Consider the following 72,089-nt stretch of genomic DNA (forward strand, 5'->3'; position numbering starts at 1 on the left):
TGGCTAGAAGATATTTTTGAAAGGGCCTCATTTGCGCCAGCTTTCACTAGTGCCCTCTAAATTAAGGGGGTGCCTGTTCCCACCACAACATATCCTACCATTCTTTTTTATTATATTTTCTAAAGGATTCTTTTTGGTTCCTGTAATTTATATAGTGTTTATAGTAGACTGTGTATCAAGTGTTTACTCTAGCTTTATTGTAATGTATGATGAACCTGAAAAAAAGGTTCACAGATTCCTTGTATTGTATCGTATGAACTATGAAAATGTTTGGAGGTAAAGAAATTAATTTGTTCAAGTGTTATTATTAGATTTAAATATCCCAAAAAGCAATAGTCTCTTAAGCACAAATGGCAATTGGATCTGTCACAGTTTGCATTTCCCAATCTGTTCATTAATATAGACATTTCACTGTCTGAGTGTCTATTTTTATAAGTAATAATTGTTCCAGATGAAAGGGGATTAAAGTATTCGATATATTAATCAAAGAGATAGATCATCAACATAAATTCTAATTTATTCTGACGAAAATCTAGGGAGAATAATGTTTGTTCTCTTACTTTATTTATATAAAATAAAAAATGAAAACTATGTAATATTTACTTTAGTAAATTTTCTTATTGATATTGAAAATTTACTCTAATAAATCATATAAAAGAAGTTAAAATGTTAAGGAAGTGATTTTTCTATATTCATTAAAGAATATTATAAAATATTGTTCACTACTCAGTTTTATTCCTTTTCTAATATGATCGATGACATACAAGAGGTAACCATCAGTATTGTCTTTTTAAAATATGATTTTGATTCTGACAAATATGCCTCCATGCTTTCAATCCTTGTAAAACTATTTATTAGTTTAAATTTTTTAATATTTTCTAACTTTTTTCATTAGTTTTTATATTAATTAAATTAGTTTATTGTTAACAAAAATAATAGTTATAACTAAGATAACAAAATATTTCAAATTAATTAAGATGATTATATTTTTAAATACATAATTTAATAAAACAATTTATTTATTATTTAACATAAATAAATTAACTATATGTTTTCTTTTATTTTTCATTCAATAATTTACTTTAAATAGTGTGTTTCTATTTGAAATAATTTTATTTTCAGATATCTTATAATTTATTTCTACATATTAATCATGGTGTTATGGTATTGAAGTGCTATGAAACAATTTTATTAATATATCATAAACAAAGATTTATCTCTAAAGACAAAGATAATAAAATACATTTTATATTTTTCGAATTAATAATAATATTTATATTAAATTAAATTATTAATATTTTCTGTTTGTACACAATTTTAAACTAATTTAAATAATCGTCTTAAATATTCTTTAAGTCCTATTATTCTATCTCATTTTAGTCTCTAATATTTTTTAAAAAAAATATTTGATATTTTGTTAGTATGTTTTAGTCCTTATTACTAATTATAATGAATTTAATACAAAAAAATTAAAATAGAAATTAAAACAATTATACTATTTTTATCTACATAATTCAGTTAATTAAATCACATGTAACTTTTTATTATATTATGAACTAATTTTTATATGATTTTTAAAATAATAATTACTTTTATGTATAAAATATTAATAAAATAATTTTCTATATTATTTTTAAACTGTATAAAGAAGAAAATGAAAATTTTAATACTTATTTTTAATATTGTGTATAGATTTATTATATTACAATTAGTAGTTACTAAAAATATAAACATATTTTATTTTTTGTCTTTAAAGATAAAATCCCTATCTTAAGATATGATAGAAAATAAATTATTTTCAATCATTCAAAGTTATAATATGTAAGAGATAAATTAAAAACTTATAAATAAATTATAATTATATTTAATAAAAAAAAATGTTAAAAAGGTAAATTATTGGACGAGAAGATAAAAACAATTTATAATTATTTTATTTGTATGAAATAAAAAAACATATCATTTAATTGAATTACGTATCTCAAATAATTAATTATCTTAATTTAAAAAATTATTTATTATCTTAATTATGTTGGTTAATATTTTTCATTTAGCATTAAACTAACTAAAGTTATAATAAGAATTAAAAAATAATGGTTATAAAAACTAAAAGATTTTAATCTACGGTTCATTTAATCCTCGTATTTCATTGAATATATATTATCAACATTTTATATACAGTGTAAATTAGAATTTATAGCTCTTCAAAGAATGTAAAAAAAATTAACTAAAATAAAATATAATTTTGACTATATAGCTATCTAACTTCTTTATTATTATATATGTTTAATTTATAAAGGCTCATACTCATTATTACAACATGTATTACATCTCACTAAATGTTATATCATATCATTATCATCATATACATATTAAACATATATTATATAATATTAATATGTAGAATCATCACATACATATGAAACATGTATTATATATACACATATTATCATTATCTCAAACGCTTTAGTGTTGTAATTGTATTATCATCTACACCAAATTCAGAAAATATATAATACATTATTTTATCACTATTTGAAAAGTTATGATTATATCCTTCACTCATCTAATAAAATCATAAAGAGTAAATGCTATAATTAACCTCCCTTATCTAAAGATATCCTATAATTTCTCCTTACAAAACATTAACAGAAGAAAAGAAAGAGATACAATTTGTAATACGAAATGAAACAGTTAATTGAATTAATATTTAATGTTCACCTTATTATCTGCTTAGATATTATACTGACAACACAATAAAATATCTTAATTAACTTCTCAACTTAATGAGACTTTAGAGAAACTTTACTAATAAGACAAAATTATAATGAAATAAAGAATTAACAACCATATTCTATTTACATACTTTTTGTGATTTATTTATTTATTTCAAATTTATATTCAGTAAAACTTATATTTTACATTCACGATAACGAAAAATATAGAGTTCTATATTAGGAATTAAAAACATATTTAAATTTTATTTTACTAAAAATATTTCTTAATTAATTTCTTTGTCGACACGAATTCTTTCTTTTAATAAATTGTATTAGGTAACATGATAGAAACTGAACCTCTAGTGTATTTAAGTATTCAATTATGTTTGAACCAAATCAGGTTGTTGGTATTTGTTATTGGTCTACAAATAACCCTTTTCATATTGTCAATGCTTGTAGTTCACTTAATTCTTCATTTTCATTTAATGCTGCAGTTCATCATAAATAGGCTTCACACACCTAATGTCCTGTCTAAAACTTCAAAGACACTAAATTTTAATTTTCAACTAACATTTCAAATTTAAGTTTATGAATCTAAAAAGTGATTGAAAGAAAAAGCTTTATTTAAAATATCAATTATGCTTTTTCATAAAAATTTAATCCTAAACAAAATTGGTGAATATACTCACCAAATCACTGTAACAAAGCAACTAAAATGGTGAAGAAACAATCTTGGCCTGTTAGCTTCCTCACCTATAATGATGGCAGTTACTGGGCAGTTGATGCAGTGGAACAAAGGCAATCAACCATATTTAATTTAGTCCAACAATATGATAAAAAATTTCAACTCTTATTCTCGTAAATGCTTCTATCCATCAATGCTAAAGTTTTTCTCTGTTAATATTGTATAGAAGAAACATATGAGAACTCGTATATTTCTCGTAAATCATATGTTCGTGTTAGATATATGTATCGGATCAAAAAACATTCGTAGGATATGTATTGGTGAAGTATCTAATTCAAAAAATATTTATTGAATTTTTGACAATTCTAACATAATTCTAACACAATTTTAAAAAGAAAAAACACATTAATTTTTTAAAAACTCAAACTTATTATATGAATTTTTAGTATGATTATAAAATAAGAAACAAATCATTTTGAACTAACTATAAAAAATATTTTCCTGCTTAAAAAAACTTAAAATATACTTGTGCACATAAATTTTTATTGTCAATCTATATAATTTATAATTATATAATATATAGATATGTATTTTCGTATTTTACATTTTAAAAATTATACGTATCTTCGTATTTATATTGTATGACTGTGTACGTGTTAGTATTTGTGCTTCAAGAGAATAAATACAGTAATCTTAAATGTATAGAGAAGACATGACAACAATGCACCATTACAGTGAAAAAATAGAATAACGTGTCTTATGTCATTAGTTACAAAACTATAAAAACGTATTTAAAACATATTAAAAATATTTTTATATTAGTTTTGGTTCTTAGTTTGTTGTATTTTTTTTAGTATTGCAGATTTACATATAAACCTTTTCTGAATAAAGACAATAAATTATTTAGTTAAAATAATAATAACTATTACATTTCATCTCTTTTTAAGTGTTATAGTAAGTTTTTTATTTAATTATTATTTTTAAAGTTTAAAATAACATTAATTAACAGTGAGAGATAACATGACATGACAGCAATGTTTGAAAAGCTATGGAAGTTGCTAGAAAATTTTGTGGAGCATGAAGCATGAGGCCACCCAACACAATCAAAGTAGCACTTGAGTTCTCATGCCTAAAAGTTCATCCACACAACACAAAATGTGGGTTATTCCTTTATTTTTTAAGGCTTCTTTTTGTTCACACGTGAAAGTCCTTATTAGGAAGTTGTTATTGGTCTTAATCTTCACCTAACCATAATTTATAGGGTGTTTTTGCTAAAATATTCTTCGCCCCTTTTTATGTTAGTTCTTGATATTTTTTCATAAAAGGCAAATTACACCAGAATTACCAAACATGACGTACCAATTTTAATTGTTTTTATGCAGATTTAGATAGATTAATTCCCAATACGTAATACTTTTTTTAAACATCTATCTTATTTATTATGAACTCACATACATTTCTAATTTTCTTCTTTCACATAAAACAGCGAGTAATAACATGTTTGTCTCAAAATAACTTTGTCACATAAATGATGATGAATATTATTCATGGAAACCGTTGTACTGTTAAAAGAATTGTACAAACTGGATTCAAAACAATCATATAAAAAGAAGCTTGTAAATCAATTTAATTAGCACAATATGAATATTGTTAAGAAACTTATTTTAAGAAAAATAGAAAGCAAGTACTAGCTTTTAACGTTTTTATTTATTTAATGCAAAACCTACAATATATTTATAAAACATTTACTGCAAAATATAGAAAAAAATTATATAAATACATATCATTTACATCATTAGATAACTAGAGTACATATAAAAGAAAGAACTCCCAACTTTGAATACTAAACATGGTAAACTAGACATAGCTAATAGGCAATAACAATACATACTATTATTAATATCAAAATATATATTATTTTTATACAATTTTTAATCTTTCATTTCTTAAAATAATTTTTACATATAGTATTAAAATAAGAATAAAATAATTTAAATTAAAATATTCACCACAACATATATTGTAAGTGTCATAAGTTATCTTATGAAAGACACATACATATTAAGTATGCTCTATTAATAACTAACACATGTTTCTGAATATGACAATTGATACGCCTACTTATTCATGCTTGATATATGGACCTCCTTCAACTTCTAATTTGTCTACACAATCAAATCACTAGTGACCCCAAAATATTTCATGTACTTAATGAACTTACATGTTTAAAACTCCACCACAAATGTCACTTGTCACATAGGCTACTTGTCAGACTAATTCTACCCATGTAGCCCCAACATATCATAAAGATGTTACTATACATTTTGAATATTTATTTCACTTATTTATATAAATAAAAAATATAAAAGATACTTATGAATTGATCTCATCCTTTAAAAAAATCTAAAATTTAAATTTGTTGAATAATAATTTAATTTATTTTTTGTATTACTCTTTGAAAAAATATCAAGAAGTCACACATCATTTTCAATTATGAAAAACTAATTAGATATTCCTTTTTTAAATTAGGACTATCTCCATACATGTGGAGGATATAAGACAACAAAAAAATGATATCACTTTGACCTCTTATCCTATTCCTTTTTGTGCAAGCCAAAAATCTCATCTTATATATACATACCTCATAATGATCTCTCTTCTTCATTATCATCAATCAATATCATGTCTATAATCTATATATCTAACATCATTGTAATTTATATGTAACAACAACATCTATTGTAAATAGTAACACGTTGCTCGAGTGAGTTCATCCTGCTTGAACAATATCTCTTTTCTACCACTAGTACTAGAATCAAACATTATCGTTTGAGTGATCACATGTCACTTGAGCGTTATAATGTTACTTGAGTGATGTACACATATCAACAAGTTCCATAACTTTCAGCCACCTCATTACAAGCGCTTGAGCAACCAATCATTGCTTAAGGGTCCTAGTACACCACCTTAATCTCGTTTAAGTGACATGCTTCTAAAGGAGAGAGTTTTGTCTTAATCTCTCATTCGTTCAACCTACAAACTATTGTTTGAACTACACAACTCTTTGCTTGAGTATCTTTTTGTCGCTTGAGCAATGGCTAGTGTGAATGCGATAATTGCATACCGTTTGAATATTGATTGAGTGACAATACATCACTTGTTTGATACTCAACACGAGAACAACCTTAGAAAAATCATGAAAAACAAAAATAATTATTAACTTTTTTTATCAAAACACATGCACACCCAACATTTTAATAAACTCATACTAAAGTGTTAAACAAAATTAATTATTAATACTTTTTACCTAGATTGAATTGTGCCTACTATCAAAACTTTTTTCTAACACTTTCAGAATCTCGAATCTATCCAAATAAGTTTTCAAGATCAAACATTAAACTAACAACATTTCTTCTTAACAAATTGCTTAAAAGAGGAAGGAAAGAAATTACTCTTAGTATAGATTGATTTGCTTTACTTTAATCGGTTCATAAAGTTACTTTTCCTTACAAATATAATATAACACAAATAGAGTAGTCATAATATTCTTTTTACTTAAAGAATTATAAAATCTAAATTTTAGTAAATGAAATTCTAAATAAAATATATAATGAACATTTATAGACTTTCTATTTTTTTTTATCAATTTAAACTATAAATATTAAAATTAAAATTTGCAAATTAACAATTCCAAATATACATTATGACTTTTACATTTAGAAGGTAATTTTATAATCACTAAGATACATGGCATTTAACTTAATATATATATATTCATGCTTCATTGCAGATATATAAAATAAAACTAATTGTCAACCCAGTATTGATCACTTTAAATATAAATTTGTGTTCTTTTGAACCAAGTGATAAAGCTAAATTTCTTTAGTCGTAATTATTTTCAATCCACACAAATAAGAATATTCTGATTTCTTTCCTTCATACTTCTTAATAGAAGAATGAAAATTCAAATTTCATACGAAAGCAGAAAATGTCCAAACATAAATTTCAACAAGTATACAGTGAAAGATGCTTTATCAAAGGGGTTGTTAAAACTCGAATTATTAGAGTAGGCTGAATTTTTAATAGAGAAAACACAACAAGTCAAACTATAAATTGATTTAACATTTCATCGGAGATCTTTTTAATCAAAACCAATCTAGCAATACCTCTAATAAAAAAATACAAAGATTTTTGTAAGCTTAATTGGAGGAATGCATAAAAAAAAACTATGATGAAGAGATTTTTTTTTTTTTGTCAATAGACCAAAAATAAAGGGTTTAAGTTTCACTATAAGATTTTTCTTTAATGTTATGTTTAGATTGAGGAGGGGAGAGAATGAATTTGTGAGGATTAGAGATGATGTGTGAGATTGTTTGGATTGAAGAATGATAAATTGAATTATTAAGATGATTTTATTGAAATTTGTGAATGACATGATAGTTGAGAGAGAATTTATAAATTATTTTAAAAATATAAAATATAAGTTTACAAATTTATTTTTGTTATTAGAAAATATTTGAATAGTGAATTATGATATAATTTTTTTTCTGTGTGAGTTTGAATTAATTAATTTTTTTTAATATATAATATCTATAATTACTTGTATTTTTCAATAAAAAATTATAAATATAGTAGAAAATATTTTTATGATAAATTTATTAAAATTTATGAAAATTATATTTATTATTATATACATTTGTTATTTTATATAACTATATATGTTTTGTTGATATTATAATTTTATTTTCATTATTTTTATTATTTATAATTATGTGTTATTATTAATAATATAATTAATATTTTTAAAATTATTAAATAAATTTATATATATTTAATTTTGTACATTGTATATTATAATAAAATGCTTGCACAAATATATTTGGACAAAATGTAAGAATCATTACATTGATCAGCACAAATCTGTTATTTATGTAAAGAATGAAAAAGAAAACTTTCACATCTCTTCTCATTCACTCTCCTTTATGAATATAAATAAACTTTCAAGTTATATTGGAAAAATTTTACTAGTTACCCACTAATTTTTGTTCGAATTGAGTAGTATTAATCTTTAAAATATTTAATTTTTTTTTATATTTCAATATTTTTTTTATTATAACAAACAATATGCTTTTGCATTATTTAATGATGATATGTCATGTTATTACTAATAATGATAGAAATTTAATATTAAACTTAAACAAAAATAGTTAATTTATATGAACACAATTTTAAGAAAGAATTTCTCATACTTAACAAAGAATGTTCATCTAAAATTTATTTAAGTCATAAATATAAAAATTGAATTTAAATGGAGTCAGTTTCTTAAATCGAATCTGGTGTAATTCAAAAATAACAAAATCCGATTTTTAATTTTTTTTATCAGTTTAGTGTCCGTTCTTATGATTTTGTAAATCAATATTTTCAGTTCTCATTAATTTTTCCTGTTAATAAACACTTCTACAATGAGTCACATTCTATTAAATATTTGGAACACATGTCACTCTTTCAGTGTGAAGAATTCTTGATTTGACCAACATAAATTTTATAACTCACTTTCTTTTTTAACCTTCTTTATTTGTTGTGTTCTGTGTCATATAGGTGTGCCTGGTAGTGTATTATGTAAAAACTTCCGTTAATGCAGGGTCCATATTGTAAATAAGAATAAATTGGTCATTTTCATGATATTGAATAGTATGAAAACACATGATGCAGTAACATATTTATGCAGAATCACCTGAAGGATTGTGAACAACTTGCACACAGAAACCCTAATATTCCCGAGGGCATCATTGATTCAAATCTCTACATATAACTACAAAAACATACATCGAAAGACAAAAGCAGGTAAAGAGTAGAAGTTCTGTTCGTCATCACAATTAGTAATTTCTATCAATCTAGTCCTCAGCGGCATCTTCGATTTCTTCATCCTCTGGAACTCCTCGGAGGTAAAGAACATTGTTACATCTAGAAACAAACAATGAAATAAATCAGCCAATGTACTAAGAATGACATACTCAAAGAAGCATAGAGTGACCAAGTGGGCTCAATTAAGGAAATGCATATATGTACTTTTCTGTGGAACACTGTTATGTTGATCCTGTTCAAAAAACACCAAGATTGTAGCTGTTTTTTCTTAAAATAAATTAGGCTAAATTAAATTTTAACTTCTTCGTAAATTTTGGTATTTTTAAACGAGTCACTATTAAAAAAAATCATTTTATTGTTCAAAATATTTTTTATTCTTATCTAAGTACCCTACTATTTGAATGGATGGCCTCACTGCTTCCGTCTTCCCGTTTCAAACTCATCAATCAACTACACCTTTTCTCTCCAATCTCCTCCAACTTACCAGTCAATTTGCTTCTTTCCACTCCAAGAACAAGTTTTCCAAGAGTGAATTGACCGGCCAGTTGAAGGAGGATATAAAGGGAATAAACAACTTGATCGTTGAGTTGGGGACGGAAAACGAAAGTAATAGTTAAGCCATTCAGTTTACCACAAAATCGAACGAGTAGCACAAACATAAAAATTATTTTGGACAACTTGTTCAATTGAAAATAAAACGAAAGTTTGGAACAGCAACTCAATTGAAAATACCAAAATTTATGAGATACTTAAAATTAATCAAGCCAAAAAATTAATATGCAACAGGATACAAATACAGGACAAGGATGACAACATTGGCAACGATATTTTGATGGAGTAACATAAAGTAGCTTTTACTTTTGATAAAGTAAAAGCGTCTAGGTTCATATCACCTTTGTCCGCTTAAGCAACATAATTCAAACACCATATATCACGTTATCGTCAAGCTACAAAAATGTTACAGTGGAGAGTAAGAGAAGTCTAGTTCCCAAAATTAAGAACAATTTCAAAACACAGTGAAATCCATGATGAGAATTTATTTGTGTCAGCAAGGGGTGTTTCTAATTCAGTTGGAATAAATGTTTTACATGTATAGCCATTCAATCTGAACACAAAAACGAACTACAACATGTTTGAAGCCGTTCAAATAGAATATCAAACTCAACTCCAACCCAATCCGATTGAAAAGCAATATTTATTGAATAGAATGGATTCATTTTCTAGAAGTTTTTGTTTCCCCTAATAATATTTTAAACGAACATTCTTCAAATAGCACAATATCTCTTGAATATTTTTTACCGTTGGATCTATTTGTTCTGCATATTTTCTTTAAAGAATTGCTCCTTTAGTTACTAGTTCATTTTCTATGCCACCTAAATATATGAAAATAATTGTTTATACAAACCTGAGCTTGATTATTTAGTTAAATATATGAAACTAATCTAGAACCTACACAACATAAAGCCTTCAAGCATCTTTAGTAGTAATGAAAGGACATCACTTCTTTAGTCCTTTTTGTTAACTATATGCACTAAAAATTTAATTGGGGTAGCTAAATGGAAAACCTAAAACTAATTTGAACTAACAAAAAGTGGTTTCTCAATGGATTGAAAAATGTGCGTTAAGTTCAGTTGAAGGGTTTCTCAAACACAGCATTAGCGGTTTAAAAAGCATGGATGAGATTTGAACACCAATATGTATTAGCAAAACATAAAAAGCACTAAACATGAACAATAGTTTATAAGGAATTTACCTGATTAAAATTTCTCCCAAATTTCCAGTAAACTGTCCCTCAATGTACTCCTCAGTGTTTGCCAGCTACGGAGAAATCCACAGATAATAAAAAATATAAAAAATATTTATATATCAACTAAGCCAAGAAGCTTAAAATATAATTATTATACGGGAACAAACACCTCAGAATTTAAGTAGAATATATACCTGCAAGTTCATATACGAATCAACAGAAACCAGATACCCTGAAAATAAAACACAGTGAAGACATGATAAACAAAATGAAATCCATGCAGTATTTGACTACCTTAGGAATAAACACTGAAACGAAAAGTTTAGTAATGAAATAACAATAGAGAAAATTATCCATAGCAAAGCATCATACCCTTGTACTCCATTCCCCACTTGAGTTTCACAATTACAGGCTTCCCGGTCAAATTATTCAAGAAAGGCTTGGGATTAACTGGTATAGTCTGCAAAACACGAGGTAAAAAAGAAACTTAAAAAACTTAGAAAATAAGGCACAATCAATCGCACGCTGGGATCTTTTATACCCAAACAACATTGGCTAGTGCCAGAAGCACAGGGAAAATTGAAATCGCTCAGTTATGGAGATGTGGGTTATGTGAATGAAATGCATGGAAGATGATGAGCGAGAATGGGAGGAAAAAGAAGGCACTCACAGCCATAGTAGAACGTTATGCTGTGCTCTACAAGATCGCAATCGCTGAAACCTGGTACTGTGAAGCTACAAGGGTAGAAACTGGTAATTAGGGTTTTGTAACCCGAGCCATCGAAATAAAAGGAAATTGGGATTTAGGCCTTTTTGAACAGCCCACTGGGCTTAGTTTGTTATTGCCAATTTTTTTTCTCATATTAGAGCATGTAGAACTTAAATTTTAAGATTTGTGTTTGTAAAATAAGTTTTATGTTTGTGATAATAAAAAAAAGTTGTTTTTTTCTTGAATCTATAAATTTATAACTTAATAATTATTTTTGAACAGCTTTTTACAGTTCATTCACACTTTTTTGTGTAAAAGAAGTTTTTTTTTCATCCAAATAAATTTAATCATCTTAATAATGCTTTTTCTAAAAAGTATATAAATAAATTTATAATGGATTATATATATATATATATATACATATATATATATATATATAATTTTTTACTGAAATAATATAGAATTCTCACCTATCTCAAACACACAACAAACTCTAATAATCTTCTTCTTTGCATTTCCTATTTTACCTTTTTCTCCACCTTCTGTTAACCCTTTTTTTTCCCTCCATCTCAGAGTCACTCTCGTCTTCTTCATCAAACATGTTTTTTCCTTTTCTCTTATTTGGCCACCATTACTATGCCTACAGCTGGAGAAATGGGCCTCCTTCAAATGGACAAATCAAGTTTTCATTGGGCTCTCAAAATGGAAACCTAAAATAAATAACATTAAGGCAAATTCTCCCACACCTTACCTTCTCCCTTCAATTCATATTAATTGTGAAAAAATAGTTTTAATTTTTAAAAATTTAAATAACTTTAAATGAAGCATAATATCACTTATTTAAATAAGTAATTCGCATCCATACACTTTTATTATTTTCTAGTTGTAACTTTTGAGATAGTAGTTTTGTCATTTAAATTGAGTGTGAGATACTTAACAGAAGAATTCGTTGTACTTGACGTTCCATTGCGAAAATATTTTTTTTTTTTAGTTTTGTACTTCATTGAGTTATTTTATTTTTTGTTTTGTTTTGTGGTTTCCAAAAAAATGAAAAAAAGGAACACAAGAACCACTAGTAAAAACACCACAAAACTTATTTCAACCACCAACGTTCACCATCAGTCACCACAATCAATCACCACCTCTTGAAAAATAAGAATGCATCACACGCTCCACGATACTCATAAGAATATTATTGAAATTAAAAAAAAAAGTATGAAAGTACAAAGAGAAAGTACGGAGGTGGAGAGTTGTTGCGGTGACATTGGAAGTGAGGTTAAGAATGGGAAGATAGGTTCTTAATGGAGAAGATGAAAAGAAAGGTAAAATTATCATTTTGTTTATTCTATGGAGGTGCAAGAATAAGATATGGAGGTAGAAGAAGACAAATTCTCCATTCACCTCCATACATCTTTCTTGCACCTTTTTATTTTTGTTAAAAGTCAGTGTTATCATTTTTAAAACTTTTAAATAACCGTAGAGGAAACATAACGTCACCATTTTAAATAACTTCAATTGTACCCTCGCACCTCATCCTTAATTTCAGCTGCATACCTCATTTCCAACCGCAACAATTCCATTTTTCTCCTACCACAACATTTGAGAAACCAGTTCCATCATTTAAACGAGAGTTGACGAGAAGATTCATTGTATCTCCAATGAGAATATTTTTTTTAAGTTTTGTACTCCATTTTTATACATTGTTGATTTCTTATGGATTTTGTGGCTTTCAAAAAATGAAAAAAAAACAAGTAACGAGAACACAACCACCATCAGTAAAAACACCACAAAACTTATCTTATCTACTAACGTTTACTGTTGGGAATTAAATGATAGTTGGAATTGAAAACTGAAAAACCTTTATTAGAGAAACTGTGTGTTATATGATGTACACTAATGAACATAAATGCACACCTATTTATACACTCTTCTATTTAGCTTATTCCAACACTCTTCCTTAAGCTAAATTCTGCAACACTTCTAACTCCTAACCACTCTCTTAGTTCTTCAAATCTGTCTAGTCTAAGTGGTTTGGTGAAAATATCAGCCACTTGCTCCTTGGTGTTGCAATGCTTCACTTCTAACTTTCCTTTTCCAACTTGTTCCCTTAAGAAATGGAACTTGGTCTCTATGTGTTTACTCCTCCCATGTGAGATTGGATTCTTTGCAAGGTTGATGGCTGATTGGTTGTCCACACAAAGTTGCACAGGCTTGACATGATCCAGCTTCAAATCATTAAGCACAGATTTAAGCCAAACACATTGACAAGCTGCCTCTACTATGTACTCTGCCTCACAAGATGAGAGAGCAACTATAGTTTGCTTCTTAGAACACCAAGAAATTGGTGCTTTCAGATATTTGAAAAAATATCCATTGGTGCTCTTCCTTCCCACTTTATCACCACACCAGTCTGAATCACTCCAAGCCTCCAAACAGTCTTCAGATTCATTCAAGCTTACTGGAAACAGTAAGCCATACCCTGTTGTCTCCTTAAGATACCTAAATATGTGCTTTGCTGCTGCCATATGAGAGACTCTTGGATTACACATGAATCTGCTTATTAGTCCAACTGCATAGCTTATGTCAGGCCTGCTGTTGCAGATGAACCTCAAACTTCCAACAATCTATTTAAACAAAGTACTATCTACTGCAATCTCCTCCAAGGCTTTTGTCAGTTTCAAATTTCCAGCAGTAGGCACCCTAGCTCCATTGCATTGATTCATATTGAATCTGTTGAGCACTTCATTAATGTACTTCCTTTGATGCAGGATAATACCTTGATCTGTGTATACAAATTCCATTCCCAAAAAATAGCTAAGCATTCCCAAATTTGTCATTTCAAAAACAGCCTTCAATCTATTTTTGAATTGCTCAATCTCTGTCATTGAGCTCCCTGTGATTAACAAATCATCCACATATAGACATACATAGATTAAGCTTTGACTTTGTGACTCTCTTACATACACTTCATATTCTACTGAACACTTTGTGAAGCCTAGCTTGAGCAAAAACGAATCTATCAGTTTATTCCACACTCTAGGAGCTTGTTTGAGTCCATAAAGTGCTTTCTTAAGTTTGAACACTTTGTGGTTGGCATCCTTTGCTTCAAAACCTGGTGGCTGAGTCACATAAACCTCTTCTTCTAAAATTCCATTCAAGAATGCAGATTTAACATCCATTTGATAGATTTTCCAGTTTCTAGAACTGGCCACAACAATCACCAATCTAATGGTTTCCAATCTGGCCACTGGTGCATAGACTTCAGTGTAGTCTATTCCATGTTTCTGCAGAAAACCCTTAGCAACTAATCTTGCTTTATGCTTGGCTATGCTGCCATCAGACTTGAGTTTTATCTTGAAAACCCATTTGACATCAATTGGTCTTTTTCCCTTTGGCAAAACCACTAATTCCCAGGTTTCATTTCTCTCCAGTGAGTCCCGCTCTTCAATCATTGCATTCTTCCACTTTCTATCAACTATTGCTTCCTTCCAAGTGATTGGCTCAATGTCTGCCACAAATGCTAAGTGAACCAACTCTCCTTCATCAGTGATCAAATTATCACTGTAAACTTCATAACCTGTTAATCTGGAAGAAGGAAATCTTTGCCTTTGTGATCTTCTAGATTCTGGCTCAACAGTATTTTCATGTTCTTCATCTTGTTGTTGTCCACTATCTTCTAAAAAACAATGAATCTGTTTTACAGATTTACTCCAATTCCAGGATGCATTCTCATCTACAACAACATCTCTGCTGATGAGAATTTGCTGGTTTACTGGGTTGAACAACCTGTAAGCACCTATTGGAGGATATCCAATTAAGATAAGAGCTTCACTCTTATCTTCCAACTTCTTCCTCTTCTCATCTGGAATATGCTTATAGCACAAGGAACCAAAAATTTTCAAATGACTAACAGTTGGTTTAAGTCCAGACCAAACTGTTTCTGGTACAGCTGCCTCCAATTTTTTTGTAGGACACCTATTGAGAATATAGGCTGCAGTGGTGACAGCCTCTCCCCAAAAGCTATGAGGCAGCCCTTTGCCTTTGAGCATGCACCTTGCCATATCAAGCAAAGTTCTATTTCTTCTCTCTACAATTCCATTATGTTGTGGAGTGTAAGGAGCTGTAACTTCATGTTCAATTCCTTTTGCAGCACAAAATTCTTCCATCTCTTTGGAATTGAATTCTCCACCTCCATCAGTTCTGAAAATGGTTAAGGCATAGCCTGATTGCCTTTCAACCTTAGCACAAAATTTTACAAATCTTCCAAACACCTCACCTTTCTCCTTTAATAGGTAGATCCAGATTTTTTTGGTGAATTCATCCACAAAAGTAAGAAAATACCTATTACCTCCAAGTGAATTGCTATCAAGAGGGCCACATACATCTGAGTATACAACCTCCAAAGGCTTCTTTGCTCTTTGCAGTACAGAGTTCTTGAAATTCTTTCTTGATTGCTTCCCAAATAGGCAACCTTCACAAGTCTTATGAGATAGGTTGATTGGTGGCAACCCTGTGACCATTTGTTTACTGCTCAGTTGGTTCAAACTCTTGAAATTCAAATGGCCAAATCTGTAGTGCCACACCAGATTTGTTTCCTCCTTATTCCCAATTGAAGACAAGCATTGTGCAGTTGATGTATTAAGATTAGTCTTAAAAGTCCTATTTTTAGACAAAGGTGCCTTAAGAACTAACCTTGATTTCTGATCATAGATCTTGATAGAATTCTGCTCCATTGACATTTTGAATCCCTTTTCCAGTAGTTGGCCTAAGCTGAGAAGATTATTCTTCTTTGATGGCACATATAGGACATCATTCATACAACCAACTCTTCCATCTTTACAAGTGAATCTGACCTTGCCAATTCCTTCAACAAAGATCATACTATTATCTGCAAATCTCACACTGTTTTTGACATTAGAATCAAAATCAATAATCCACTCCCTGTTTCCAGTCATATGATTGGAACAGCCTGTGTCTAAGTACCAACTTGGAGCATCTTCATCTTGATTTGTAGTGGCCATCAATAATACTTGATCTAACTCAGAATCTTCATCTTCTTGAGCTAGATGTGCTTCATCTTTCTTGGAAAATTTTCCAGTGTTGTTACTGTTATCAGCTCCCCAACATTCAGCTGCAAAATGACCATACTTTCCACAATTATAACACTGCAGTTTTCTTTTATCATGGAATTTCTTGGATCCATGATCTTGACTCCCTCTACCAATAGCCAATTTCTGCTTCTGCACACTATTTTGACTCTGGTTCTGATTGCTTGAAGCAGGCCAATCACTTGATTGACCTCCTCTTCCTCTTCCTTTCTTTTTCCAGCCACTTCTTCCTCTGCCTCTGCCAGCAGTTTGAGCCTGGAAAACTTGCTCTACCACCTTTTCTTTACCTTTTCTTGAAAGTAACCGCTGCTCATGTGCTTCAAGAGAATTCTGGAGTTCTTCTACTGTCATTTCATCAAGATCCTTGGATTCTTCAATTGCCACAACAATGTGATCAAAAGCAGGAGTCAAAGTTCTAAGAATCTTCTCAACCACCTTTGAATCAGGAAGCTGTTCATCACAGCCTCGCATGGAATTTGCAATTGCTTGGATTTTACCAAAGTAATCACACACTGATTCTTGATCAATCATGGACAACAATTCAAATTGTCTTCTGAGTGATTGCAACCTCACCTTCTTAACCCTACCAGTATTTCCATAGGTCTGTTCCAGTATGTCCCAAATATGCTTGGCAGATTCAGCTTTTGAGATTTTCTGGAAAATGGCAGCTGAGACACACTGATGCAGTAATATCCGTGCCTTGCAATCAATCTTTTTATTTTCTTTTGACTGCTTCTCAGACCTTTTCTTCTGCTCCTCTGTTTCAAGCTTGGTTGAATCTTGAAACCCAATCTTGACAGCTTCTTCTAATTCTTGAAAATCAATAATGGCTTCCATCTTCACAATCCAATCATCATAATCTTTCCCATCAAACACTGGAAGACTCCCTGGAACCACACCAAATGCAGCCATGACAGCTATCACCTACAACAGTCAACCTTCAATTCTTGGCTTGCAAAACAGCAGATCCTCCTCTGCTCAAAGTTCCAGCAACAGTCTTACCCTCATTGGCAGGAAACCACACAAGTCCCCTCCCTATGCTCTAGATACCACTCTGTTGGGAATTAAATGATAGTTGGAATTGAAAACTGAAAAACCTTTATTAGAGAAACTGTGTGTTATATGATGTACACCAATGAACATAAATGCACACCTATTTATACACTCTTCTATTTAGCTTATTCCAACATTTACCACCAATCACCACAAGCAATCACCGCTACTTGAAAATGAAAAAGAAAATATTACATTCTTCACCATACTCATAAGGATAGTATTAGAATTAAGAAAAATATGAAGATGCATGGAAGGTATAGAGGTGTCTAACATCTGTGATACCTTTATGTTTTGGTTCGGCGTACGTAGTCCACAAGTCCATTCTGACCTTTAATTATGCTTTTCTTTGTTTCTTTTCTACTTGTTACTAATTGGACTGAACAAATTTTTGTTTTGTATAAAAAAATAACAAAATGGAAGCATGATTTCGTGTTACACTTTTACACTCCAAATACCATTCATAACACAACAGAAACAAATTTCAATTTCGTCATTGTACACAACAAAGTCAAGGATATTTTTGTCAAACAAATAAAAAGGTCAGGGTATGGACATAAAAACGGAGCGTGAGAATAATAGTATCCTTACTATGATATCTTTAAAACCCAAAAGATTTGCAGATAATTTATTGGAGGCAGTTTCTTCCTGCACCCCCACAATTTTGTAAATCCCGAAACTGACATTCACCTGTTATTTGAATTCGGGATTTGGGAGTGTGCTACAGATTCATCAATCTGAAAGTGAATCATGTTGCTTTCCAGATGAGAGGGGTGTTCCAGAAGCAAAATTTGCATAAATTATTGATTTTTGGATTGTTGAAACCAGAAGCCTAATTTCTATTACGAATTGGTTGATCTGGAATGATTTTTTCAATTATGGATCTTCTACATTTTTTAATTTTGGATTAACACTATCGTTCATGTACTATCAAAAGCACCAATCCGAGAGATTACCGAACGCACTAATCTGAAATTTAAACGGAAGCCCAATCTGAAAATTTACCGGTTTTATAATCTGGAATGCAAAAAAGTAAATGTAGAGTTTTATTTAGAGATAATTTTGTCTTTGTGCAACCTTATGGGGTGCAGGAAGAAAAATGTAGGGGTGCAGGAATAAACTGCCTTTATTGGAAACAGTTCTAGACGGATCTATCCAGGCCCAATTATTAACTAATCCTTGTGGCATTCCTTTCTCTTGAAATAGAACTTTATCAAAGTATATTACTTTGTGAAACAAGTTAACTTCAATTTATTGAAAATGTATCACAGTTACTTTTCAATCACAGAATCAAAATGAATGATTATCTATTTGACTTTTATGGAAAATTATATTAAAAGATTTATCTTACATTATTTTTTAAAAATAGTATAATTTATTTAATAAAGAACACAAAAACTAATTTCCAACTTTGTCAATTAAGATGAACAAATAATAAATTTAAATTGAAACAAACAAAATCAACATATTCAATACAATAGCTTGTGAGAAATATAAAAAAATATTATGCTCACTTAACCAGGTCAATTAAATGAATTAGACACATGTTTTATAACGATGTTATTTAGTAAAAAATAATTAAATGTTTTAAATTCTATATTATGTGTATCAATTAATTGATATAGAGGCTTCTAATAAATGTTAATAGTCATTCAATAATAGTGATAAAACCATATTAATGAGGTCATTAAAAGAAAGAGAATTTGGTATGACTGAGAATGTAAGACACTATAATGTATTCTAGTTTTTTTTTTTTTTGGTTAATTTTTGGTCAGTTTTTAATGATAGTTATAATTAGAATAACTATTGAAAGTTACATGTCAAAGTAATTATATTAAAATTTGTCCTCTCACATGTGCAACTTTTTTGTGTTTGTTTTTTTTATTATCACGGTAACTTGCATTTAATTATATATTAAACAAATTAATCATACCTTAATTAATTAGGATTTATTTTCCACACCAAACATCAGATTCACAATTTCAAAGAAATAGTTCAACAACATTTTTGAATCCACATATACTTTGCATAATTAAAATCCAAAGTCATCTTGAATCAATAATCAATATTTAAAATCCAAAGTTATCTAGAATCAATAATCAATATGTAAAATCCAAAGTCATCAATATAGAACCAATAATCACTATGTAATTAACTATAAATATAACTAAATATATTAAAAAATAGTTTAATGTTTGAGTCTAAAATTTGTATGCTATTAAAGAATTGAAACATATTTACATATAAGCTAACATAAGTTCATAAATAATCGTTAGTGTATTGGTGTATTAGTCAATTATAATTTATAACATATTTAACTCCCATATCAATTTCAAAGTTCACACAGTTGTTATAATAATTATATTGTATAGTAGTTACATTTACATCCTCTCGGTTGTTTATAAAAATACAACTCAAATGAATATTATTAAATCAATTAATTACAATACAAAAATAAAAAAACAATGAGATTAAAATACATGAGTTGAATCCTTGTGAGTTTATACAATATTTTACAGGTTATAAATTAATAATAAATGGAAAAAGGAGAGAAAATACTAAAAGAAAATCATCATCAAATAACAATCAAATTTAGAGACCGAAATAATTAGTCACTATATTGACTAAATTAAATATTATTTTAGAAACTAAAAAAATTATTTATATATAAAGTGGTTTCTATTATTAATAAAAATTCATAAAATGGTATCTAAATTGATATCTAAATTAGCTACCAAGGTTTTTGACTACTAAAATTTTAGATTCTAAATTAGTCTCTAAAAGACTAATTTAGAATATAAAGTAGTAAGTAACTAAGACCTTGACATCTAATGGTTAGATAGCAATTTAGAAATATTTTATAAGTTTTTATTAATAATAGAATCTACTTTAGATACCAATCATTTTTTTAGTCTATAGAATGGTCTCTAATTTAGTCAAATAGTAGCTAATTATTTTGTCTCTAAAAATAATTTTTATTTAATGATTTTATTGTAGTGAAATTATAGAAAGTGTGAAAAGAAATTAGAAAATGATATTCTGATGTGGTTTTAGAACACATGTAATGACAATTTTGTGATAAATCATTGTTGAAAGTGTGACTAACAACAAAACCAAGATTTTACAGTAAAGTATTGTTAAATATATCAAATAATAATGATTATTGGACAATGATCATTATAAAGGAATTGATTAGAAACTGCTTAGAATCAACATGTGTATATGTTATTGTTAATGGCAACCCAACTAGAGAATTTAAAATGAAAAAAAAGATATTAATACAAGGGGAATGAGGCCATGAAGGGAGGAAAATTGCATAGGTAAGCAGTGAAACAATATGCAAAAGCAAAAATGAAGGGGGTTTAGGTATTAAAGACTTTAGTCAGTTCAACACAACTTTATTAGCAAAATGACCTTTGAGGTTGGGCAGGGATGACAAGGGACTGTGGGTTGATATAATTAGGTCCATATATAAAATATGGAGAGATATGATTGAGGATAAGATGAGTAAACATGAATCTCTATGGTGGAGAGATATTAAAAGAATATCTAATTCTCAAAATGGGAAGACATTTGAGCATGGCAGGTTGCCTTGAAGGATAGATTCCCTAGATTGTACGCCAAATCAAACCAAAAGGGATTTCTCATAGGACAATTAGGCGTTTGGGATGAGGGTTAGTGGCAATGGAGGATCATTTGGAGGAGACCTTGGTTTGTTTGGGAAAAAATTATAGTTAAAGAAATGTTAAGTCATATAAGGGGTATACAATTCCATTGTGATAAAACATATGAATGGTTGTGGAGAAGAGATGATTCGAGATAGAACATAATTAAATTTGTGTACATGTTAATTTCACACAACCAAATAGGAGAGGAAAATAATTTTATATCAAACTATGGAAGTCTAGAGCCTTACCATCAACCATAGTTTTCGGCTAGCGAGTGTTCAAGATAAAATTGCAACAATGCATAACTTATTACGTAGAAACATTCAACCTCAAAGGTTAAATTGTGTTATGTGTGATAGGATGATTGAATAAACATACCATTTATTTCTTACATGTAATGGAAGCTATGAAAATATGGGATATGGTTGCTAGTTGGTTAAGATTTATAACAATACATAATGTGGATTTGATTTTGTGAGGTTTAATAAAGAGAGAAACAATATTTTAAAAATTATATGGATTTCCATAGTTTGGAACATATGGACAATGAGAAATAATATCATCTTTAACAATAACATTCTAGATGGACAACAAATCTTCATGATGGTACAGGTAAAAACGTGGGCATGGATAACATCCAAATTTCCAAAGACTCTCTTTTCTTATTTTGATTTATGCTTAAGTTCTATCACATACATTCAACTGTTAAGCTAAATGTATCAGGCTTTCAAACCCAGATTCAAAGTGTTTTTTGCATATTGGTAGGGCTTCAACTTTGCTAAGAACATATACACAACATCTTAAATTATTCATCAATGCCTGTGAGGTTGTTTCACTGGGTGGCTTCATATGGTTTTGATTTTCACAACCTTTTAGATATTCTCAACACAAGTGGTTGAGGTTTCAAATATGAAAGAAATATCATTTGCAAAGTCATTGTTAATGGTAGAGTTTAACTTATCCATATGGATTGTAGCAAAGTTTTTTGCATTGTTGTATCGGGTTATGATTAGAGAAACTTGAAAATTAATTTATTTTTGTCCCTAGTCCAAACTTTCGACCTCCTGGTAAGGAAACTATTGGAATAGATCATTACCAGTGTTTTTTTATATAACAACTGAATTTTCAGCATAGACTATATTATAATATTATAACAATCACGTCAGCGATGAGTGAACATGAAATATCTAACATTATATACTCCATTATACGCGTTGAAATATGTTGGTCTTGGTGACTCTGTTATGTGTGTGAGCTATGATCTTATATAAGGGTTGGAACACTCCTGAAGTGTCCCTTTTAATTTATATTTAATCATTACCGATCAGAAAAAACAAAACAAAACATTATACTCCATACTGAAAATCCATTTGCCACATAAAAAAATTAACAAGGACTCATTTAAATAGTTTCCATACTATAAGTACTTAGGAGGTCAAACATATTTAACTCAAATATGAATGACTTTTTGCATAGTTGGGTGATTTTTTTAATATGAATACAATCCAACTCTTGGTCACTATGTGTTGAACTTAAATAGCATACATACATTTTTTTCTCTTGAATGCGAGTTGAAACACCTATAATATTTTTTTATTGCTGATAAAAAAAAGTTATTAAAAATGTCATAAAGATTTAATTTTATGCTAGTGTGATTTCATAAATTTTCAAATATTTTTAAAATTATATAAAATTTTGCACATATATATCTAATTAATAAAAATACAAAAAATTAACATTTAGATTGATTAAATTTATATTTTATAAAAAATTTCGAAGATGAAATGAAATATTTTTCCATTAACTATATATAAAATAATTTTTCATACTAACACTTTTAATTTGTCCTATAAAAACCTATTTTAGATGTACAAATAATTAAAAATGCATAGTTTATATTTTTTAAGGAAAAATGTATTTTATACTATGAATGGATAAGGAAATTACATATTAACTCTACATATATTTTTTTAATTTAACCATTAAAATAAGATTTAACATTCTATATTCATTATCTTCATTTTGTATATATGACACTGACATGAGTAGCTTGTTAAATGTATGTTTGACTATGTTTGTGTGTGTGTGAACTTTAATTTCTTTTCTATTCTTTATTAAATTTTATATTTGGCCTGAATATTCTTAGCTGAATTTGTAGCAGTGTTCAACTCATAAGATAGAATTGTATATAAAATCCTGCACAAGAACTCTTCCTGTGCAATGTAAAATTGCAATAAAAAAATGTTTTTACAAACTGTATTCCCAATGTGTTGGGTCTTACACAACCCTAATATTAATAATGCAACCATTCTAGTGTCTCTGCAGACACAAATGACATAAACTCCGCTTAGCATAGAATCCCAAAGTTAGGAATTTATGATCCCAAGTTGCAGCACAAGAGGTTGCTTGCGTTGTTGATAAAGCCAATTGTCACCTGAAAATCGAAACTTGGGCTCCTTTGTGTCTTTGGTGCCATTGTGATCTACGTAAACCGTGTCACCCGGCAACAAATTTTGAATGCCTACTAGGATGTGGAAAATATCAATATAATCCTTGCATTACAGAGATGATTACTGTTTCATGTTTTCTCTTTCATTGGGGCATGCTACATGTGAGAGCCAGTGAGTTAACCATGCAACCTAAAATAATTAAAAGAATAAAAAGAGATGAGATTTTATGCTGAATTGCAGCTATTCAGCGAATTGTTTTCATAAATCCATGCCAAACTTTGCTAGCTATATGCTTAACGTTGAAGTTTGAATGAAGGCAAGTCTTCCTTCCAGCTTGTGTTTTGCTAAAATAATAGTCAATGAAATCAGACTTTTCATTTTAACACTTAAATGTAATTAAGGTCAACAAAATCATACTTATCCTTGGAACTTGGTCCTGTCCGTTTTCAGTTTTAAATCCAACTGTGTTCTCATCAAGCCATGCTCACATTGTGAACCAGTTAAGCAGAAACTGGCTTTTGGAAAAAAAATAATGACACCAATAATGCAATATATTGCAATTTCAATTAAATAATTATAATTAATTACATAACACAGTGTACAACAATATTATTTTATGATTATATGAATGTAAAAGTTAGATTTTAGTTGGTAAAGAGTTATATAAGTGGAGGTATTTAATGAAGTAATAGGGTGACAAGTTCTGTAACTAAAAGTGAATTATATATAGTACTTTTTCGTGCTACATATATGCATTGAAAGTGATTATCTACTGATTCTAGTTCTGTTCCAAAAGGTTTCAGTGACGGAGCAAATTAAACTCAAAACTTGGGTTCTTCAATGTAGCAAACCTTTCGGCGACCGCAGCGCGGTCGTCTCCACTGCTCATGCACACTGCAACTTTCAAGATTGTTTTTTTTAACCTTTCTTTAGGGTAATCTCGTGTGCATAGCTAAGTTTGCTTTTTGTCGACCCATAAAATTAATTGTTTGTGGCCATCCCCATAAAAATTGCATTATTGACAACAAGATCTACCATAAACATATGCAACACTCTAATATTTTAGTACTCCTCAAATGTATACAATAAAATATAGTTGAAATGAAATAATCTATGGTAACACCATCTTTTGCAATCACAAGCAAACATCCCCACCCTTTTTTCAATCTTGTACTTTTCCTATTTTCCTACCACTGGTTTGCCTAACTTAGTTCTCTCTCCTGACTTGTGAAAGTAAAGAAAAAAGAAATATTTAATCAAGTGGGAAAATGAAAAGCGAGAAATGTGGTGGTGGAAGATAGAGACATAGAGTGAAGTTAAGGAACAGAGAGATGAAAAGTGAGTGAGATATTTTGACAGGAAGAAATTAAGAGTTAGGGGACTCCAATAAATGGTCTTGAAAAGGGAAAACGAAGCCACGAGGCTGGGGTGGGTTCTAGACACCTATCTGACCTCTCCCGACATTTGTGCTCTCTCTCTCTCTTGGATCTCTATGTGTATTTCATTTTTCAACAACACTTAATCAAATACATGCACCATCAAAGATAGTGCCCCAGGAACCCCACAAGCTCTCAGATTTTATCACCTCCTCTTTATGATCTGAACTTTTACCAAACCCCATTCAACTTACTCTAGATTTTAAGGCCTTCATTTCTCCCTCCCATGCTGCATTAACACCCCACCATTTGTAGTCTTCTTCAGTATACAAATAATATGCAGAAGTAGATCCTTTTGATTTCATAAACGTTATCCTTTTTTTTGTTCTCAACCGAAGAAAATCAGTTTTTGATCCAATGAACAGTTTTGACCCCCAAAGACAAGACTTGTTGAAACAGAGATGGCAAGAGAGAAGACAGATCACGGGTGCACCTTCAACTTCCTCTTCTTTGGCTTCCTATGTTGGTAACACCACCACCACCACCATCACCAATTCTAACAACAAGTTCCAAGGCTTCCCTGGGCTTGAGGACGATGATCTTGTCTCCACTGTGGTTCCCGCTGTGACAGTTGTGCTAGAGGGTCGTTCCATCTGCCAGCGCATCAGCCTCCATAACCATGGTAGCTACCAAAGCCTGGCCAAAGCCCTACGCCAAATGTTTGTGGAAGACGCCGGAGACAGTGATGATCTTGACCTTTCCAATGCCATTCCTGGCCACCTTATTGCCTATGAAGACATGGAAAACGATCTTCTTCTAGCCGGTGACCTTAGCTGGAAGTAAGCACCGTTCCAACGTTCAATAATTATTAATATTGCTACTCTAGTACTTACTTCTCTTCCTTAGTTATGAGCTTTTATGTTTCTCATTTACTAACACCTTTCATCGTTATTAATACTATGCAGGCCACATAGGAAAACGAACATTTCTTTTTACACTTTTTTAGATCATGTTTGAATTGTAATTTTATCTCACTTTTCTGAGATATTTACAATCAAAATTATGCAGATTGCTGGAAAACAGCACAAAAGTATATAAAATCATCCTTTCTTATAATTATTTCTGATATACATGCAGTGACTTATTTTGTATATATTATTAATTAGGGATTTTGTACGTGTGGCAAAGAGAATTCGTATAATTCCAACCAAGGGCAACTCAAGAAAAGGTACAACGAGAGCAGCTAAGTGATGATAACCTGCAACTATGGTGTATTGGGAGATGTTTTGAGCATGTAGAAACTGATGAAATAAATTGGAGTTTGAGAAGAAAATGTGTTTCAAGATGAGGAACGTGTGATAATGTTAGCAAGAAATGCTGGTTACTAGCTAATTAGTTCAATTGGAAGTACATGTAAAATCTGTGTGCTTGTACGAATAAAATCCCCGGTTACCAATTCACGTATTATTCACTACAAGTACTCTTCGTTCAGTACTGAGGAAAATAGAATTTGGTTCCACAGTCGGTGGACGGTTACATAAATGTAGGTTTTTATAAAACAATTTTAATTTGTTTAGCATAAGCGTTAATTTCCATTTACAAGATTCATATCTGTGTGTAAAATTTAGTATAATTAACATTTTCAACCTAATGTACAAGTTAATTAACTAAGACTTGTTTATATTTGAATTAAAATTTTACCTTATTTTTCGTTTTAAAACCCAAATATGATATTTTTCAAAACAAGTTTACAAACGAAAAAAAAATGGTAAACAAAGTTTAAATCAATCGTGATTTTAGGTTGTTCATAATCAACACTAAATTTAATTTGACACTTTTCATTTAACATTTATTCATTTAACATGTGTTTCGAAAAAAATATATATATATATATATATATATATATATATATATATTATTTCGACAATATTCTATGATATTTCACATTGTTAAAAATCTAAGTATGAATAAAAAGTTTCATATAACAAAGTTAAGTAATATATAATAAAAAGTCTCAAAAATATTAAATGTGTTATCATCATCTTTTGTATAAGTTTATTCTCATTATCAGTGTTAAATCTCATCTGTCTATTCTCTATTTAAAAAATTTCAAAATTGATATTCAAACACTTTATGAGTTTACACTCATTTGGTATTAAATATCTTAATTTATTCTTTATGAAAAATTAGGTCGTTAGTTAAAAAATGTTTTTCTAAGCAAGAATTGAGGAATGTTTTTCATTATATCTTGTTTACCTCTTTCTCTAATAAACATATATGTATATACATGAGCTTTTTTGTCAATACTTTATGTGGGAATAATGATGTTTGGACATTTTATTTGTCTAAACACTCGATTAAGACTTGTCATTTTTCACATTTTGTAGGATATTATTACAAGTATATAAGAGTAGGTGTCAATTAAATTTATGGATATTCAATAATCACTTTTGCTATATTGTTAATTGCAGTCACAAAGGATAATGTAACTTTAAATTGGAATGGTAAAATGGCGGCTAAATAGAATTAAGACACCTTGCTTTGTTTAATTAACTTTTGGTTTAATTAAACATTTAACTAAAGCAAGTCGATGAGTTGAGGACCAACCACAAAGGAGTAGCCTCTGACAAGCTTCATATGCATATATTAAAGTGTTGAAGAATTGATTGAGGCCAAAAGCCGTACGAGAAAATTTAGGTTGGTTAGTTTGTTCTTCATTTTGCTCAAAAGAAGATACAATATATGAGAAGATAGAAGTAACCATAAACGAAAACAAACTGATCTCCATTGAACTGAAAGTGGTCAAAAACTAGTTGAAGATGTCCTTAATATAATATAAATGCTCCTCCCGGTGGATACCCACAAAGACACGTTGGGTGATGCTGATTAAGCCCATTTCTCCTCATAATAAGTGGTGTTTCTTAGCTTATGCATATAATGGTCCATATGCATATCATTAAAGTAACAGTGTCTTATGGAATTTTCTTATATGTGCTCCCCTTTCAGTGCTCACCATGGATGATTTATGCTTTGAAACTTATCAAATTTCAATATTCATTAAACACTTTCACTATTTCAACTTAAAAAGGTTCATATCATCTATGCGTACCTATTATATGAAAATCCAACAATAAATTGTTTTATATTATAAGAAGTGGAAGAAAAAATAATTTTTAAAACGTATCACTAAAAAGAATCATTAAATAACAACTAAATTTAGAGATAAAAATAATTAGTCATTATATTACTTAAATTATATATTATTTTAAAAATTAAAAAAATATTTTTATCTAAAGTGTTTTCTATTATTAATACAAATTTATAAAATGGTTTATAAATTGATATCTAATTTATCTATCAAAATTTTAGTTACTAATATTTTAGATTCTAAATTGGTTTCAATTTATCTTTTAGGGATTAATTTAAAATCTAAAATATTAGTAGTTAAAACTTTAGTAGCTAATGATTAGATACCAATTTAAAAACTACTTGACAAATTTTTATTAATAATACAATCTACTTTAGATATCAATAAAACTAAAAGGGTTTCTAATTTAATTCAATAATAACTAATTATTTTGGTATCTAAAATTAATTACAATTTGATGATTTGTTGCTGTAGATATAAATAGATATTTATGAGTAATTATATCTTAGAAAAAGAAATAATTTTTTATTAAAATGTGAATTCATGTAAAAATATGAAGAATTTTAACTAAGTAACATTTTCTATTATCTATATCTCTTATTATTTATATATATATATATATATGCGTCTCACACCAATAATTCCAAAATTAGAAATAAATTAATTTTATCTAATATTCACAAAACTTGTGTTATGTTTAAAACGAAATACACAAATTGATTTTAGTTTATAGAAATGCTTTAATTGAACTTTGATGTTGGATATTAGTTTTTGCTAGCATATTTGTCTGATTAGAAAATAAAACATGAGGTTATTATAATGCATTATATAATTAGTGTAGACCCATGATGTCTATAAGAACAGGTTACTTTATGTTAGACAACAGCTATACTAATAAAGGGAATGCCTAACATCTTTATTTGTTAGTAAATGACTTTTATTATGTAGTGTTATTAAAATTTCATATATATATTAATAGAATATTCAAGATAACATCCGTACCATTACAATAGCCGTTAAAGTTGATATTCACTAATTTAACTCATAGCTCACAGTAAAGAACAACTTAAAATCACGGTTCGAATTGGTCTTATTCGAAAATAAACTTATCATTTTTAACAATTACTATATGGCCATATTAGTAATACTTTAGTTATTCAATTAGTTAATTTTTACTTAGCAAGATTCTCCACCTACTAACATGTGTTTAGTTTTCGCTAGGGAAAAAATATTTAGCAATAACGATTCATGAACATTTTATATAAAACAACAAGATACTTCATTCAATCCAAAATAAATATTAGAATTTTATTTTTTTATAGTGTTCTATATATTCATTTCTATTTAATGCGGGATGAAATTCATACTTATTAGTTTCTCCACACAAAAATTAATAGTTAATATATACATTATTTTTTGAACTCATAAAATGACTTTATTTCCCCTTTTTATATTTTTGTTATGAGTGTTTTTAGAAAGTTTGTGGACACAAATTCTTTCTATTTATCGACCATGGTTGAAATGAATTTGAGTAGCGGGTGGAAGGAGGAGGCCTTTTTGAATCACCTTTCATTGCTTACTTATGGTATTCACGTGCAATGGGACAAGTATAAGAATTGACATTGTCAGATGAATGAAAGTAAAATGTAGAAATTCCTTACACATTGAGGTATTTAGTAACATATTTTAGTATCTCTGTGAAACTGTTTTATCTGTGCAATTATAGTTTCCTGTATTAACAAATATTCTCCTCATGTTTCCCTTTCACGTAGTTCGTACGTGCTAACATCTAGAGATGTTATTCATCTTTAACAGTTGTAACTTTTGGTAACTGGTTGTTTCCAATGACTGGTAATAGAACCACCCTTTTAAATATGGAGCCTCTAAATTAGCTTCAAGTTTAAAGGCGAGCGAAACCTTCCTCAAATTAAATCTATATGGACCACAAGCATATAAATGTAACGGACCACTGTCAACAAGTCCATAATGGCCAACTCAAAACTCAAACAATAGATACAACATGCCAAATCTCAGATTTAAGATTAATGGGAACGAATCAAATCACCCCGTGCTTAGGTTTTGTAAATACTGTGTGTTTTTTTAGTTTTAAATGAAGTAAAAAGTTTACTGCAGTGACATTGTTAAAAAAAATATACAGTTTTTTAACTACAGATTATGTGGGATGATTAATTCTTTCAGTAACTACTCAAAAGTCACACCCACAATTTCTTTGAAATGGTTAATAGCAAAACTGGCAAATAAACTTGTACTGACAGTGAAATTTCAATCATAATTTTTTATCACTGATAATTTTTTTTAATACTTTCAATGGTTATACACGAAAAAAAAAAAGAGACAGATTTTATATGTATCAAGAATAAGAAATAAGGATGATTTTTTTAGTTCGAAGACAAATACAAATATAGTCAAACTACAGCCACTGTTATTACTTCTAATTAATAGAGTGAAAGGCAAGCAAGAAAAATAAATAAAAGCTGAATTTATTTAGTTTAAGAAAAATAAAAAATAGAGTAAAAATAATATTACGAACTTGGTTATTTAAAAAAATATATCATTGTACCTTTAGCACATATAATTGGAATGTTATAATCGACGGAACTTGCACATTAGCATGATCCACTGTGAGGAAATGAGAAGAACTCGCATCTAATAATACAAAATGTATGTAAACCTTTATGACGTGTGAAAATATTTCTTGAAAAATACAAATATTTGTTGGTTAAGTAACTATTCAATTGTTTTTAACTGGTCCAAAATCACGTCGCCGTCAATTTGATTTTGATAATGAAACAACGAAGTACTCGTTCTAAATAAACCGAATCAATCACGATTTACGCTTCATGCCACGGGAGAAATATGTAAAGGATATCGACTTTAAAAATCTCACAAATCGATATTGATTTAGTAATTCACTCAGAATAATAGCATAAAGGTTATACAATCTATGAAAATGGATTAATTACTGGTCATTTAGTTGTGCGAAACACATGCAGCCTTTTCTATCCGCAGTAAAAATGGACGGCAGTAAAAGAAACCCAAGTTCAGCTACCATTATCTTCAAAAGGAGGTAAAGCCCACTCACTAGGGTTGAAATCCAACAGTGAGTTCAAAACTTGGTCCGCTGCATCATGAAATGATTTGTCCAGTCTTGGATCAGGGACCATAACAACAGACCTGCATGATACGTAATCAGAAAAGATTAACAAATTGAAGATAATGTTCTAATTGGACAACGTATTCATGTTTAATCATAATAACATGCAGCTAATTGGTAAGAAATGAGTCAGAAGAAATAGGAACGTGTGGACATGGACAACATCATGACTTGGAGTTATGAGAGACCACACTATAGAGTGAGCTCATTTAATGATTTACTCCTTTCAAATCATATTATTTACTTGCACAGCACAGTCAGACTGATAGCTCTGTTATTGTGAGGAAAGTTATAAGATCCAAAACTAAGTTGTGAATTAGCTCCCGTTTTGAGTTTTTTAACATCTCTATCTATCTGAACCAAAATACTGCGAGATTTTTACGGGGGAAATCAATCACCCTTGAAACTTGGAGGTTAGCCATAGTCTATAACCTAGTAAATATTAAATTTTATAGATAAAAATAAACCTAGAGTACAATAAATATTGGAATATCTTTTGTTAACAGGAAAATTGTGACAAGCAATCATGCTTTGCTGACTATCTTGCTTGTAAAAACATTATCAACTGCCACTCGCATTTGATTAACATTCAAACTTAGCTATTGCAAGAACATACAAGACAGTGGAATCAGTTACCCAGCTTCCGATTTTCTTATGGCACGGTTTTTACACCTCAAACATACATGTAATAAAGATATTATATGTACAGCGCCATGTACTCCATATACGAGAGGGAGAGAGAATGGAAAGAGTCTACCTAACAAATATACAATAGAAAGCTGCAATTTGTCATAATTGTTAGCTTGAAGAATTTGTTGAGTACAGAAAACACAGATTTCATCAATTCCAGATCATTGATATATCATGCAGATATTTCTAACTACATACCGTGGGAGTAATAATGCAGGATCTGAAACTGCTAAATCTAGCACAAAATTATCTACCCGTTCTGTCATATGCTGACATATTTTGGAAACCACACTCTGTTGCATTTAAATTTAAAAATAAGAAAATATAAAATATCATCCAATGCTTTAATCCACTTACATTCCAGCATTTTTAGCAGCAAGAACACCTGAGGGTGCATCTTCAAAAACAAGAACGTTACAAGGATCAACCGGTCCACCCTGTTGAACATCAATTTATCATAAACTACAACATCACCATATATGATTACAAACTTAACAAAGTCAGAAATACAGTAGTAAATCAAACCAAATCGCATATTCAACTTAGGAAAAGAAGAAGGCATCTGTAATCATTTAATCCCCGGAAAATTTGGTCAAGAAGTGCACCACATTCATAAATTGGTATACCTCAAATCTCTTGGCTGCTGCAAGAAATCCATCCGGAGAAGGTTTGCCTTGTTTAACTTCTGGGTCATCACCAAGGACAATATGATGCATCAAAGAGAAGATTTCATGATGTCTTTGAGTTTTCAATTCAAAATGTCGCCTGTGAGAACTGTGGGGCAAATTGTCAAAACAACTTTGCATGACAAATCCTTCAAAATAGATATTAGCAGGTAATAAACCTCTTCTTTTTAACCCCTCCTCCCCCAAAAAAAAAAAAAATAAACGGTAAATAACATACAAAAAAGATGGATGAAATGTACCCAGTTGCCACAGAAATTGGAACTCCTTTTGCATGTAGATGGTTGACTAAACGGCTGGCACCTATGATGGATAAAAATGGCACATGACATCAATACATAATAAATATGATAAAAGTGCAAATAACACATAACTTGTATATTTAAGTGTATATTTAAGTGTGTATATATATAACTAGTCTATTTAGGCTATCACAGTAAAATGGCTAGTTTAGTCAACAATAATCTTAGAACACATAAGGTAGTTTCTGAGTTTGAGTTTGGGATCTATACTTATAGTTCAATGACATAAAATTTAGGCAGTAAGTGGGTGGGTTGGCTCAGGGAAATTCCCTAGAGAACCCATGCCTTACACGAAGATTGAATCTTGAATAATTGGGAGATTTTATATGAACAAATATGTACATTTTCAATTGAAAATGAAGAGCATTTTATGAGAAAAAAAAATATTTCCATGCCGAATATCCTGAGATATAGTAATATAATGTTGCTAAAATAGCAAAAGGAAGGAATTCTAGCCGTACTTAAAAACAGATTTTCAATAGCATAACCATTAAACCAATATTAGCATTTTAAAACAAATGTATTTGACGACTGAAGTATATGGATTCAAAGATGCCAGTAATATCAGTAGCACACAGAAGCATCCACCAGCTACAAAATCATGATAGAAATACATCCTATAAGAATTTTATGAATTAAAAATTCATAACTACACTAAAGAAGGTACAAAGTTCTGATGTTCAATCCACTTATATTACAATATAATATCTTCTCATCCCTAGTAGATACATTTCGAGATTAATCTTTTCAAGTTTTTACCACATGTGTCTACAAAAAAGGATGGAAGATGTCCAATTATATTAAACAAGCATCCATTTTGAGATGCAGACATGTATCACTATATAATTTCTTCTCATCCCTAGTAGATCCATTTTGAGATTAATCTTTTCAAGTTTTTATCATGTGTCTATAAAAAAATGGAAGATGCCGAATTATATTAAACAAGGACGCAGTCATTAAACAAAGAATAATTACAGGTTTAAAGATTCAATTCTGCAAGGTGATGACCAATTATGAACCTTTATTCATCATAACAGCTTAATTGATCAAATACTGAAGAAGGATAAGAGAACTAATGAAACCAAGAGGGCGAAACAAGTAAGAAGAACTAATCGATAATTTTACATATTTACTCGATTAAAAAAGTGGATAACATATAAAGTAGTTGCGGACATGACAACTGCTCATACAAAGCTAGCATATATTTCACCATAATGGAAAATTTACCTAATACACAGATAAAATACAAAAAAAGTTCTCTAAGACAACCTATTTATGCATTTGACAATCAACTTGTGAGGAGATAACATTTAATGCCTGCATTTGATGGCCTTCAACATCAAAATAAAATGTCTCTTCTCAAGAACTGAAGACTCCCTCAAACAACTACTTTTACGAAACAGTTCTACTTGCTCAAAAGTAAGAGATTGCTGCCAAAGTTATTGTTCAAATTTATTCCTAATTTGAACTTGATGTAAATCTTTTAAGTGTTTGTACCTTCACAATATCATTTATTATAGCTGTACTCAACAGTAGTCAGACGTTATCTTTTCTTTATTAACTTTTGACAAGTGGCTAAAACTTAAGAGGCTTGCACAAGAAAATACTTTGGAGACGTAAGTATAAAGAATACTTGGGTGTTGGGAAACACTGTTTGTAATCTGTGATTGATAGTAAAATTTGGTAGTGAACCAAGGACTACATGTGGTATTGTTTAATGAGGCAAACGAATGTTAAAAAAATTATGCACACTTTTCTTCTTTCTATCTGCATATCCTTTACTGTTCCTAGCCTGAGTAAGAAGGAAACTTAGTTTTGTGTTTAACAAACTCTGTTTTTCTAAAAGACTGTCATCCTTTAATTGTGTCCACTGTCAGATGGTTCATAGGACAAATACTTCCTGTTCTCCCTTGGTGTGAACTAGTTTTTCCACCTAAAAGATTCAGTTTTCCAACATTATATTTTCTAAAACATTATTGTAAAACACAAATCAAATCATTTTATTTGTCTCTTTGCAACCTACATATTTGAATGAGTTGCTATCATCAATAAAGGTGATGAGATGAAATCATTTACCGATAAGACACAGGTACATAATAACACATGCATCAGTTGCTTTTAAAATGCTTTCTGTAAGGCATTAAGACATTCAAATGCCATACATTCAGTGTGTATTTGGGTAAATAGCTTAATTAATCAGTTGTTCAATTAAGCTTTAGAATATGTTACGGTAAAAGATTTAATTAAGTGGTTACTCAATAAACTTGTCACATAAGAGTTTATGCCATAAATTTTTCCTTGAAAATCATCACAATAAGTTAAAAATAACTTATTTTGATAAGCTTCACCAAGAAGGTTACTGAAACAAGCTAAAAAGATTTTCTAGGAGTCATGACCTATTTTTATAAGTTCAACTAAACACCATATAAGTTATTCCAAACACCTCTCATGAGAACTTACGTCACAAATTTAGTTATGAAACTTGTTGAAAGAAGAAGAAAAGGGTTTATCTTGATAAAATTTATCAAGAAGTTTACAGAAATAAGCTAAAAGCATTCATAGGAGTCGTACTGAATAGATGATAAAGATGATTAGACAGATTTCTACTTTCAAACTTCAGGTTACTCATTCATAGGGTTTAAACAAAAGAAAACAAAATAAAGATTTAGTAACCGTTGAAAAATAAGCAGGTCACCCCCTCTCTCAAGAATTGATGTTTAGAAGTTAGAACACACCAAGTGTCATGTTTTACTAAGTGGAAAAAACAGGGAGATTCACTACGAATGAGTCCTGGGCATTTCATATAATAGAGATCAAGACACCAACTTCAATCAAAAAACCTTAAAAGGCAATGAATTTGTAGGTCTTCTGTCTTATATACTGTTCACTTAGCTCATTCTTACTCAAAGTGGGATACAAACTCACACTTGTAATGGAATCCTAACACCAAGTATCTACATGTGATACATACATAAACTCCGTCATCACTTGTATGTATGTCAGTTCCAGTTTCCATTGAACCAGACCATGGTTTATAGCTACAGCAATGTTTAAGTTAATTAGATAAGTGGGAGCAATCTCCATTAGTTAATCCACATACCAGGCATAAGCTCACTTGTGGGAAACAACGACTGCAGCATATCCTCTCTTTCTACCAGAAACTGCTCAGCACTAAGAGAATCACTAATTCCAGTCTCTTCAACAAAAACCCTAGCAGCTTCTATTGCTTTCTTTCCCATCATCTTTGCCTTCAGAGTCCAATCAAAGGTTTTGTTGTATCTAGCAAGTATCATTTCCTGGACTTGTGTATAGAACTTCTCAGTGTCTGCAACAGAATCGAATTCCCAAATGAACAGAAGCTTTCAGCAGAAATATGACCCACCATAATAATCACAAAAATAAGAGCATTGCTAGTAAACGATAAACCTATATGCATATGTGTTTAAGAAACTATGTCGGTAAACGAGAATGTGGCATGCGATGGTTGAAGATCGATGAAATACCGAGCAAGAGACCGTCCATGTCGAAAACGACGTGGGTGATTGGCCTTCTAAGGGAGACGACACCGGAGACATTGGTCATTGCGCGACGAATCTGAAGGAACAGTGCAAACTTCTTCTCCAGTCTCCGATCACAACCGCTGGTTCAAATCGTCGTCCCTGATTTGCTCGTGGGAAAGTCAATTTTTGTTGTAGCACTAATCACATTCGGACGAATTATTTATTCGTAGTTTTTTTTTTTCATACACGGGAACTTTTGCATTTTTTAGTACTTTTAACTGCTGAAATAGATAAAAGTAAGAAAAAAACACTAATATGACGTCATTTAAAATATGATTTATAAACAAAAATCATATGTTTTAAAATATGATTTCTAATAAAAAAATACATTCTAAAACGCTGTCTTTCTTTTGATTTTAGAAAAAATAATAGAATTTTTGTTTAGAAACACAATTTTCCTTTCAAGAAGTGAAATTTAACTTTTAACACTGATTTAATTATAAAAAACTAAAACGGTCTTTTATGCGACACTTCACTTCTTTTTAAAAATAAAATAGAATCATTTTTAAAATATAATTTTACTTTTTTTTAAATAATAATTTTGTGTTTTAAGGCATGCCTTGAAAGATTAAAAAAAAGTCCTTTAGTTCGGAAATATCTGAAGAAAAAATAAATTTAGAAAAGGTAAAAAAGATAAACGATTAAAATAAATAAAAAATACATGTTTCACATTTTATAATCAATAGTATTTAAAAGAAAACAAACTAGAATTATGCTAAATATTAAAAGAAAGTGTTAGAACATATAATGTTATTTATAATATTACTTCTTGTGCAAATAAATAAAGTAGGATATTAGTGAAAAACTAGTTAATAAGTTTTATGTCGAATATGCATTTGACACACAAAAAATTATGACACTTTTGTAAATAAAGTGAAATGTTGGGTGTTTTAGGTTCCGTCGTAAAATCCAATATTTATGTTTGATTACATAAGTGTCCAACCAACGTAAACATTAAGTTTTATATTAGAGTTTAAGACATTCTATTACAGTAAATGAAGATGATGAATATACCTTGTCTGATGTGATGCTTTAATGTAGTGTACGTAATTGTACTTAATCGTAATGGAAAAAAGGTTTTGATAAACCCTACTTGTAGAGAAAACTAAATATAAAATAAACTTTTATTCACTTGTATATTAAAGAGTAAAATACATGGTGTATATATAAGAGAAAGATTAAGACCTAACTAAAATAGAAAAGGAAAGTTGGGCCAAAGAAACAAAGCCCAATAATTTAAAATAGAAAATTAAATATGTTAATACATTCGACCTAAAAAATCATTTAAATTAAGTTATAATTCTTCTTCTTTCTCTTCTCTAGTAATGATTTTGACAAGAACGTCTTTGTACGCAATGGTTATCTAAAGGTGTTTTTCTTTCTTTTCTGTTTATCATCTATGCAAGAAGATATTTCTCTTTGATTGAATTTGGATGGATGAACATTTGTCATTAAGATAAATATTCTGTCTCAATTTTCATTATTAAAATTCAAATTGTAGTTATTTTTGGCCATCACCACAATGTATGAATGTATTTTATTTTATTATTGTTGGTTACAATTGTATTGAAATTTTTGTTAAATTTTTCAATATGTTTTTTAATTGTTTAAAATTGAAATATTGAATGGAGTGGGTATTATAAGATCTTTAAAATTGTAATTTAGACTTTAGAAATTGTAAAAATTTTAAGGACTATAAACTATTTTAATCCCTGGAGTAACATAATTATTTAGTCGTTAGTTTGTTTAAAATTTAGGGATTAAATTATATGAGTAACATAATTATTTAGTCGTTAGTTTGTTTAAAAATTTAGGTATTAAATTATAGGAAATTTATAAAATGTATTGTGGGAAAGTTACAAGAAAAAATTTTAGTTTAGATTAGTCGTAAAAGTAAGATGTACTGTAATATGTTTTGGTGATGTACTTTATTTTTGTTTTAATAATTTTATTTAAATTAAGTATCGTATTCATTCACACATTGAGCGATCATTGGTTTCCGTTTGAGATTTAGTATAAATGTCATTTAGAAAATACACTAACGAACATTTATTTGATTTATCACGTCATTTGTTATCGGGTCGCTATCAGACTTTCCATAAATTTTTAGTCACACGAACAAGTTGACAATGTTGACGTAAGAGGGTGTGTTGGAAATTCCACATCGAATAAAGATAATGTTAATGTTAGAATATATGGCCTTAAACGAGAGGGGAGCTGAATTGTTTAAGAAAGATTTTCGCAGACTTTTAACCTTAGAATGAAAATACTTTGAAAGAACCTTGATTAAGGATTCAGTTTTTCCAAAACAAACAGCAAAAGCACAAAGCTGGAAAAACAATCGGTTGTTTTAGCGAAACAATCGGTTGTTTATACCAGTTCCAAAATAACAAAACTGAATTAAAGAGATAAGGATAGAGAAATTGTACACAGTTGTTTATACTGGTTCACTCCAAACAAGAGCTACATCCAGTCTTCTCAGAAACCCTGAGGATATCAACTAAGCAATCACCACTTGATCACTTACACCACAACCAAGAGAATGACCTTGAACACCTCAAGAAACACACTCTCCTTGGCCAACACTGAGATTGCTGATCTTGAACACCTCAAGAACACACAGCCAATCTCAGCAAAACACACACACGAATTGTTCAGCAGTTTACAAAGATTACACTTGTTACAGATGAATATCTGAAATCAATACAAGTAAAATCCTATTCAGCACTTTGATCAATCTCTCAACTCTTAAGCAATCTCAAAACTCTTTGAAAAACTCTTAGATCAAAACTTTGTTTCAAGATTCTTAAAACTTAAAAACAGTTTTTCAGAATATGTCTAAGAATATAGTTTGTTATCAAATCTTAACAAACTCTTAATTGCATTTAAAATTGATTGGTCAAAGCATTTAATGACTGGAGCGTACTCAGTTAAAGCATTTAAAGCTCAGTCAAAGAAAACACTTTTTCTATTATGGTTTTAAAACAAACAATCGATTGTTTCCTCGAATCAATCGGTTGTTTTGTTACTTAACAAAATCACCATTCAAAAACAGTTTTCAAACTTTCTCAAAACATCTAAGTGTAAACAATCGGTTGTTTCAACTTAGTTTGAAAAACATTTTGCTTTGATAAAATTGAGATGCTAATTGCTTTGAGATTTAATCTAAGGGTTGATTACAACATTGAACTACCCCATAATAAGGCTAAAACCAGCACAGCAGCATCAAGCAAAGCAGAGGCTTCATCATCCTTCAAAGGATTTGGATTCTTCAAAACAACGAACACCACTTGGTTCAACAGTTAATTTATAGTATATAAGTAGGTGCAAACATCACCTTACAAGTCAATTTTGTAAGGTTGAGTTAAGTTCACTTCTTAAAGTCGGTTTGGACTATAATGATATGTTTTCTCCAGTGGCAAAGATGACATATGTTTGCTTATTTGTAGCCATGATATTTTTTCAAATATGACCTCTTTATCAACTAGATGTTAGAAATGTTTTTCTTATTAGATATTTACATGAAGAAATTTTATATGGAACAACCTCTTGAGTTTGTTACTCATGGGGACTCTTTTGAATTGTTTTTTTTATCAACAAATAGCATATAAATTAAATTATAGGGGACACAAAAAGGGTGTCCCAACCCATTTACAAAAACCACCAAAAAAATTACAAAGGTCTTATAACCTTCTATGCCTCTTAACCACCCCTACACAAATCCATAACAGGATCAGTACCAAAGGCTCCTTGTTGCAACTAAATATCACACATAGCAACACCTTACAAGTGATCTCGAACCTGCATTTGCGTAAAAAGCTACCCCGTGATAATACTAACAAGGCATAGGTGATAACCACAAGCTATACATCAAGACACTAGTGCAGAAACATAAAACAAATGCGGCTATTTCGAATTTATAAATGCGGTTTTATAGCCGCATTTGATCAACACGCACTTGTAAATCAAGAAATATAAATGCGGCTATATAGCCGCATTTATAAATACCATTTACAAGTGCGGTTATTTGCTTTAACCGCACTTGTATATGCCAAATCATTAAAAAAAATTAAAAATTTTAAAACATCGTCAATCTTGTGTGAAGCCAACGTTGATGAAGAGTCACGGGAGCGTCAACAATGGTGGCGGCAACAGAAGCGACGGCGGACAGGGAAGCAGCAACGGAGCAAACAAAAAAATCCACAAGAAACCACGAAGACAATGAAAGAGTACTGAGCAATGCGAGAAACCAAACAATGTAAGAAAAACGAATGTCAGCCAACGAAACAGTGCTTCGAGACCACCAATGCAAGGAAAAAAACATATATAAGAAAAACGAAAAACATTTATGCATATATTTGTGAAGATGAAGAGGAAGAAAGAGAGTTCAAGAAACTTACATTACACAAATGGAATGCAGATGCAACAGAAGGAGACGAACTTTTGAATAGTCGCATTCGTAAATCAAGCGCTTTGATTTACAAGTACGGTTATACAAATAGCCGCATTCGTAAATCAAGTGCTTTGATTTACGAATGCAGCTATTCAAATAACCGCATTCGTAAATCAAAATAATTTCAAAAATGTCACCGCGTTTTTTACGAAAGCGGGTAGTGCAAAAGCCGCACTAAATAAAGCGTATCCTTTTCTTCTTTTTGCACTAGTGAGACCATGAATACAAATCAGCTATACAACACCACACAAAAACAGAGAATACCATAATAAAAAACCACCTCCACACTGGATAAAACAGTGGACGAGTTGAGTGCTAGAGTGTAACAACCATCACAGGATAAAAGATGAGCACTATAATTATGACTATAGAGAGTTATGAGACGCCCTTTGAAAGGGAATTAAATGCAAATTGAAAGAGCACATCGCCTTTGCATGTCCCTGGACTGGTACTACAAAAAAGTAGTTGTTTAAACCCCCTACCACCCCCTTCCTCTTAAGGTCCATAATGAATGAGCATAGCACATCTACCTATCCCTGAAACTGGTTCTACAGCGAGCACCCCTACCACACCCTTCCTCTCACAAGATGCTTTTAATGCAAATAACATGATTCATATGCCAATCGGAGAAGGGATAGTTAAAGGCACTTAGTCTGTGTTTCATCCATAGCCATGACTTTAGTTATGTCATTTGGAAAATCTGCTCCGCATCTACTACCCCTTTCTTAAAGGCAATATGATTCGGTTGCTCCCAAATACACCACACAACTTTCGCCCACATACCTTTCCAAACCAAGTTCTGTTTATATGAATCGTGTGACAAGACGAAATTCTCAAAATGACTCTCAAATCGTTATGTTGGACAAACATAATCCCAATCCATCTGAAACATTGAGCTCACACCCGTTGAGCAATGATACAATCAACAAAAAGATGTTGTGAAGATTCATCTGAAGTTTGGCACATCACACAATTTAAGGGGATTCACCTATTTAAGAGCGTATTTCCCTATAAATATCTTACTTTTTTTTTGGGGTGTATATATATAATTAATGTTTTAACTAGAGTTACTAAAATTAAAACTATTAAAAAAATATTGTCCAAATAATAAATTAATAGGATTTAGTTAATAAAAAAATACGATCTAATTAAATTGAATAAAGTTGTTTTGATTTGAACTATTTAACTTGTTCCATCAAATGGGGTAAAGTTGGTTTGTGAGATTAGAATTAATTCATTGGATATTAATTTTATTAAACATGTTTAATATTTTAAAGTCTTTTACATCAAATAACTATATTTAATAATCAATATTACTTTTATTTGCATGATTTAAATTTAAAAAGAATTATTTATTTTTTATATCTACAATAATTGTTTTATTTTTTAAATAAAACTAACATGGTTTTGTATAGCCTAAAATTAGTATTTTTTTTACACATTATTTAACTTAAGATCGAATTCAGCCTTAAAAAGTCACATGTAAACTGAAGCATGTCCGTTTTGAAAATTATATTATTATTTATTATTATTATGTTAGTCCTCCAACATCTGAGACCCACACAACATTCATTCGACATCTTTCCTGACCACAATGTGGAAGAGAGCTAGTCGTAATTCAACAAAACAAATTACGCAAATTGAAATGGGAGAAAAAATATTATTTTGTTATAGTAGAATATTTTATTCCAAAAAACAATAATAGAATATTGTTTTTTATCATTACAAATAAACTTTATTCAATTGAAATAGATTAAGTGCTGATAAAAGGATTCCAAGATCATCTTCCATTGGTATCTTCAAAAGGAGGCAAACCCCACTCGACAGGGTTGAAGTCCAATAGTGAGTTCACAACTTGATCTGCTAACTTATGAAAACCTTTATCCAGCCTTGGATCAGGGACCATAGCAACAAACCTGAATGACATGAAACCAGGAAACATAATATTCCAATCTAGAATATGCATCAAAGTTTAAACATGAAACTATATTATTCAATGCTTCAATTCTCTTACATTCCTGCTCTCTTAGCTGCAAGAACTCCAGAGGGTGCATCTTCAAAAACCAGAATGTTACTAGGATCTATAGGTCCACCCTGTTGAAAAAAATACACACTAACAAGTTAGAAAATACAACAATAAAACAATCCTTTATTTGCAGATGATTCTGTCAAAAAGTGCACCACATTCATTGGAATACCTCAAATCTCTTGGCTGCTGCAAGAAATATATCTGGGGAAGGCTTGCCTTGTTTAACTTCGAAGTCGTCGCCAAGAACAACATGATGCAGCAGAGAAAATAGTTCACGATGTCTTTGAGTTTTTATTTCAAAATGTCGCCTGTGAGAACTGTGAGGCAAATTGTCAAAACAACTTTGCATAAATAAATCCTTCAAAACAAGTATTTCATTGACAAAAGATGATTGAAGGGTACCTTGTTGCTAAGCAAATTGGAATTCCTTTGGCATGTAAATGCCTGATTAGACGACCAGCACCTATGATAGATGAAAATGACACAGTAGGTAGTGCATGGTGGTATAAACATGGTGGTAGTGCATTTTTGACACAGAATTTGCATATTTGAGTATTTATATAACTTTTAGGTTTGTTGAGTTTGATGGGCGATTCACTATAAATAAAGTTGGATTACTCTACATCTTTTTTTTTTCCTTCTAGAATTCAGACTTAATTTAATGTCATACTATATTAATTAATGTAAAATTATATTATTTTATTTGTCTCAATTATGTGATACTTATTTTTAATGTTTATTTAAATTAATATTATATTATTATACAACAATATTAGTAGTATGTTCACGTGGAAGAACGTATCTGTGAATTTTTATGAAAGGTAACTAAATACATATTAATTTAACACGGATAAAAATCTTTATTTATAATCATTATATAGTGTAGTTGTCTTATTGAGACTTTATAAGCAAAATATATAGTAAAATGTGAATAGTTTTTCTTCTCCTACACAAAACTGATGATTAAATATCCCTAACATTTCTAAATTTATTTATATATTATGTTATGTTATAATTAAGGATTGTCTTCAACAAACTGTTGAGTAGAGGTGTTTTAAATTGATTTTTTTTAGCGAAAAACTATTTCACCCGATCACTTAATTTTTCTTATTTTATCATAAAATTGATTTACTTTAAAATTTAAGTACAATATCTAGTTAAATTTAAATTAGTTTGGAACCAATTTTCTGTTTTAGTGATACTTTTTTTAAAGCCAGACAGTGTATTAAATCAATAATACCGAAAATATCAAACTTTACACACACATAATAGTAGTACAATCCATAAATACAGCGTTTAAAAATTAACACAATGTGATAATTACATTTATATATTATTACTTTACTGGAAAAATACCTTTATTTAATCATACTTTTTAAAATAATGAAAACTTGTGATATAATTCTATAAATATGTAAAAATAAATAAAATGTAAATATGAGTGATATAAAAAAATTATAAAAATATAGATTTGGATTGATTTGAATGGCTTTTCAAAATCAAATCTAAAATGTAGTCTAACAATATAGAATTTGCATTTTTTTCATTTTCAATTTTTTTTTATTCAGTTTTAATCAATTTGGTTTTCCATGGGACCATTGCGAGCATTCCCATGCAGTAGTAGTCCTACCTCGAGAGACGAAATAAAAATCAACTCAAATAAGTGATAAGTTGACACGGTAAACAAAATAACCATTCTGTAATTTTTTTTGGGAAAAAATATTATATTATAACAAAATAATATTTTTTATAACTGTCAAATGAATGAAACGGTTTTTTTTGTCACCACCAACAGGGATAAAAAAACTTTCAATTTGAGGTTCCTAGTCAAGGCTCCTCCCTCTCACGTGTCTTTCTCAACGGGAGCAATCTCCATCATTAAAATAAATTCCATTTATATAAAATATTAAAAAAATGAACCGTGTAAGATTTAGATTCTCCCCTGATGACTTCATGGAGATCCTGATCCGACAGTACTGTAGTTGTAGCAACCTACGCGGTTGTTTGATTTTACGTTAATTAAGTAGGTAAGGTTGTCTAATCCACAATACACATACCTGGCATAAGCTCACTTTTTGGAAACAAAGCCTGTAGCATATCCTCTCTATCGATCAGGAACTCCTCAGCACTCAGAACTTCGCTAATTCCTGTTTCCTCAACAAAGATCCTAGCAGCTTCTAATGCTTTCTTCCCCAACATCTTAACCTTCACGTTCCAATCAAAGGTTTTGTTGTATCTAGCAAGTATGATCTCCTGGACTTCATTACAGAACTTCTCTGTGTCTGCAACATAACCAACCCCCTCATATATTTATCAGATTCGTAGTCAAAAGATTAATATTTTTCCACCAACCAACTATGATTTGTTACTTTGCTGGAAAAAAAAAAGCGAGTGACTTTGAAAAACTAATTGACGACACAGACTTCACTGAAAATATTACTCCCATGTCCAGCAAGAAAGATGGATCCAACAGAATGAATTTGTACACGATGAATAAAGGCATACTAAAAAATTATGCTTAAATGGTCTGAAAAAACACAGCAAGGGGTGCATGGCATGGCATTATAGTTGTTGAAGATAGATGGCAATACCTAGCAGAAGACCATCCATGTTGAAAATGACGTGGGTGATTGGTTTTCTAAAGGAGACGAAGCCTGCAGGGTTGGCCATGGTGCTAGTAAGGTAGCTGAACCCGTCCTTTTTCTCTGAATCTACCACCATATTTAAAGGGTCAGAACATATTAATACAACAAATTCTTTGCCCATAAAAAAAAAAAAAACTTTGACACCTGTTCAAAATATACTTTCACTTTATAACTATTTTTTTACTTGTATAGTGAATGTAAAAAACTAAAATAGTGTGAAATTACCATCATTCATATTAATACTGACCTTGGATCAGTACGTTGGACCCATCAAGTCTATATCGCTCTCTCTCACACTTTTTTTTGTAGTTACAGAGAGTGGGAGAAAAGTGCAGATAGACAAAGTTACAAGGACAGACTCAGTCATGTGCTAGCACAAACAATTCAATACGATCAAACAAACACCACTGTAGTCATAATTATTGGCAATTAATAGTTAATAGTTGGATTAGTTAGGTAATGGCAGTGATTTTAGAAGTAATCCAATCATTAATGTTGGAGCTAGGGAAGTGTGCTGTTTCGAAATGTGTGATGTCAGTGAGCAGAAATCACTATCAATAAGAGAGCATGAGGTAGCGACTTATTTACTCCCGTGAGCAAGGATTCTGTTCACATTATTATCCATGCATGCGTTATGCATAGACTTTTTTTGAAGCACAGAACCCATTTTAATGATAATTGGCGCATGTTCCTGAGCTAGAAAGGCCTTCCTGTCATGTGGGACAACTGCTTTGAGATGCTAAAACCATAAGTATTAGATTCTAAAAGAACCTTACAACCAAGTTCATTTTAAGGGTCTGTTTGTTTTTAAGCGGGGAAAGGAGAAGAAAGGAGAAGTTTTACTGTTTAAGAAGAAATTGTCGTTGCATGATCAGTGCCTACTTGCAGAGAAAAAAGCTGGTTATCATGCCATGAGGCCTGTCATGGTTCCTGTACCTATATCCTTCACTTTTCACCCAGCTAGAAGCCTATTTTCTATACAACATTTCAGTGTTATACTCAATGCCCTTTTGCATATAACAATAGTATATCATATCAATAGGAATAACACCCGATCACACCCGCATATCCTTTAAAAAATTTATCAGTCATTTCAGATGACCACTTATCACCTTTCAAATACTTTCACACCACGGCATATCAATAAATTGTTATTTTAATTATATTTAATTTATTTTTTAATTTAAAATATTATTATATTATTATAATTGGGTGTCAAAAAGATATGTTATTTACTATTAGAGTGTGAAGAAAAACTTTTTCCTTCAAATTTATAATGACACCACTCGAGGGCTTTTCACCTCAGGCAAATTTTGCCTCTTTGCTTATAATAGGCGAAACATTTCATATACTTAGTTCTTATGACTTATCACATAAGTTTGGCTATAAGTCCCCCACCCAACTTTGTTTGTGATCCATCCCCAGTATTTCAAATTTGCTGCAGGAAAGATACACAGCAAATAATAGAAAATGAGAGTATGATTGTTTTGTGAATATCTCTTTTTTACTCAATATGGGAGTTGATATTTTCATACCCACCACATAAAATACATCTACTTCAGAACTAAAATAATAATATTTTAATTATATTTATATTATTTTTTAAATTAAAAATCTTAATATACACTATTACATTTTTATAATTGGTTGTAGTGAGTATTTTTTTTTCTCAAAGGTTTTAAAGTATTATTTCCTTAATTCCAAACTTTAACATTCTAAGATATCTCATTAACTACATGTATAATAAAATTATAATATACAATTAGGTATAAAAGTCATTTTATTAAATGAGTTTTGTGAAAAAAAATTAGACTTAAATTTTTGTTATTTTAATATGATATTTGGATAATTAAAAATCTATCATAGTTGAGATTAGTTAAATTTATCATACTAATCTAAGTTTTGTTTTTCTATTTTTATATTTGATGTATTCAACATATAAAGAAGTGTTAGAGATCTTATATGAAATAAAATATTTTTTTCTAACTTAAATAATAACTTTACTATATACTTCATATAATGATTTTTTTTCTAACTTAAATAATAACTTTACTATATATGGATATTTAACATTTTTAACTATTTAACATTTATGTTAATTTATCTTCAAGAAACTAACAAATAGTATTTGAATATATTGTATAAGGTTATATAATTAAAAATTATTGTACATAAATATGTGTCAATATATAAATTAAACTTAAGTATATTTTACTCTTTCAGTTTGTAATTTTTTTTTCATTTCTTAGTCTCCGAAATTTTGAAATTAATTAGCTGATTTTAGTCCCTTTTAGTTGACATTGTTGAATCATTTGCTTAAGTGTTAATTTGTCTCGGTCTTTAACCACTAGATTTAGTTTCATAATTCAATTTTTTATTTTTTACGAATTTAAACTACCAAAATAAGTAATAAGAAACTTTGATTTTTTTTTAAACTTCGTTTGATATGTAATGTGATGTTAACGGCACAATACAACTGTGTAAATCACATGACAGATTTTTATTTTTTATTTCTTTTATTGATCAATGCATGGTACAAATATAAAAACGTAAAATTTACTAAAAATATTTATTTTTTTGTGAAACGCAAAAGTAAATTATTATTATTAGTAAATAGATTAACAGTGAGAGTAGCAGCAAACCCGTTTATCATAGATAAAAAATATACCAATGAAAAAAAAAAAGAAAATGAAACTCTTTGTGCAAATGCCACCTGCCAAAGTGAGACTTACCACAAAACTAAAATATTTAAAGTCTATTTGTTTATGTGGAGGTAGTATTAACAACAAAGAAGTGAGACCACTATATTTATTACTTCGATTCAGAATTTTGTAGGAAAAAAAAAAGAAAATATACATAAATATTTTCTTCCAAAAAAAAATCAAGTTTTTCATTTATTTTATTTTACTATTTATAGTATTTTTTTTATTTTCCATTATATGAAGGTTTTTTAATATTAAAAAATAGTATTTTTTTATTTATATAAGATGTGATTTATTTTTCAATTTTATAGTATATGTTTAATATTTTAAAAAATTACTTGATTTTTTATTTTTATTTAATTTTTTGTTGTGTTTATATTAATATATTTTTGTGTATAATTATTATGTTTATGAGTTATAATTTATTTGATAATAATTTGTTATGAAATTCTTTTCTATTGATAATAAGTTGTTAGTGGTATTTTTTTATTTTTTATTTTTATTATTACATAGTTTTTAATATTAAAAAATTAATATTTTTTCAGATTTATTTTCAATTTTATAGTACATTTTAATATTTTAATAAATTACTTGAAGTTCTGTTCTTATTTAATTTATTAAATACATATTTTTTTAATTATAATTTTTAAATCTATGAATATATGAAAGTTGTTTATTTTTAAATAAAAATAACTCATTTCATTATTAAATCTTTTTAATAGGTAATGATAAATTTGTAAAATAACATTTTACATATTTATAAAAAAATTAAAATTATCTTACCTTCATCCCATTACTCTTAAATTCTCATAAATTTTCTTCACACATCTCCATAATATAATCTAATCCAAACAACTTCACTTCTTTCACACTTTCTTCTCACATCCACTCTCTCATATAACAAGATCTCTCTCCAATCCAAATCACCCTTAACAACTTCCCAAATAAAAAAACAAGCACACCATATTGCTGAATTAATTAATCAACATAAACATTGGAATAAACATTGAAAAAAGGCATAAATTAAATTATTAATTATTTAACAAAAATGTATACTATAAAATTGTGAGCTACAAGTAGTAATGAGTGTTATCAAGTCGCATTCTCAATGATTTCTTATTAATTTGTGTTCCGTATTGACAATTTATCTATTTTAAATCCTAAATTTTCAATAAAATTCATATTTTATATATATATTTTTTAATATTATAATATATTTTAATATATAAAATTTAAAAAATTCAAAAATAAAATTGTATTGGTGAAATACGATTTGATTAGAATGGTATTTCACCTTTCTTATATTATAATATAAATTAATATATATTTCGTTTTCTTATATTATAATATAAATTAATATATAAAATAAAAAAATATGTAATAACTTGAATTTGTATATATGTGATATATGGGATATATTTATAATATTTCATATATAGTAATTTTAATATATGTTTTTTATTATTTAAAATTAAAAAAATATAAGTTAATTATTTTCAAAATTGATTAAAGAAAATTTATTCTATAATAAAAAGTTAAATTGGTAAAATTTTAAATTCAAAATGTTAAAAATAAATCATAAACTTTAACCGAAAAGCTAGAATGGAGAATGTTAACGGTAAATTGTAATTGTAATAGAAAGTAGAAAGATAATACAAGAGTTTACATTTTATTATTGTGGATATGAACAATTTGTTCTATTGTGACATTCATTCTTACACTAAGAGCATTTGTGTTGACTTATTTGAAAGTGAACCATCAAATTCATTATGTATACGATTAGATATTAGTTTGTCTGATTCCTTACGGTGCATATGAGATTCGGTATGAGGTCTTAAAGTAGATCAATAATCTTGATTTCGAATTTGATGAAATTCAATTTTATAACTTCTCAAAATATACCAAAATGTTTTATGAAAACTTATGTAGTTATTTTTTTATATGAAAAACTATTTTTCTTTAATTATATATTAAAAATAGTTATAATAGTAAATTAGACTTATTTAATTTCCTATTATTATTATTATTTTTAATTTTAAATACTACAAAAACGTATATTAAATTTATTATATATTAAAATATTATAAACATATTATATACATACGAATACACGTTATTATATATACTTTTTATATATATTAATTTATATTACAATATAAGAAAACGTAATATATTAATTTATATTATAATATAAGAAAACATAAAAGTGAAATATTTCAGATTTATAATGAAATTGTAACCCTTATTAAATACACTTAAATTTAAAGGTGAAATAACAATTTAACTTAAAACAATTTTGTTAGACTTTTGAGGACGTCGAGTTAATGGTTTATGGGAAATATTACTAGTTCAAAGAACAAATGTAAAAATATTTTTGATAACATGCAGAGGTAACTTGTACTAATAAATAAAATGATTTTTATATTGGTTCATTTCAACTATGTTACGTATAATCTTATTTTCAAACACTCTTAAATGTTAGTTGCATCTAACTTCAGTTATTGTGTGACGCAGGTTAAGTGAATAAAGTCACAATTGAATTGTGATGCTTGAATTACTACACTCTTTAAGTAGGAAAATGTTACAATCTTACTATCGTCTATAACTTTTGAGTTAGTGATAAACGCTTGATCCAACAGTTGGTTGTGTCATAGGATAGATCGATGAAAGAATTATGTCGCTTGAACTACTATAATTTTAAGGAAAAAAAGTGAACCCTGACTATTAACTATTAGTTTTAATTTTAACCTATTAAACAAAAAAAAAACACATTTTTTAATTTTTGTCTATCATACCGTCTCGACATTTGAAGTTTGTTAATACAATGATCATGTTATTATTGAATAATTTGTCATATTTAAAATAAAAACATTGATTCATCAAAATTTAATTGTCTTATTAAGATTAAGTTAGACTAAATTATTATAAATAAATTTATGAAATCATATTGTTCTAATAAAATCATTCTAACAATATGTAACACAATTAATCACTCATATTTCAATATCCACATACTTTCTTAAGATATCTTTAGACATAATTCACATAAAAAATGATACACAATCTCAATATACTTAATCATCCTATTAGCGACAAGTTTCTAACAAACTTAATAATTAATTTATTTTTCACCAACAACCTTACCTTGACTGCTAGTTGAATATCTTCCAACAAAGATGTAAGCCACATGTAATTTACATATTATACATAGCTACTTAACAAGTAGAGTTACATATTGAGCTTCGTATAACTTCTACGAAGTACTTCTTTAAACAAAAACAAAATGATGTATCATAAAATTTGAAAATGTATTTATTGACAATCCTCCTGTTTACTCGACAATACTCACATGAGATTGTATATAAAAAACAACTTGTCAAAAATACTATCCATATTTAATATTTCTCAATAACATAATTTACCTCCAATTAGTCATATGTTGTTTAATCAAACATTTAACATAGTTAATCACTTGATACTTGATTAATTGCTCCACGTCACACGATTGATTTTTATTTTTGTACAAACCTTCAACCCAAATTGTATAACCTGTCAAATATGTCAAGCTTCTCGGTTTAATTCAATTATGTAATATTTGATTGAAATTTGTTGTTTTGTTTTAGTGGTTTCTCGAAAAATCCAATTGTGAAATCGGTAAACCAGTGTTCATAATCATCTACAAGCAAGAAAAGTTAACAACAACAATAAAGATAAAGATGGGTTGAAATTGTTTAGCATAAAATATAAAAGAGATTAAAACAACAAATAAAAACCAGTTGATCCCCAAGTTCTTCTGTCATTGAATTCTTCACATGTTTTCTAAAGTTTAGTCATTTCTCAATTCTCAAACAGGGCTAAACCATATTGAACATGCGTCAATCTGATTCAACTGAAGCTCACTAGTAAAGTATGCGTCTACTGTTTTAATCAGTACACACTTTGTTTCATGCGTATACTCCATGAAAATGCTTATCTCATTTCTCTTGAATCATGCGCCCAATAAAATAATTAGAATAACTAAGAAACCAAAGTTAAAGATTTGGAAGACTCTCAATCATGCGTTCAAGTACAACCTCTCACAAAAACCAGTTTTCCAGAAGATTAGAATATTAAAACAATTGTTGTAGAGAATTGAAAAACAATTTTTTTATTGATCAAAGCTTCTTAACTCATTGGGAAATTACAAAGGAATCAACCAATAAGATTTAGCCTTTCATGCGTAGGTACAAATACAAAGATAAAAAATGCAGAAAAATAAACAAAATAAACAACTTTGTAGTCAGAGATATTGGTCTTCTTTGTGTGAATTCGTGACTCTCCTTAAATAGGCATGCTCCATGCAACGTCCTCCACATTCCATGTCGGAGACACCACTTTTGGTGGAGACGATAATGGAGAAAATAGTTGAGAAGATTTTGTTCCTACTTAGGTGGAGAAAATCTCTCATACTTTGCATAAAATTCTTTCAAATATTTTCTTCCGTTTCAATTCAAATAAACAACTTTGACTTTTGCATATTTGGTCTATTCACAAATGTAGACACTTCCTTCATACCATTTACTCTAAAAAGACAAAATTAACAAAACAATAGTTAAAGTCCAAATAAACTCAGTTATATGAATCTTAATTAAAACAATGAATTTATTTATTATTACATTCTAATAATTTATGATTAAAGTTAATAAGTGTGAATAAAATTATGTTCATCATTGATCATAATTTTTAACATATATTTGGGGATTGAACATACATTTCAAGTTGTTGGTGTTCCTGCTTGAGTCGGGAAGGTCTCCTGCTCTTGATATGTGTTGGTGTCCTCGGTTCTAGGATTTTGGTTCTTAGTCGGAATGTTAGAGGGACACCTGCTAAAAGGTTATCCGAATGTCAAGTTAGTATTGATATTGGATTACTGAACGTAATAAATACTAATAAATACGTACTTTGATATGACATTAATCAAACTATTTATAGGAATGAATTGAACTCTTATGCTTTATAAACATGTATTAATACAATTTTTGTAGTTAACATTGTGATAAGTATGATTTTGCACATAATTTTTCTTTAATCTTACCATTAGGATATTAAAGTGAGGTTTCATCAGTGTTGTTTATGGTCGAGGGTATATCGAACTCGTGTGTCAATTGGTTTATCAAACATTCTGTCTATATCCTTAACAATATCATGAAAAAAAATTAGTTCCCTATGCTTTCTCTCAACAAAAAAAATTATTATTTACTTTTTATGACATATAATTATAATGATAAATTAATAATTTATCATTTTTCTTATAATAGATAATTATAATAATAAAATTTAGAGATTTATTATAATACTGAAATACTAGTGAGGATAAAATACTGCTGAAGTAAAAATAAAAATAAAGTAATGCTCGATTACCAATTAATCGCCATGAATGACTTGTTCGATTGCATAATTTTGAAGGAATTTATATTCTTAATTTTCTGTTTATGGAGAATTGACAAGTGAAACATTTTTAATTTTACACATGTTTATCTAGCTTGGTGTCTGAACTCTCAATATAATTTTTCCCGCGTTGCAAAGCCAAATCCGAAATTACCAAAATTTGGACAACGTTTTCATGTGGAGCGCATTGGATTTTCATTCAAAATTTCCTAATTCGATTGCGCTCACCATTGGATTCACTTGCATCCACGCGCTAAAAAGATGTGTTTTCTCACAGACACAATTCCCAATGAAAGAAATACACATTTTGAACCTCACTATCCGTGTCACACACTTTCCGCCAATCAAAATCAATTATTTGAATCCAACGGCGTGGTTAACCATTCACACGGATCGCTTAACAATCCAACGGCCAAAGATCTTTTCCCATATATATATAAACCTCTGGATTCTCCCAGTACCCCGCCAAGTTATTTTTCTTTCACATTCAGTTCCGTATTAGAGACAAAAGAAAAATCATCAGCCATGTCTGGAAGAGGAAAGGGTGGCAAGGGGCTCGGAAAAGGAGGTGCGAAACGTCACCGTAAGGTTCTGAGAGATAACATTCAGGGAATCACCAAGCCCGCGATTCGCCGTCTCGCAAGACGTGGTGGCGTTAAACGTATCAGTGGTCTTATCTACGAAGAAACCCGTGGTGTTCTCAAGATCTTTCTCGAGAACGTGATTCGCGATGCTGTCACCTATACCGAGCACGCTCGCCGCAAGACCGTCACCGCCATGGACGTTGTCTACGCCCTCAAGAGGCAGGGCAGGACCCTCTACGGTTTCGGTGGATAGAAAATTGGGGATTTCTGCAATGCCTCGGGAATTAGGGTTTCTTATAATGTCAATTTCGCTGTTGATATTGAAATTAGTTATTCTGCTATAGCTTAGTGTTTCAAGAATTGTTCTTGTTTGGCTTTGAGTAGTAGCTCTGAGAATTATTAATGGTAATCAGAATGATTTGGACATTTTCAAGCAAAAACATTGTATAGTTATGTTTTCTTGTCATCTAACCCGATATAAATTAACATTTAAAACATACGTACATTTCCAATGCAACTCTTGGTGGTTCTTGATTTTTCTTGAACACTGCAGGTAGAATTTTAAGTGTTTACAGCTGTAGAAGGTATGAGTGACATAATTAGGCTGTAGAAGGTTTCTATCATATTTGATTTTGTTTAGGTTAAATAAAATTTGATTGCATAAGCTTGTTTGATTTTGATTCTTTGCTTTTGAAAAATATATTCTTGTAGGCGGGTAATTATATATACAAATTTATTGCTAGTAAAGAAAGTATCTCTGGATGTTTGATCTTCCTTTGTTTGTTTGAACAGACCCATCTGGTGAATTTTCTAGGTTTCCCATATATTATGTTACGATCTAATCTAATACAGAGGGGAATCTTTTAACAAAGACATGCTCCTTCCAAGATGGAGCAGTTTTGGCTTGGTTACAATGAATGTTGCATTCATGGCTTCAATTTCTGTATGGTTGTCCCGCTGTTAGAATTGGATTGAAATCTCTATTTCGCTATATTACGGGTCTGAAGATGAAAATTAAAGAGTCCTTGCCGGAAAGCTCAGCATTTTGTGACGAGTGACTAAGTTAGCTCATTTGAATGAACATAAATTGCGTAGTCTCTAAAGGTTTGAAAAGGGCTAGTGCCACCTGATGGGTTAAAAAGTGATAGATGTGGTGGTACAGCCTGATCTACGTAGTGATAACTAATAATTTTGTGTCTTGAATTTTTTAGAAAAAGTTAAATGATAAAATATAATGAAACTATTATTTAGATTAAATATTTTTATATGTAAATTATAATGCATACATTTAATGAAACAAATGCTATTTTTAATTTCTTAAACAAGTATAATTATTATTTTAAAATTTTGGAAAAGACTGTTTTACCTCTTTTAAAAATAACTTTCAGATAATTTTTTTAAAAATATAGTTTTTGGAACATATTTGATAAATTTTGAATTTAACAATTTTGAAAGACAAAAAATGTATTTTTTAAAAAAAATTCCTGAATAGTTTTGTTTTCTAGATTTTTTTATTTCGAAAATACTTTTTATTTTGAAATCACCAAAAATTGTTAAAATTAATTTAAATATTTTGAAGAATATAAGAGTGCAAAAGGAAAAATATAAGAATACAATAAGGATGCGAGTTACATAATAAATAAAGTACAAAATAATTCTGTTTAACACAGATCCATTAGAAAGTGATCCGGAGAAACACATTACTGGCAGGCAATTTCTCTCTGCACCATATCAATTTCAGGCAATTTCTTCCTCCACCATATCAATAATTTCAACATGCACCCAATCAACTCTAAAAAATTACAAAAATACCCCTCCTAAATGACGAAAATAACCTTACATAAAAATGGGAAAAATTATTTTTGAAACTTTTATCTGAAATATTTTGGATTTCAATTTTTGGAACATATTTTTGAATTCTGAAATTTTTTATCCAGAATGTATTTTTAGTTTTCTGTTCAAATTTTTTTTTCCAGCATGTATTTTTTTATTTCTCAATTATAATTATTATTTTGGATTTTTTAATTTAGAATAAGGGTAGTTTTGGAAATTTAAAAAATTGATATGGTGAAGGTTAAAATTGATATGGTGCAGGAAGAATTTGCCTCAATTTCAACATACACTCAATTTATTATTGAAAATAACAAAAGTGTCCTTCTTATGTGACGAAATTAAAAGGAGTTGTAAATAAAAATTATTTCCTGAATGTTTTATTTAGAAATATTCTGAATTTCAATATCCAGAACACATTTTTGAATTCTGGAAATTTTTATCCAAAATGCATTTTTAATTTTGTGTTCTAGATTTTTTTTCTCGGGATGTATTTTTTTTGTTTTTGACTTTTATTTACTATTCTGGATTAATAATTTGGGATTTTAAAATAAATGATAGGGTGTAAGTAAAAATTGATATGGTGCAAGAAGAAATTGCCTTACTGACACTAACAAAAGCCCACTTTATGAACTTGTTGATAACGCTCTAACGACTCTTTCTTCCTACACCTCTATACCTTCTTGTGCCAACCTCATACTAAATATGAAAATACCATTTTATCTTTTTTTTTCACCCCCTTGGATTTAAAATAATAAGCCTATGGATTATGTAATCCGGATAAATTCTGGATTACATAATTCGAAAGTCAATTTCATATTTAGAAAAGACTTCCAGATTATGTAATCCGGAAGCTAATAACACATATGAAAAAAAGACTTTCGGATTATATAATCCGAAACCTAATCTTATGTATAGAAAAGATTTTCGGATTACATAATCCGAAACCTAATCTTATGTATAGTAAAGATTTCCGGATTATGTAATCTGGAAGCTAATCACAAAAGACTTCCGGATTACATAATCTGGAAGTTAATTTTGAATCTAAAAAAAGACCTCAGGATTATGTAATCCAAAATATTGAAAAGGATATTTTTGGAATAAAAATAATTTATGGGGGTGGCACAAGAAGGTATGGAGGTGCAGGAAGAAGCAGCCCGCTCTAACGGATCCAAATTGTCACGATAAAGCCTTCTTGATGACTAAGTTGATAGTACTATTACAGCCTTGACGACATGGTTGTTTTCTTAGGAGAAAGTATTGGTACCACGCAACTTATTCTTACTTTTAGGTACCGTTTGCTTCTAGGGGTGGTACTGTTTGCGACGATGGAAGTCACAGTATCACCCCGTTTGCTTCCAGTTATGTACGTGGGTGAGGAAGAGACTGCAGGTAAAGTGGAGGGCATATTGCATCTTCTAAAAAATGAAGAGAAAGGAGAGAATGTCACATCAGATGTAAAATATTACTTTTCTACCCTTTTTTTTTATCTCTTTTCTCCTACATGCCACCATAAATCACAGGCCTTCATTCTATTCAGGTTTTTTAATAATTTATTTATTTTAATGTTATAGTAATTTAAAAAGGCAAAAAAGTTTAGAGAAAAAAATTTGAATTTCTAATAATAAATGTAGATAGTTATTAGTTTTTAAAAATTAAATTGTTTTATAAAAATAGCTTTTTATTTCTAAATAATTTTTTTACAAAATGGAAATAAAAATTTATAATGTTTAGTTATTTTTTTTTTTAGATTTGACATAAATTATTAATGTTATCATTAAAAATATTAAAAAAATATTGTAGTCATTTTTTTATAACATTTAATTATTTATAAGAAAAAAATTTATTTATTTAAACTGAATATTTTTTCAACTGGAAATAGAAATTTGTAATGTGTAGGGTTTTTATAAATTAATATTATAAATTACAAAATCAAAATAAATGTTTTAGTAAGTTAAGTAAGCAGAAAAAGTTTAGATAAGAAATTTCAATTTATAGTAATAAATGTAGATAATTATTATGTTTTAAAATGAATATGTTTACATAATGGAATTAAAAATAATATGTTTATAGAATGGAATTAAAAATTTGTAGGTTTTTTTATATCTGACATAAATTGTTCATGTTATAATTAAAAACTTTATAAAAAATGTTGTATTAATTAAAATAACCAGTCAAACTTTTGAGAAGAAATCTGATTTTTTAATAATAAATGTAGAAAGTAATTATTTTTAAGAAAATGAATTGTTTATAAAAAATAGAAATTTTTATTTAAAAAATTTATTTTAACAGAATGGAATTCAAAATTTATAATGTTTAGGATTTTAATTTTTGTAGATTTAACATAATTTATTAATGTTAAAATTAAAAAAATTATAAAAAAATATTGTAATAATTTGCATAATTTCAAATTAACATGTATATATCTCTCTACATCAAATGTAATAATAACTTTATATATTTTTGCAACTAATTAATGTTCATGACATATTTTCTTAAATTATATTAATGTTATTATTAATAGTAATCAAAATCATAATTAATAAAAATTATATATTTATATATTTATATAACATAAAATTTATTAAATAATTATTAATAATATTAAAATTATCTACTAACAAAAATTTAACATTAATATTTTATTTTCCTATTTATTTATATACAAGGATAAATTTGTAATCTTACAATTTACACTATTCAAAATATATTAAAATACTCTCACAATTATCATATCATTCACACTTTTCAATAAACTTTCTTCACATATCCATTCTAACATCTCCCAATCCAAACACCCTCAACTTTCTTCACACTTCCACTCACCCATACCCTCAACTTTCCACTCACCCACAACCTCTAATCCAAACAAAGCCTTAGGCTGAAGGAATATCAATAGCACATTTTATCTTTTATTACTGATAAGAAATTTTAGTCAACTATCTTCAAGAAAGAAATTTTATAATTTTGTGTCTATCAACATTATTTTAAGTACTTGTGTCATCCTTATAGGTAAAATTGTAAGTTTTATCGAATAAAGAATTTATGAAAGGTATGATTGAGTAACAAAAGAAGGCTCACCTATAAATGTAGTTTTAATGCTCATGTTAATATGAAAAATAGTATACTATAGTGAGTTTGGATGATACTTCATGTAGTGAAGATGTTAACATTATAAGTTATATTAATCCTTCTAATAGATACAATCAATTTTAAAGTAATTATTTATTGATTAACTCGTTATAATGGATATTATAAAGAAAAATATTTTTTTTCACAAAAGAAATTAAAATCATTTTTTCTCGCAGAAGAAATCCGTATGTAATGTATAAAATTCATAACTAACCAATTATGAATTTTTTCTAAATAAAAGCATAAGTATATTTATATGTAATTTTTTTTTCATATATAACTTTATCTATGAAACAATGACTAGACCTATTATTTGCGGTCATAATTCATATCTAATGACTAGTGCCTTATTCACAACCATAATTCATATGTAATGTTATGAATATGTCCCTCTTAGCACTAGATTTGGAAAAATACAATTTCATTTCTTGAACTTCTTCTCAATGATTAATTGTACTGTTTGGGTATTTGTCTTTTGCGTTCACTTTTCAAGATGTTGTAGCAACAATCTTCTTTTTCAATGCATCACTGCGCAGAATATGAATTTAGTTATAAATATACGTTCCATCTTAACACTCTTTATACCATTAGGAACATTTTGACCATGGCCAGTAACATTTATGGTTGATCATTCCCTGTCCTACAAACCTTCCTATTACAAGGTCCTTAGGTCCTATAAAAAACATTTTAACCTATAGTCAGAGTAATCATCCAGACAATGATCTACATTATGTTATATATCATTCCATCTCTCTCTTCCTCTCTTAGTCACAATGTTTTTAGTATATGTTATATCAATTAAGGAAATATATTGTTCATAATTATAGTGTTGAGAGGTCAACCTTATTCAATTAGTAAAATGATGTGTCAATTTGAACACTATCAAGAAAATTTCTCACTTAAAAATATGTATATTTTGAAGCTTGAAATAATTAGGAGTTTCAAGATTCCAACATGAACAAAGGAAAAAAAAACCAAGTATTCGATATATTCTCCTACATAAATAGATTTAAACACAATGTTCATATATTAAAACAAGACATTTACAAAGGCATATTTATAGGCATGTATAAGAGTGAAACACAAATCAATCTAAAAATTAATATAATAATTATAAAAATATTCAATTAACAAAAACAATACCTTTTATCTTTACTTTTCTGAGTTAAATTATGATAATCCTTCCTTCTCTTTCTATTTTCTTTCTTCTAAAAGAAATTGAAAAATAGAAGTCATTATAATAAATCATCACAAAAATTAAGTATATAAAAGGTAAGTTTGTTTATTTCTTTTTGCATAATATAAAGGGTAGGGAGAAATGAGTCTTTAAGAATTTATCAAAACAGGTATCTCACACCATAGTAATGGTGGATCCAGTTATCTCTAACTTTTTTTCTTTTATAAAAGCAAAGTTATGGTTAGTCCTAAAGATTAAATCAAGAAGGTAGTCTGGAATTGAATGTAGCACAAGACATGCTACTTTATTTCCCTAATATACAAAAACATTCAAATTGATTAGCTACTTGAAGAAGCTTAAAACCTCTAATTGTCAAAAAGGATCCCCAAATATAAGAGTTTATGTTGCAAATAGTATGAAAGTACAAAATATTGTCTAAAATTCCCCCTTCCATGGTGAAGTGGCAAAACGTTAATCTCATAATACTATGAACTAGCTTATTTGAAATATTTTTTTTTTACAAATACATCACGTTATTTACTATCAATTTTAAAAAAAATTAAAAAAAATTATTTACTATCAATTTATAAATTCATGTTTGTTGTCCCTATCAATCAAATTAAAAAATCATTTTTATAAGAACGACCAATCCCAGAATTAAAATATATCCCTTTTCATTTGTTCAATTTTGTCTAGTATTTCATAGAAATAAACGAGATGTGGATATAGTAGAGAATTTTCTTTTTTTTTCTTTCTGCTATTAAAACTAATATTCAATCAAATTAATAAAAGAAAAAAAACTTTTATTAAAATAAATAAATAAAATTAATGTATGTTGTTTGCTTCTGGAGGTAGACTGTAGTCGACAACGATGGATGTCCCAATCATCCCCTTGTTTGGATCAGATGATTAATGAGAATGCGGGGACGGGGGAGGAGATGGCTGGAAGGTGAAGGTTCCTTCTCACAAGTGCAGAGAAAGAAAAGGGAGAAGAAAGAAAGAAAGAGGAGGGAGATGATTAATTTTCTCTTTTTTTCTGCTATTGAAACTAATATTCAATCAAATTACTAAAAGAAAAAAAAACTTCCATTAAAATAAATAAATAAAATTAATGTATGTTGTTTGCTTCTGGGGGTAGACTGTAGTCGACAACGACGGATGTCCCAATCATCCCCTTATTTGGATAAGATGATTAATGAGAATGCGGGGACGAGGGAGGAGATGGCTGGAAGGTGAAGGTTCCTTCTCACAAGTGCAGAGAAAGAAGAGGGAGAAGAAAGAAAGCCACCTAAAAATATGGTAATGATGCATGTGCCCTCATTTCTTATATAAAATTTCCTATGAATTAATCATACACTGAACATCTATTTTTTTATCTATTTTTTTCCTATTAATCAGAATTAATAAAATATATGATTTAAAATTTTAGGCTTTATAATAATATAATATAATATAATATAATATAATATAATTATATAATATAATAATAAAATAAATAATAATATTATAAATATTTATATATTTATAACAATAAATTTTTTATTAATATTAATAATATAAATGTTTAAATATTAAAATAAAAATAATATGTAAAATTAATTTATAAAATAATAATGTTAATTAAAATAAAATTTTAAAATAATGATAATAAATATAAATTAAATAAATTAATAATAATTAAATAAATGTATTAAATAATAATATTATTAATAATTATAATTATAATTTTATATTCTTTTATTTATAATTAAAATTTTACATTATTTTAATTAACTAAAATGTACCCAAAATTATTTTTTTATACACAGATAAATTTGTAATCTTACAATTTATACCATTAAAAATAATTAAAACATCCTTACAACCATCACATCACCAATTTCAATAAACTTTTCTCACACAGTCACTCTATCATACTCCAATCCAAACAACCTCAACTTTCTTCGCACTTCCACTCCCCCATCCCCTCAACTTTCCACTTCCCCACACCCTCAACTTTCTATTCCCCACATCCTCTAATCCAAACATCTAATAGTGAATGCTGATGCCTTCTCACCAGATTTGAAATAAAAAGTTTGAATAAATGAGTTTTTATTGGTTAAATTTTTTTAAATAAATTTTCAAAATTCTACTCAAACCAAGTGGATATGAAAAACATATTTATTTGATAACATCATATTTTCCAAAAATTGACACGTAATACTATTATTGAAAGACACATTTTTTGTACATAAAGGATGATTTTACAGTAAAACTCCATTCACGAAAATAAATAGCTTTGATTCAAATTCACTTTATATTTAAATCATAAATCCAACATTCCAAGAAATTACTATTAAATTTAATTGATTCGACTATAATTTTGAGTGAAATGTGTAACATGCTAGTATTGTTTTAATAAGTAGATTTTAGGTGAATAAGAAATAAAAATTTATAAATACAAATTAATATGTTTATTTTTCTTCTTCTGAAAATTCATTCATTACTTTATTTTTAAAATAAACAAGATTTTGAGGAGTTGGGAAAATATAAATTACTTTGAAATTATTGAAGTCTAGATCTGAAAAATATATTCAACCCTACTTGTGTTCTAGTATTTTTTTTTTCTTAATTGGATGTTTTATCGAAAGACGTTGTCGGTGTGAAGTTGATATTCCGAAAGCTTTCTTGGATTGCTATAAGTAAATTACAAATAAAATACGTTTCAATCTAGGTAAGAGAATCTAATATTACATCTTTAGAATGTGGTGATTGTTTTAATGTATGGATTATAAAGAATTTGAAGATATGTGAATTCTCTCATGAAACTATTGGTTTGAGTAAGTGTCATTGTTGTAGTATGTGCAAGAATAGCCTTCTTAATGAGTGTGAGAAATGTAGAATCACTTGTAGATGTTAGAAATGTTTTGAGCGAGTTTGGTGTGCTATCAGGTTGAATATCGCTTGAACGATATGTTGTACCTTAGGTGAGACCCAATTGGTATACAATCATTGCATTTACCATCATACATCACTCAAATGATGTGAGGTTACTCAAGTGACGTGACATATAACTCAAGCGATCACTTGAAACTTGAGCGAGAGAGATATTAAGACAATTCTCTTTCCTTCGAAAGCATTTTACACAAGTGTTCGACAACACTAAGAAAATATGACCAGTGGTTCAAATGTTGTTCTGAATGCTTAGGTGTAACGAAGACGATATGCACATGTATTGAATATGTAACATTGCATGACACATGTCTTGGACGCTCAAATGTCAAATGGGTGAGGTGACTCTGGAACTTGTTGGAGTATTTACAACAAGTGATTATTGCTCGAGTGTTGACGAGAACACTCAAGTGACGAGGGTGTTGCTAGAGTGAGGAGAACCCAAAAAAGATGTTATTCTTAGATTGCATTTCACTTAAGTAACAATATCACCGATCAAGTTAGATACTTGATACCTTGTTTATAGTAAAGAGGTCACTTAAGCGAGAAAAGCTTGCTCAAACGACCATGTGTAGGAATATTATGATTTTATGTTATGTTATATGATTTTATATACGTGTTCAATGTTATATTGATTATATGTTGTACAAAATGTATGATTAGTTATATATGTTACGAATGTATATGATTAATGATGAAATACATGACATAATGTATGCATGATATATTTGCCCTTTTTGGTAGATCCGAGTTGGATTGTCTTATAAACATGTATATGTGTTGGTATATATGTATATAAGGTGTTTGACTCTAGTTGAGTGGCCCCCAGATGAGTGATTTCCCTAATCCTTGATGGGTGGTATAAGGATGCTTAGAGTGATATCATGTTTGGGTGGTAGTAATAACTATGACACTCACATTAACATAAGTATATTGACTTCACTAATGATATAATCATATGGACTGAACTTCAGGTGTTAAGAAGTTGAATAAGACTTATATGTAGCTCTGTAACAAGTGTACATACCTTGGTAGCATATGTTTTGTGTACCTTAATATCGAGAACATAAACTAGCCAAGGTCTCATTGGTAGAAAATATAAAGTGTTAAAAACTGATTTATTATAATTTTTAAAATCCTCTAAAAGATGTATTACATTTAGTCATGACATGATATGTAGATATGAGTACATTAATATTTATATATAATGACAAAATTTATATAATAATATATTTTATTTTATATCAACTCACCCTTACATTATTTTGTTTGTATATTATCTATATAACATGCTACCAGTAGAGGTTATATCTATGTAGTTATATTGTTTTTGGATAATGCTATTATGATAATATTATACCAGACGTTTTTACAAAATGAGTTAATTTGATTAAGATTTTGAGTCACCTAAAATTTTGTTTAATAAAATTAGCTCGAAGATGAAAAACTAATTAATAATTTAAAGTAAATAAATTGACTTATTAAGTGATATTTGTTTGAAAAAAATGTCCTATAAATTTTAAAGAACATAATTAAACATACTTATATAATAATTTTATATAAATATTGGTAAAATATATTTTATAAGTATCTGTATTTTTTTTAATTTTTAAATAATTATAAATTGGTTATATTTTTTATTTGTGGATAAATTATTTTATCATATTTATTTTACCTTTCAATTGTTATATGTTTTTCATATTTCATATTTATTATGAATCTTATACTATATATCTACATATTTCTATGTGAATTTAAAATAAAATAAAAGTAACATACTTTTAAATAGACACAATAAAATACTTAAAATAAAGCGAAGTATAGTTAAAATAGAGAATGTAATAAAAAAAATATTAAAAAATAATAGCAATAAAACATATTTATCATCTAACAATATTTATATATTGGAATATAATGCTAAATTACTAAACATTTTTTTTAAATAACATAATAGTTAAAGTAAATGACAAAAAATAATAATAAATCTCATTTTTTATAGACAATATAACTTTTTTTATGCTACGTAAAAAAATACTAACGTACTTTATGAGTGGATAAAAAATAAAAAATTATGCCTTATATAGAAAAGAGTTAAAAGAAAACTCAATAAATATTTAAAAAATAAGATATAAATAAACATAAAAAAGTTGTTGGAATCCCACATCAACTAGAGATTAGAGCCTTTCATTATATATAAGTGGGTGCAAACCTCAAAAACTAGGTGAAATAATTTGTAAACCTAAGTGTATTTATATATATATATATATATATTTTTTTTAATTAAGTATAGAAATTTAAAAGAAAAGGTTTATGTGAGTTAGGTGTTATAAAAAAATAAAATGTAAATAGGAGATTGGGCATGACGTGGGGTCTCTCGGTGCTACATTGGCCAGTGGGGATTGTGTGTATCTGTATTTAACTTTGGACAAAACGTGCTACGAATCATACGCGGCCTAAATCAAAATTCATCACTAATCCAAACCAGTAAAAAAGCTCCACTCTTTTCACGTTAATACTTAATACTCATTATTCGCAACCTTAATTGCCTTTACTGTTGCTAATTAATAAGATCAGCAATGACAAATCATGAATAGTTGTGTTTGTATTTGCAAAGCAGCCACTGAAAAATCTTGAAATTAATTTGGAATATTTATATGGACACAGTATCCTATTCTCATTTTCATTCCTATATTATTCTCTAGAAGCCATCGCCAAAACAATCACAAAGCACCCTACCTAAAGGATAAAACTCCAGGGAGAAATTTCGTTATGTACACTCCAACCCAAAAATTAAAGTGTGATAGATACTAATAATTCCCCTCACCCTTCTTTCTTTCTTCCACCACTCCTTTTCTTTTTCCCTTTCTAATAATCACGGTTTTTCATTTTTAGCTTCTCACTCAAACTCGCAACTACTTTATTAACTTCGCTCCTAAATCTGCTTACAAAATAAGTAACATCCCATTTTACCGCACCCAAGAAAACCGCACACGTATATATATTTATATATATACACCCATTGTTCCCATAATTTTGTTCAACAATGGAAGAAGAGCAAGCACACATAATGAAAGAATTGGAATCCCGAGAAGAAGAAGAAGACGAAGAAGAAGAAGAGCAAGAGGAGGCACTCTCGCTCTGCGACCTTCCACTTAACCGGAATTCCAGAACTCCAAGCTTGGACGAAACGTCGTATAAGAAAATTCTCCGACCCTCGTCGTTACACGATAACGAGATTTTCAATGGCTTCAGCAGCAGCAGCAGCTCCGACATGTGCCCCGCCGACGACATCATTTTCTGCGGCAAACTCCTTCCGCTCAAAAACCTCATCGTCGAAGAGGATAAATCGCCCGCGCGCCGTCGGCGATCAGAGTCTCTCTCCTCCGTGACGCGATCGAACAGTGTCAGCACGTGCACCGGCTCTCGCCGCCTCATGATGAGGAACAGCAAGAGTTTGGATTACAATAGGCTGCGAGAGTCCTCCGTCTCGGAGGTTGACCGGAATTTATCCGGCAGGAGCGGCGCGCTGCCGGAGGCTGCGTCGAAGAAGGCGACAAAGCCGCGCTGGTACTCTCTGATGTTCGGGACGATGAAGGTGCCGGCGGAGATGGGGCTGAACGACATGAAGAATCGGCAGGTTCGGAGGAACGCATCGAGCACGATGTTTGTGTCGGCGGAGAAGGTGGGCGGGAATCGGAGCCCCGGGAAGGTGTCATGGAGAATACTGAAAGCACTGAGTTGCAAGGATCACAGCAGCGTGGCGGTAACGACGTCGTTTCCCTTGCCGCAAGCGTCGTAGGGTGGAAGTCACGTGAGGTAGACGTGACGAGAGTTTTTATTGTTGAATTGACGTGATTGGCCTTGTGGGTTGGGTAAAAGTTAGAGATGGATAGGGGTATTATGGTGATTGGATTGTTGCTTGAGCCAAAGGAAAATATAATATTGACTTCACGTAGAAGGGGTATCTGTACAGTTGTGGAGTGATGCATAAAGGACCATTAGAGGATTCGTTTATTTATTTTTGGTGAATTCTAAGTTTATTTTTGTTCCTTAGGTTGGTGGCTATTCATTATGGGACTCAATGACAATCACGAGAAATCCGACACTCACACAAAAAATGCCTGCTCCTGCCTGTAATTCTTTTCTACCCTTTTTTATCTATTTTTAAATATAATGCCACTCCTTTTTTTCCTTTTGCTGCTGAATCATCATCACATCTTCTAATTTACGAACTCAATTTAATTACAGATCTTCATAACCATGTTTCAATATAATTTTTCTAAATACAGATTCAATTTTTTTTACATAAAATAATATAAAAATGAAATGGAGGTAATATGCTGTTTGATGAATTTAATGTCTTACCTCCTTTGGCTGCTACAGAATACGCCGTCCTGTCACTGATGTGATAACAAGTATATTTTTGTTTAATTAAGTGCATGATTCTTAATTAATGAAATTAATTGAGGACAACAGGACAAGTACAAAAAGCACTTCCAATTATTTTTCTTTCAACAATCTAATGACGTCAGTTTATTAATGAGATAAACATCTAAAAAATAAATAAATCAAATGCAACAATTTATCACGTTAACAAAATAGCACTGTCCTTATTTATTTGTTTTTATATGTGATGATATTAATAAGAAAAAGAGTTTTTAGTCACCACACAAGAAGATAAATATATACGTTGGAGGACACCAACATAGTGAACAAGATGGGGACATAAAAGTTAAAAAAGAAAGAAAAGGGTGAGATTTTAAAATTATTAATTATTAAATGTAGTTTTTGACCTTTGAGTTATTTTAGTTTTGTTTGATATTTCCTTTTATGATGGGATGGGCTAAGAGAAGTTGGCCAAAGATGGTTTAAATGGAGTATGAATATTGCGTGTGCTAACCAAACATGCTGCTAACGACCCTACCATTAACTCAAGTGCCACATTCTCACTCATCAACAATCAACAATAACCCACGTTTGCATTACTCTCTTCTCAACGATTGTTCGATTATCAAGCAAATGCACTTCATTTTCAATTACCACATTCTCACTGGATTTTTAATTATCCACAACAAATTTTAAATTTTTTCATCCAATTTTCTCTCCCTTCTACTACTTAACATGGAGGATTTAATTATTGGGTACACAATTAGCATTCCTTCATGAAATAAATAAGCATTATATAGAATATAGTGATGACTTGGTGCTGAATAAAATATTAATCTCTTCTTAGTTCTTTTAGTTCTCTGAAAACCCCTTTCATCAAATTATGTTCCAGTTGCTTGAGCATTACAAAATTTTGAAGATGGCCACCCTGTTCCTACAGTGGAAAACCAGAACATGACTCGTGTCTAATGGTATAATCAATAAGAACGAATAATTTTGTTTTCTTCTTTTATATTTCTGTTTTAAATAATTATTACTTCACAATGTTAGTTCATATCGAGTCACGGTACTAATTTGTGCTCTATGTATTGTCACACATACATATACAATTTAATAAATATTTATAAAATACAAAAGACAGGATAAAATTAACATTATTGAATAGATAAACTGAATAAAAAACATATTTAATTCAAATTTGGTTATAATAAAGAATATTTAGAATTGATCATAAATTAAAATAATAAATGTAACTTTTGTATCGTAAAAAATATAAATATTAGTTGATAATATCTATATAACTAATTCCTATACTAAAATACTCATTTCCACTTTTGTTGTCACCGCTCTAGGGAATATAGCCTATTCTCATCTCGAGTATAACAACAACCGTTTCGTAAAATATAGATAAGGGTGAACAACTTATTTGATATAAATTATATAAAATGATATTTCATAACGCATTATATATATAGCTATATTACATTTGCACAGTAAATAATATCACAACAATACATGTGAATACAAAAGTCATAAACCTACTACATCTAAACAATTTAAAATAACTTTGTTAAAGTATTTAGCAACTAATCTATTAGAAGTGTACCGGTCAGCACCGGACGGATCAATCTCGATCTCGGTGATTGACCGCACAAGTTAAAGAACATCTTGATGACTGCAATAAGTAACAATAGTCACAAGTAGCGTTGAATGAGTCAAAGTACATCCCAAGATATACAAGAATAATTGATTAACTGAAAGATACACATTCCTAGTATCAAGGGACTACTATACATGTCAGTTAATAACTAATGTTCAGCCTATCAAGGTCAAGGCCCATAAATCAATACTATAAATAGAGCCCCTGTGGAGGAGTAAGATGCGTTTTTACCATTTACTAAAATGCACTCTTAAACCAGAGCACTTACTTGAGTCTCAGAGTACCTTTTGCAGGTAACCCCCGACCGACTGAGCATCAACATTTGAGAAAGGAGACTTGAAGTAACCAAGAGATCATCGATACGCCAACAATTGTGTGTTAAGTCACAAGTACTATCTGGGCCCTCCAGCCTATATAGGTACAAGAAGTATTATAGAATTCATCCTTAATTTTTTTTTTGTCAGGATGATTTGTCCAATGTATAAACCTATTTTCACTTCTCACTATCTAGTATCTTAATCTACGTGATCTAAATCATCATTGAAGTTAAAGTATATTTTTTCTATAATGAGTTTTGTGCTTAATACTATGACTATTATGACCATAATACATTCCTAGATACCCCTCAACATGCAACCATAAAATATCACGATATAAACGTAGATATTCCTCTCCATACATAGTCACACTAGGTCACAATATTCAACATGTGTTTACATATAATATACAACACTATGTATATCATACAAATATATGCATATAATCATGTATACACACATATCCCAATAGATACATGTTGCTTGAATGAGCTCATTTCACTTAAGTAACCTTGCTCCCTCACATAAAAGAAGAATTCTTTATTAGAGAGATCTCTCATATATGAGGTGACACGTGTTTTAAAGGGGAGAAAATTGATATGACCTTTCTTACATTAATTTCCTTTCACCGCTTTAGAGACATCTCCAATAAAGAGAGAATTGATTCAATCTCTCTTGTCTAAATGCTCACACATCGATTGAGCGACCAACATTCACCATTTGAGCATAATTGTAGTGTTTGAATGATGCTACTTATTAAATAATCCAACAAATTTTAGAAGCACCAAACATAATGTCTTCTCAACACTTGAGCGACCACATTGTTGTTTGAGCAATGATACATAGTTGCATGGTCTAATAATGTCCAAAAACCTTATGCATCATCGTCACACCTCAACACTTGAGTGACCTTTTGTCATTTGTTCTAGAGGATAGAAAATTATCTTGTCATCTCTACTACTAGGGCCTCAAACCATAACTTGAGTCTCTGACACCTCCATGTTGACCCTTAAGTGATATGGAGAAGTTCATGTAATGATCACACACTACTATTTTAACATAGCTTGAACAATATCAACACAAAACCACATATTTCATAAATACTACATGCAAATACCAATTACAACACATATACCATGTTTAAACTACTCAACAACAACAAAATTAGACTCCAAATATTTACTATATTATTTGCTTTAACTTTTAAATGAACACTATAATTTTTCAATAACTTTACACATATTTATCTCCTTATAATTTAACATACCCAACCTTTTAATAACCACACAACACATATAAAAAAACATTCAATTTAATATATTGATACTGGAATAACAACTCAACAACCAAATAAACGAAAATATGCAACAAAAATAATCTTCCAAACTTGCAAAAATTTGTGAGGAACAATAACAATACAAAATAGCAATAACAATCACAAAAGAGACACTAATACTAATGTGGGAAAATTCTCTCAATATGAGAAGTAAAAACTCACATGCACAAACCAGTCCATCAAGTTCCAGAGAACAAAACAAATACTAGAGAATTATATCAAATATACAAACAAGTGCTTACAACACAAAAATACATCAAAGTAAGAACACTTTCAAAATTTGAAGAACAAAGAAAGATAAACATAAATAGAGCAATAATACAAAACTGATTTCTCCAACCATAGACTCTCACTTGATGAACCCAACGGTCAAAATGAAGAACAATATGCCACGAACTTAATGACAAATTTTTAGCCTAATCCAACGGTAATGAAGCAAAATTCATAATTTTACTAAAACTACTCGATGAATATCCAAATCAATTTTTCTTTGTTCTCTCTTTCAAAAGCTATGGAAATTAAAGCTTTCTCCTAACCTAAAATACTT

At 29.3% G+C, this 72,089-nt stretch overlaps 7 protein-coding genes across 7 annotated transcripts in view; 4 read left to right on the forward strand and 3 right to left on the reverse strand.

Annotated features, from left to right (window-relative positions):
• LOC137807330 (NADPH--cytochrome P450 reductase 2) overlaps positions 1 to 304 on the forward strand; it is a 5,550-nt gene extending 5,246 nt beyond the window's left edge. Inside the window, exon 18 of the mRNA XM_068607934.1 lies at positions 1 to 304. This exon is cut by the window's left edge and continues 149 nt beyond it. The gene's annotated coding sequence lies outside the window, so the exon portion shown is untranslated.
• Positions 305 to 9,083: 8,779 nt separating this feature from the next.
• LOC137807331 (probable small nuclear ribonucleoprotein F) lies at positions 9,084 to 11,820 on the reverse strand. The gene is made up of 5 exons (XM_068607935.1): positions 11,682 to 11,820; positions 11,384 to 11,471; positions 11,206 to 11,243; positions 11,018 to 11,082; positions 9,084 to 9,363 (listed from the first exon to the last, which is right to left on the reverse strand). The coding sequence occupies exons 1-5, from the start codon at positions 11,685 to 11,687 to the stop codon at positions 9,294 to 9,296; spliced, it is 267 nt and encodes an 88-aa protein (XP_068464036.1). The 5' UTR covers positions 11,688 to 11,820; the 3' UTR covers positions 9,084 to 9,293.
• A 13,588-nt stretch (positions 11,821 to 25,408) lies between these two features.
• Positions 25,409 to 26,840, forward strand: LOC137805894 (auxin-responsive protein IAA33). The gene is made up of 2 exons (XM_068605781.1): positions 25,409 to 26,214; positions 26,542 to 26,840. Exons 1-2 carry the CDS (start codon positions 25,793 to 25,795, stop codon positions 26,624 to 26,626), a joined length of 507 nt encoding a protein of 168 aa, XP_068461882.1. The 5' UTR covers positions 25,409 to 25,792; the 3' UTR covers positions 26,627 to 26,840.
• A 4,577-nt stretch (positions 26,841 to 31,417) lies between these two features.
• LOC137807332 ((DL)-glycerol-3-phosphatase 2-like) lies at positions 31,418 to 37,094 on the reverse strand. Its single transcript, XM_068607936.1, has 6 exons — positions 36,877 to 37,094; positions 36,474 to 36,698; positions 33,314 to 33,374; positions 33,015 to 33,162; positions 32,746 to 32,825; positions 31,418 to 31,718 (listed from the first exon to the last, which is right to left on the reverse strand). The coding sequence occupies exons 1-6, from the start codon at positions 36,953 to 36,955 to the stop codon at positions 31,586 to 31,588; spliced, it is 726 nt and encodes a 241-aa protein (XP_068464037.1). The 5' UTR covers positions 36,956 to 37,094; the 3' UTR covers positions 31,418 to 31,585.
• A 5,932-nt stretch (positions 37,095 to 43,026) lies between these two features.
• Positions 43,027 to 46,187, reverse strand: LOC137805895 ((DL)-glycerol-3-phosphatase 2-like). The gene is made up of 6 exons (XM_068605782.1): positions 46,007 to 46,187; positions 45,473 to 45,697; positions 43,818 to 43,878; positions 43,585 to 43,732; positions 43,401 to 43,480; positions 43,027 to 43,302 (listed from the first exon to the last, which is right to left on the reverse strand). The coding sequence occupies exons 1-6, from the start codon at positions 46,179 to 46,181 to the stop codon at positions 43,167 to 43,169; spliced, it is 825 nt and encodes a 274-aa protein (XP_068461883.1). The 5' UTR covers positions 46,182 to 46,187; the 3' UTR covers positions 43,027 to 43,166.
• Positions 46,188 to 54,648: 8,461 nt separating this feature from the next.
• On the forward strand, positions 54,649 to 55,213 carry LOC137807333 (histone H4). The gene has a single exon (XM_068607937.1). The coding sequence runs from the start codon at positions 54,715 to 54,717 to the stop codon at positions 55,024 to 55,026; it is 312 nt and encodes a 103-aa protein (XP_068464038.1). The 5' UTR covers positions 54,649 to 54,714; the 3' UTR covers positions 55,027 to 55,213.
• An 11,673-nt stretch (positions 55,214 to 66,886) lies between these two features.
• On the forward strand, positions 66,887 to 67,642 carry LOC137805591 (uncharacterized). The gene has a single exon (XM_068605532.1). It carries the CDS (start codon positions 66,887 to 66,889, stop codon positions 67,640 to 67,642), a length of 756 nt encoding a protein of 251 aa, XP_068461633.1.
• The last annotated feature ends 4,447 nt before the right edge of the window (positions 67,643 to 72,089 follow it).

This window comes from Phaseolus vulgaris, chromosome 3, assembly GCF_000499845.2.
Source record: "Phaseolus vulgaris cultivar G19833 chromosome 3, P. vulgaris v2.0, whole genome shotgun sequence".
In the NCBI taxonomy this organism is placed as follows: Eukaryota; Viridiplantae; Streptophyta; class Magnoliopsida; order Fabales; family Fabaceae; genus Phaseolus; species Phaseolus vulgaris.

Coding starts and splice junctions, on each gene's coding strand:
- LOC137807331 (XM_068607935.1), bottom strand. Junction 11,083..11,205: donor ATTCGTATATGAACTTGCAG/GTATATATTCTA, acceptor ATTTCTCCGTAG/CTGGCAAACACTGAGGAGTA. Junction 9,364..11,017: donor TTGGGAGAAATTTTAATCAG/GTAAATTCCTTA, acceptor GTTTGTTTCTAG/ATGTAACAATGTTCTTTACC.
- LOC137805894 (XM_068605781.1), top strand. CDS start 25,793: ATGAACAGTTTTGACCCCCAAAGACAAGACTTGTTGAAACAGAGATGG. Junction 26,215..26,541: donor GCCGGTGACCTTAGCTGGAA/GTAAGCACCGTT, acceptor ATTATTAATTAG/GGATTTTGTACGTGTGGCAA.
- LOC137807332 (XM_068607936.1), bottom strand. CDS start 36,955: ATGACCAATGTCTCCGGTGTCGTCTCCCTTAGAAGGCCAATCACCCAC. Junction 33,375..36,473: donor CACAAGTGAGCTTATGCCTG/GTATGTGGATTA, acceptor TATCCATCATAG/GTGCCAGCCGTTTAGTCAAC. Junction 31,719..32,745: donor GCTGCTAAAAATGCTGGAAT/GTAAGTGGATTA, acceptor CGTATCATGCAG/GTCTGTTGTTATGGTCCCTG.
- LOC137805895 (XM_068605782.1), bottom strand. CDS start 46,181: ATGGGCAAAGAATTTGTTGTATTAATATGTTCTGACCCTTTAAATATG. Junction 45,698..46,006: donor CATGGATGGTCTTCTGCTAG/GTATTGCCATCT, acceptor GTTATGTTGCAG/ACACAGAGAAGTTCTGTAAT. Junction 43,303..43,400: donor GCAGCTAAGAGAGCAGGAAT/GTAAGAGAATTG, acceptor CATGTCATTCAG/GTTTGTTGCTATGGTCCCTG.
- LOC137807333 (XM_068607937.1), top strand. CDS start 54,715: ATGTCTGGAAGAGGAAAGGGTGGCAAGGGGCTCGGAAAAGGAGGTGCG.
- LOC137805591 (XM_068605532.1), top strand. CDS start 66,887: ATGGAAGAAGAGCAAGCACACATAATGAAAGAATTGGAATCCCGAGAA.